The 72089-nt window shown below is 47.6% G+C and overlaps 1 protein-coding gene across 1 annotated transcript; it reads right to left on the bottom strand.

The window, feature by feature from the left end:
* Positions 1-34358: 34358 nt before the first annotated feature.
* Positions 34359-51424, bottom strand: LACTBL1 (lactamase beta like 1). The gene is made up of 8 exons (XM_069741447.1): positions 51236-51424; positions 49657-49733; positions 44839-44980; positions 43586-43695; positions 43349-43506; positions 37306-37553; positions 35651-35756; positions 34359-35538 (listed from the first exon to the last, which is right to left on the bottom strand). The coding sequence occupies exons 2-8, from the start codon at positions 49675-49677 to the stop codon at positions 34560-34562; spliced, it is 1764 nt and encodes a 587-aa protein (XP_069597548.1). The 5' UTR covers positions 49678-49733; positions 51236-51424; the 3' UTR covers positions 34359-34559.
* Between the last annotated feature and the right edge of the window lie 20665 nt (positions 51425-72089).

Raw genomic sequence — 72089 nt, 5'->3', positions numbered from 1 at the left:
GGACACACTGTCTGGGGGCAATGCTGGACACTCTGGGGCGATATGTTTGACATACTGGGGCAGATTGTTGAACACACTGGGGGCAAATCTGGACACACTGGGGCAATATGCTGGACATACTGGGGCAGATTGCTGGATACACTGGGGGAAATGGTGGACACTGGGGCAATATGCTTGACATACTGGGGCAGATTGCTGGACACACTGTCTGGGGGCAATGCTGGACAGACTGGGGCAGATTGCTGGACACTGGGGCAATATGCTGGACATACTGGGGCAGGTTGCTGGACACACTGGAGGCATGGGCAGAATGTAGATACGGGGCATGATTGGAGACACGGGGCAGAATGAAAGACATGGGGCAGGATTGGATCATGGGGCAGGATAGATATGATGGAGACAGATGGGGCAGGATGGGGAGATCATATGGGGTAGAATGGATACTCATGAGGGCAGGATGGGAGAACATATGGCTGGAGCCAGGAATAAGATAAACGGGGTCAGGGTGGGGAATATTATTACCATAGGGGCTAATTAAGGGATATTATTACTGCAGTGATGTATTTATTTTATTTTTTTGAGTATTCTGTTTTAAATGGGGGGGTGATCCTGTTATTGTGTAGAGTGACACTATGTCACCTTTTTTTCTTCGTGTTGTAATGTAGAAGTTGGGAAAAATTAAGTTATGTGTTCTGCAAGCGGAGCTCAAGATAACTGTGTTATTTCCTGCAGAAACGAGTCCTGGCTGGAAGAAATTATGGCGGTCTGTGCTGGATGAAAGATGAAGGACTTCACCTAGAGACGTTACTGGTGAGTCAGTGTTACCTATACACTGACACTATACACTGTATACTATATACAGAGGTCCTGTGTACAATGTCACCAGTGATCACTGTATTACCTATACATTATATACAGAGCTCCTGTGTATAATACCACCAGTGATCTCTGTATTACCTCTACACAGACACTGCATACTAAGTACAGATCTCCTGTGAATACTGGCACTTATGGTGATAGTATTGTGTTGTTTTTTTTATTACTGATCAGTATTGTAGTATTCAGTCACTATGTGGTGGTAATATGTGGTTTGGAAATGGTGTTGTGGTATTTGTCCCTTGTATGTGCTATTTGGTCACCAAGTGGTGGTACTATGTGATCTGGTCACGGTGTGGCGGTATTTGTCCCTTGCATGTAGTATTATTCGGTCACTATCTGGTCTGGTCATGGTGTGGTGGTATTTCTTCCTGTATGTGATATTATTGGTCTTGGTATAGTGGATTGTGTTGTGTATGGCGGTCATTTGTTCTCTATGATATTAATTATAATAAGATTATTTATTTCCATTAGAGTTTTAATGCTTTGTACACAGCGGCTGAGATGCACTTACAGGGGTTTCCTGTGGAAAAAAGTAATCACCTCTCCACAGGATAAGTGATAACATACTGATTGGTGGTGGTCTGACTGCTTGGACCCATTCAGCAAAATGTGGAACTTTTTATCCCCATTAGACTGGAGTGGCATGTCCGACTAGATCACTGATCCATTCATTCCCTCAGTGGCTGCACTTGTTTTTTTCTGGAAGCCCCAAAGAGAATGAATGGATCTGCGGTCAGAAATCCCACCTGCCGCTGCATTTTAAAATAGTGATAAAAGTGTCCTGTCAGGGATAAAACTTCCACATTCTTCCGATCGGTGCAGTTTCTAATGGTCGGACCGAAGCGATCACCTATCCTGTGGAGCCCATGGATCGGTGATAACTTGTTTTAACCAAGAACCCCATTAATGAAAAATACCGTAATTATACATCCCAGTTATTGGGGCACACGGTAGATGTGCAGCAGCTGCCTGTGTTTTACAGCCGATGCTCCACTATAATGACAGATATTTGCATACAGCTGTAGGGTGGGCCCCTAGAGTCCATTCCTCTGGTGGCCCCCAGCCACCCCAGGCCTTTCGCCTACCCCGAGCGTGGTCAAACGTGACCACGTAAGTGACCGGGTTGAGTTGTTGGTGGACGACGTACGGGCCCTCCCAGGCTGCCTGAAGCTTATCCTTTGGTACGGGGACCAGCACCCACACCTTTTGACCCACGTGGTAGGTCTGCTCCCGGGCGTTCTGGTCGTACCAGTGCTTCTGATCAGCCTGAGCCTGCGTCATGTTGTCATGCACCAACTGCGTCAAGGTCTGCATCTTGTCACGGAAGCGCATGACATACTCCACTATGGACACTTCAGAAGGGTTCGGCTCCTCTTCCCAGGATTCTCTTACCAACCCAAGGGGTCCCCGGACTCGCCTGCCGTACAGGAGCTCGAAGGGGGAGAACCCCCGTCGAGGCCTGCGAAACCACTCAGGAAGCGAATAGCACGTGTGGGAGGTACCACTCCCAGTCGCGCCTTTGGGTCTCAACCAGCATGCGTAGCATCTGTTTGAAGGTACCATTGAAGCGGTAACATAAGCCATTGGTCTGTGGGTGATACACACTCGATACCAGGTGCTTCACCTGCTTTCTCTTACAGAGAGCCTCCATTAGGCGAGACATGAATTGGGTCCCTTGATCGGTAAGCATCTCCCTGGGAAATCCTACACGTGAAAAGATGGCCAACAGGGCATCCGCCACCTTATCTGCCCTAGTTGATGACAGAGCTACTGCCTCTTGGTACCGGGCAGTGTAGTCTACCACAGTAAGGATGTATTGCTTTCCAGAGCTGCTGGAGACGGCCAGCGGGCCCACAATGTCCACCGCGATCCTCTGGAAAGGCTTCTCTATCACTGGCAACGGGATCAGGGGAGCCTTAAGAGCAGGCCCCGCCTTCCCCACTCTTTGACAGGCGACATAGCAGCGGCAGTAGTTTGACACATCTGTTCCCATCTTAGGCCAATAGAAGTGTTGAGACAGCCGGGCCTTAGTTTTGCTGATCCACAAGTGTCCAGCTAGCGGGATCTCAAGGGCAATCCGCAACAACTCACTTCGGAATTGCTGGGGGACGACCAGCTGTCTTTCCCTCAACCACTCATTTTGCGATTTTCCAGGTACTGTCTCCCGGTACAACCTTCCTTGTTCCCAGAACACCCTCTCCTTATTAGTCACGGAGGTGAGAGTCTCGGCGAGGTACCTCAAATTCTCCAGGCTCGCATCTGTGTGCAGAGTGGCCTGAAACTCCTGGATAGGGGAAGCCAGAAGCAACGTCCTGGCTACGGGAACCCTCTGGGACCTTCTCTGGGTCCATCTCTGGTTCAGTCACAACGATGACTGAGGAGGGTCCCTGAGACAGACCGTTATCTGCGTTCCGGGCACTCTGACTGCGGGTGACAGCAGCTACGTAGGCTGTCTCCCCGGGGGTTTCCACAGACCCATCAGCCGGCGCTGCTATGGGTACTACCCAGGTGCGGACTGGGAATGAAATTCAGCCCTGGCATTTGAAATCAGACAGGCCCATGCTGTTCTCATCCCCAAGCATCAGATTGGATAAATTACTAATATTACCCTTCATGGAGGAAAGCAATATTTACTACTAGACCGATATTGTTAATGATACCTCCATCACAACTCTTAACAGTATTGTTGTCTTGAGAACACAGATTCTGTTAGCAATGAAGCAGACAAGGTGGCCCACAACCAGAGTGGCCCTTCTGGCATTTGCCAGATGGCCAGTCTGGCCCTGGTACTACCTCCCCATCCACCCCCATTACCTCAGGAGCAGTTCTACTTAAGGGCCAGTTACCTTCCTCGGTGGCACTGGACAATTGCATGGCATCACCTTCCTCACGGTTCCCATGCCTCTCCCCATTTCCTGTAGCACAGACACTTGCCCTGTTAGGGGTTCCTCAGCCGTCTCACTCCGCAGAGCGACGTGGCTGAGCACGCCTGTACCTATGGACACATCAACTTTTGCATAAAAATGGTTATCAGGTTCCGTTGGCACATTTACAACATTTTCATCATCAATCCTAGGGAAAAAATGGTTATCAGATGCATCATTACTGGATAAAGCATGGTCAGGTAACACATGCGATCTCCCATCATCATCATCCTCAGGGTGAACGTTACCCTTATTAGCAGATTGGGGAGGGGTGTCAGGAATGTAGTGTGCAACTATCCTCCCCAAATCAGTCCCCAACAAAACATCAGTGGGCAAATTATCAGACAGCCCCACTTCCTTCACCCCGCTCCCGGCACCCCAATCAATATAAACCCGGGCCATTGGCAAGGGACAGCTGATGCCCCCAATCCCAGAATGATCTCTTCAGGGGCTGCCAGTTCTGGTCGAATGAGGATCCATTCAGCCCCAGTGTCCTTGAGGCCTGTAGCTACATGGTCTCCTACAGTGACGTGCTGTACGTTGTCACACACCCTCCCAGCCACTCCACCCACCAAAAGAACTGCTGCGTTAGGCCCTGGGGCCTTGGCTGGGGGGTTCTTCAGCTTGTTTGGACAGTGGGGACTGATATGACCAGGCCCGTTGCAGAAGAAACACTGGCGAGGTTCGGTGGTAGGTCTGGTGCTGTTGGCCATGGGGCCAGGACCTCTGGTGTGTAGGCTGGCAGGGGTACAGGCGTTGGTTGCAGGCTTACCCCCTCTCCAGCTGGTGGTGACTGGCTTCCGCACTTCCGATCTACGGTTGGCCCCATAGGCATCGGCAAGTGCGCTGCTTTCGTCACGTCTTTGGGTTCTCTGTCCATCACGAACTGTCGCACCTCAGCTGGGCAAAGATGTAAGAACTGGTTTTTGATCATCAGGTCTCGCAGCTGCTCAAAGGTGGTCACTGACAGTCCTTGGATCCACTGGTTACAGTGGGTCCTGAGTCCATGCTCCACATCGCCGTAGCTGTCATGTGGGCCACGTTGGAGGTTCCGGAACTTTCTACAGTAATCCTCAGGTGTAAGCTGGTACTTTATCAGAGCCTGCTTGATGGCCTCATAGTCACCATCTTGTTCTTGAGGGAGGGCAGCAAACGCCTCCAGAGCTTTGCTTCTCAGCCCTGGTGTCAGGTATCATGTCCATTCATCTGCAGGTAGCTGGTACTGCCTGCAGGCTTTTTCAAAGGCCCACAGAAAAGTGTCCAAGTCCCCGTCCTTTTCATTCACAGGAAAGTGCTCGGGCCAGGGCTTCGGTATCTGAGCGCTGCTGGACTCTGCTCCGGGCGGTGGAAGGTATCCCCCCTGCCGGACCATCTCCAGTTCGTGGACTCGCTGAGCTTGGCGCTTGGCTCTCTGTCGTCTGGGTAATTAAGATATAATCTGGTTTCTTCACAATCGTGTACACCACTGAGTGGCGGTATATACTATGTTTGGTACTGATTGGCTGCAGTATACATAGTGTACAGTGATGACAGATGGTAGTATATACAGTACTGGTTAGTGGTGGTATAGACCATGTGCATACAGACGGTGGTATATATTATACTGGTGAGTGGCCGTATACACCATGTTCGGTACTGATCTGCGGAGGTATACATGGTGTGCAGTGCTGACAGATGGTGGTGTATATACAGTACTGGTGAGTGGCCGTATACACCATGTTCGGTACTGATCTGCGGAGGTATACATGGTGTACAGCACTGACAGATGGCGGTGTATATACTGTACTGGTGAGTGGCCGTATGCTCTTCATGCTTGGTACGAGTCGGCAGAGGTATACATGGTGTGCAGTGCTGACAGATGGTGGTGTATATACTGTACTGGTGAGTGGCCGTATACACCATGTTCGGTACTGATCTGCGGAGGTATACATGGTGTACAGCACTGACAGATGGCGGTGTATATACTGTACTGGTGAGTGGCCGTATACACCATGTTCGGTACTGATCTGCGGAGGTATACATGGTGTACAGCACTGACAGATGGCGGTGTATATACTGTACTGGTGAGTGGCCGTATGCTCTTCATGCTTGGTACGAGTCGGCAGAGGTATACATGGTGTGCAGTGCTGACAGATGGTGGTGTAAATACTGTACTGGTGAGTGGCCGTATACACCATGTTCGGTACTGATCTGCGGAGGTATACATGGTGTGCAGTGCTGACAGATGGCGGTGTATATACTGTACTGGTGAGTGGCCGTATGCTCTTCATGCTTGGTACCAGTCGGCAGAGGTATACATATTGCGGTATATGCGGTATTCTTTGTCGCTCTTGTATTAGCAGTATATTGGGCAATGTCTCCTGTGGAGTCCGGGTTGTTTGCTGGATGCAGGTGTCTCCGCGGTTTATGACCTGTTTGATGTTCCCGATTATTGCGCTGATATCTTATCTGTCTGGTGTGATTCTAGATATCGCTGGCGGTGCCTCTTCCCATCCTGGCACTGCCCGGCCACACAGTCCACCTGTCAGATGCCTGGAAACGGTCGAGGGTGACCAATACCCCCAGAAGAGCAGCAGGTCCGGTATAACGAGCGCTGTCCAGTCATTGGGGGAAGCGTCCGCTGTCTATACCGGACTTGCCAATCTGCCATATCAAGCAGCCATTTATGAAGAGGAAGAACTGTTTTAACTGTGGGCATCAGGGGAGGCTTGTGCTAGATGTGGATCATGGAGATGCCTGGAGATGGTGGTGCGGTGGAGAGGCGCCTGGAGATGGCGGTGTGAGGGAGAGATGCTTGGAGGTGGCGGTGCGATGAAGAGACGCCTACAGATCGCGGTGCGATGGAGTCACCTGGAGATTATGATGCAGTGGAGAGGCGCCTGCAGTTGGCGGTGCGATGAAGAGGCGCTTGGAGATGGCAGTGTGATGGAGAGGCGCCTGCAGATGGTGGTGCGATGGAGAGACGCCTACAGATAGCGGTGCGATGGACAGGTGTCTGGAGATGGTGGTGTGATGGACAGGCACCTGGAGATGGTGGTGCAATGGAGAGATGCCTACAGATAGCAGTGAGATGGACAGGCGCCTGGAGATGGTGTGCAATGGAGAGATGCCTACAGATGGTGGTGCGATGGACAGGCACCTGGAGATGGCAGCGCGATGGAGAGACGCCTACAGATGGTGTTGCGATGGAGGCGCCTGCAGATGGCGGTGTGATTGAAAGGCGCCTGCAGGTGGTGGTGCGATGAAGAGGCACCTGCAGATGTCGGTGTGATGGAGAGTCGCCTGCAGATCGCGGTGCGTTGGAGTCACTTGGAGATAGCGGTGCAGTGGAGAGGCGCCTGCAGATGGCGGTGCTATGGAGAGGCACTTAGAGGTGGCGGTGCAATGGAGAGGCGCCTGGAGATGGCGGTGCGGTGGAGAGACGCCAGGTGACCGGATCCTGCAGCTTTATATGAAAATCCCTATTTATTATAATTGCCAGACCTGAAATAACGAGCACTTTTCACCTATTGTGTCCCCCCATTTCCTTGTAGATTGTAAGCTTGCGAGCAGGGACCTCACCCCTAATGTCACTGTTTAAATTGTCTTACCTTGTACCGAATTTATTGTCTGTACATGTCCCCTCTTAATTTGTTGGCGCCATATAAATAAAAATTATTATTATTATTATTAGGAGATGGCGGTGCGATGAAGAGGCGCTTGGAGAAGGCGGTGCGGTGGAGAGGCGCCTGCAGGTGGCGGTGCTATGTTTAATCTCTATATGAAGCCTGTAATGGCTGGTATAACGGATTGGTGGCAGCGAGTGGTTCTGTGTTATTGTGGCGTTGGCTGTATCAGGTGTGAAGCAATGAGGGGGATCCTGTGTGAGGGCCGTTGTGTCCCCCAGGATGTGCACAGAGGCCTCGCTGGAGAGCGCTGTGGTTACATCTGTGGTTACATCTGTGGATACAATGCAAAACACGAGAGTGTGGACTTGGTGAAACTATTGGATCAGGTCAGATTTAGGAAAACCCGGCATGGGCTTTTGTTTTTGGAGGGGTCTGTGGGATGGTGGTGGGACGGATCTCTCTCTCCAGTCCGGGTCCGACAAGTGGCCCATGGCCTCGGTTCTTCAGGTAAACATGCAGGAAGGTTCTGGTGTCAGTGTCGTGTGTGATACCAGCTGTGTGAGACTGAGCTAAGAGCCCGGAAACAAAGTGTCTGACGCACCCACGAGCGATACGGCGGTGCTGTCGCCCACAGCAATGGGTTTGATACGGACTGTTGGACGACCGTCTGTGATATGGAGGACAACGTTTGCCTTTACTTTGTGAGTTTTGGAAATAGATGCTTATGTTGACCTTTCTTGAGTCACAGCTTGTTTATCGCACTGTGTGAACACCGCTGTGTTACATAGGATGTATATATATTCCGTATGCTCACCGCTCGTCTGTTATTCCTGACATAGTGGACTGATCGGCAGCGGCTTATATGGTGTATAGTGGTGACAGATTGCAGTATACGCTTGTCAGTACTGATCGGCAGCGGTATGTATGGTGTACACCGGTGTCGGATGGCAGTATACACTGGTCAGTGCTGATAAAGAGGCACCTGGGGACGGCGGTGCAGTGGAGAGGCGCCTGGAGATGGCGGTGCGGTGGAGAGGCACCTGGGGACGGCGGTGCAGTGGAGAGGTGCCTGGAGACGGCGGTGCGGTGAAGAGGCGCCTGGAGAAGTCAATGCGGTGGAGAGGCGCATGGAGATAGCGGTGCGGTGAAGAGGCGCCTGGAGATGGCGGTGCGGTGAAGAGGCGCCTGGAGATGGCGGTGCGGTGAAGAGGTGCCTGGAGACGGCAGTGCGGTGGAGAGGCACCTGGAGACAGTGGTGTGGTGGAGAGGCGCCTGGAGACGGCGGTGCGGTGAAGAGGCGCCTGGAGACGGCAGTGCGGTGGAGAGGCACCTGGAGACAGTGGTACAGTAAAGAGGCGCCTGGAGATGACGATGCGGTGGAGAGGCGCCTGAAGACGGCGGTGCGGTGGAGAGGCGCCTGGAGACGGCGGTGCGGTGGAGAGTCGCCTGGACACAGCGGTGCAGTGGAGAAGCGCCTGGAGATGGCGGTATGGTGGAGAGGCGCCTGGAGATGGCGGTGCGGTGGAGAGGCACCTGGAGATGGCGGTGCGGTGGAGAGGCACCTGGAGATGGCGGTGCAGTGGAGAGGCGCCTGGAGAAGTCAATGCGGTGGAGAGGCGCATGGAGATGGCGGTGCGGTGAAGAGGCGCCTGGAGATGGCGGTGCGGTGGAGAGGTGCCTGGAGACGGCGGTGCGGTGAAGAGGTGCCTGGAGACGGCAGTGCGGTGGAGAGGCACCTTGAGACGGTGGTGTGGTGGAGAGGCGCCTGGAGACGGCGGTGCGGTGAAGAGGCGCCTGGAGACGGCAGTGCGGTGGAGAGGCACCTGGAGACAGTGGTACAGTGAAGAGGCGCCTGGAGATGACGATGCGGTGGAGAGGCGCCTGAAGACGGCGGTGCGGTGGAGAGGCGCTTGGAGACGGCGGTGCGGTGGAGAGCCGCCTGGACACAGCGGTGCAGTGGAGAAGTGCCTGGAGATGGCGGTACGGTGGAGAGGCACCTGGAGATGGGGGTGCAGTGGAGAGGCGCCTGGAGAAGTCAATGCGGTGGAGAGGTGCATGGAGATGGCGGTGCGGTGAAGAGGCGCCTGGAGATGGCGGTGCAGGGGAGAGGCACCTGGAGACGGCGGTGCAGTGGAGAGGCGCCTGGAGAAGTCAATGCGGTGGAGAGGCGCATGGAAATGGCGGTGCGGTGAAGAGGCGCCTGGAGATGGCGGTGCAGGGGAGAGGCACCTGGAGACGGCGGTGCAGTGGAGAGGCGCCTGGAGACAGGGGCGCAATGGAGAGGCACTTACATACCCCAACTATCCTTTAGTGGACACACTTTAGTGCCTTATGGTTCTAATATGGGAAAGAGAAGAAAGTATAAAGCTGACCACAACATCCCGAGATGACTCCGTTCTTCTGCCCCAGGATGTGCGGCTTGTGCAGTCCATTATTTACTTGTATCTTTATTTTGCAGGGTGCACACTTTATAAGGAAGGTGCCCATGACCGTTGGGAATATGATGTTGGTGGGACGCGTGTGCCCCTGATGCCTCAGCCTGGCATATGGCCGTCACTGTAGGATTATCACATTGTGTGCAATGTACGCGACGTCATCACTTCCGATAACAAGTTGTAATACTGAGAGCTAGTGATGAGCGAATTTGATCGGACAACGATTGCCAAACATAAATTCGGAGTGAATATGGCACATTCGGATTCGTGACCGGAAACCTGAGCAAAATTTTATAAAATCGGTAACATTCGGTAAAAGTGCGGGAAAATATTTGCTTTGCCACAGAAATAGTTTCAGCACTTTAGCAACGATAATGGTGTATCATGAGCGTTTTTCCCATATTTGATGAGGGCAGGGGGTTGCAGAGCTCAGAGGCGCCGCTTTCTTGGAAGCACAGCAGTCTTTTTTTTTTTTTTCTTTTTCTAACTTTGTGTGCACATTGCAGCTAGCCAATCAGGGCGCAGGAAACACCCACAATGTCCTGACACCACGGCTTGTGTCATTGGCTGCTGAAATGACATGTTCCTCTCCATATAAATAGCGGACATCTTGTTTTAGCGCCATTTTGACACTGATACAGCACAGAGAGGTTGCTCCTGACACTGGCACTGTTAGCAGCAAGATTTCAGCTATTTAGTTACGCAGTTGTATATCAGTAAGATAGTGTAGCTAGATAGTGTCCAGAGAGAGTGTCTGTAAAATTCACCTTCTAGATTTTTTTTTTATTTTTTTTTTTTGGGGGGGGGGATTACTGAGGTCCACAGACAAAGTCAGCAGGGCACATGTCCTACAAGTGTGTTGTGCACTGCTTCTATTGTGCTCCATGCACGAGTATAGCATTCTAAATTATATTATTTCACTAGATAAATGTGAAACAGCCGCTGTATCCCACCTTGTCATCTTGTGGCGGTGATATGAAACTGTCTGCAGACCTAGCGCACATTGGCATATGCATTTTTTCCTGTTGATAAACATGATACAGCCTTCTATATCTAACCTTTTCATTTAGTGGTGGTGAAATTGTTCTGTGTGCAGAGCTGTTGTACATTAAAATGAATTAATTTTTTTACAAGCGTGATACAGCAGCCGAGATCTGAGTTTGAAATTGTTTTGAGCCTATCTTCTAGATTACGTGCATCCAATTTCTTCTGACAAGCATCAAACACTCTCTGGTAATTGGTGTTGGGTAAATGAGTAATTGTTGTAGGCTGGATCCTGGATTGTCTACTTCCCATAGCCGCCCTGTTATTGATCTTGTTGTATGTTCCCATTCCCACCGCTGTCTTGCCTTTTTTCCTCATCAGTTTATCTAATGACACGTCGACCATATTTCTCCAGCAAACCTGAACCTTACAGCAGCAATTGTAGGAAAGCGGGAATTCCAACCTCAAGGACAATCTTTTGGATTATACAGGCTTCATCCACACTAAAATTCTAGTCAATGTTAAACAGGCCCCATCGATAGCCCAAACAATTTTTCTGTTACTAACGTAATACAGTAGAGGACATCTTACGTACAACTTGTTTTGAGCATCTAGTCTGTTATACAGGCCGCATCGACAGCCCCCCAAAATATTCTGTTACTAATGTAATACAGTAGGGGACATGTCACCTTCAAATTGTTTGGAACATGTAGTCAATGTTATACAGGCCTCATCCATACAAAAAAAAAATCTGTTACTAACATCATACAGTAGCGGACATCTCACTTTGACATTTTTTGGAGCAGATCTTCTTTGTCATACAAGTCTCATCCACACTGAAATAATTCTTCTGTGAGTAACGTGATTCATCACACCATATTTCACTTTCTAAATTTGTGCCTCTGAAATTCGGCTGTATGCAGAGTAAAAAATCTAATGTTTAGTTGCTAATAGTGTGCTCCTACCACACTATCTGAGCAACATGACTGGGGAAAAGCAAGGTCGTGGTGGAAGGGGGATTAGGCTTGGTGTTCGAAATGTATGTGGGGTTGGTGGTAATGTTTCTGAAAGAACTAGTGAACCACTAACGTGACGTCCTATCCAAAAACAACTGACAACTTCTGTTGCTGGATATTGTCGTTCTTAGTGTGCAGCATTGTTCTCGCATTATTGCAGTCTCTGATATCTTTAGTAGGGCTTATGACGTGTTAACACTAATTTGTGGAAATGTGAACAGTCCTGGTTGGGTGTCCATCTGCTGGATTGGGTGTAGTGGAAGGCCTGTCAGTCCCTATTATACTATTTCTACTGTGGTGAAATTGATGTCACTTTGTTGGTGTGTGCAAATACATTTTTGCTAATGTGTAGATTCCGCGTTGGGTTTCCTTCGTGTGTTGCCTGTAGCAGTAGGCCTCTGATACGTCAGTCCTCCACTGTGTTTGAGTCAACTACCAGTGTTACTATCCTTACATTTTTCTGACAATCGTAATCTACAAAACTGATATGTGCCACCTGAGTGTGGCTGAGCATCACTTTCAATTTTTTTAGGGGGTTTTATCATTTATATAACGCCAATAATTCAGCATTGGCTTTACAGACATTACTGGTACTGTCATCATTGGACTCACAATCTAATTGTAATCTCTGTATGTCTTTGTAGGGTGGGTGGAAAAATAACTAGACTTTGTCTGGCTCCGTTCAATCTCCTACCTAGATGACTCGCCTCTTACCCTTTGTCCCTCATGAAATTAGGAGTATAACCACAACTTAGACAGTTTTTAGATGCTTCCTAAGAACACATCTGTTTAGAGAGGCCCATCGCATATATATATAGCTTATTCTCTACTTCTGTGAACATAATTCACCATCAAACTCAACCGTACCCAAAAGCAGTTTTATCTACCCCCATTTCCTCAAGATGGTGGTGCCATCATTGTAAATAAGCACCTCTACTTGGTGTCACCCCTCCACCTCATGGTAGATTGTAAGCTCTGGAGAGCAGGGTCATCATTATTTTTTGCTATAATAGTTTGAATATTGCTAATTCGGCGATCGTAATCCGAACCCAACATTGAAATATTCGCTCATCTCTACTGAGGGCTCCGGTCCATTTTTTGACTCTGCCCTGACTGCCTCCAGTTGTGTGATGCTTCATAATGTACCGCTCTTACTGTAAAGAAGCTTTCCCTGTACTTGTGCTCCTCCCTTATATGTGCCGCTGATGCCGTTTCTCCCCTTGGTTGTAGATTGGGCAGATTATTCTCTGTACAGATTCTATTGAAAAGAAATGCTAAATTATAAAACTGGAGGAGAAAAAACAACAAAACTGAACTGATCTGCTCTGACCTCCGAATCCAGAGACAGAATCCATGAATCTGTAGTCACTGCCAGCATTCGGAGGGTTAATGGAGAATGTTCCCCCTTTCATTATCTCCTGTTCCCTCATTCAAGTTATTCATTGCCTACAGGATCTGAGCTGCTGGTTAATTAGCGATGAACAGTCACTGACAGGTGGAAAGGTCGCAACCACCCACTGCACGGAATACATCAACACCTGGCGGTACAGAAGGCTGCACCCAGAGGCAGAGCTGGGGGGCGAAACATCTGAGTGGCTCCTAACAGGTAACCCTGATTACAACTGGGTGGAGCAGCCTAAATCTGTGTATAGGGGAAAAAGAAAACCTATACAGAGAGCAACACTGATACCACCGCCACATGGTGACCATATAGTGTAGATACTGGTGCTGCGGATGATGTAGGAGATCACTGTACAGTTACAGATGTGACCGTACAGTGTAGATACTGGGGATGTGGATCATATAGGAGATTACTGTACAGTTTTATAGATGTGACTGTATAGTGTAGATACCAGCACTGCGGATCATATAGGACACTACACAGCATGACATAGTGACCAGATAACTGGTTATATACAGTATATACAACCCCTGGCAAAAATGATGGAATCACCGGCCTTGGAGGATGTTCATCCAGTTGTTTAATTTTGTAGAAAAAAAGCAGATCACAGACATGGCACAAAACTAAAGTCATTTCAACTTTTTGGCTTTAAGAAACACTAAAAGAAATAAAGAACAAAAATGTGGTAGTCAGTAATGGTTACTTTTCTAACCAAGCATAGGGGAAAAATTATGGAATCGCCCTGTAAATTTTCATACCCAAAAATAACACCTGCATCAAATTAGATCTGCTCGTTAGTCTGCATCTAAAAAGGAGTGATCACACCTTGGAGAGCTGCTGCACCAAGTGGACGGACATGAATCATGGCTCCAACACGAGAGATGTCAATTCAAACAAAGGAGAGGATTATCAAACTCTTAAAAGAGGGTAAATCATCAGGCAATGTTGCAAAAGATGTTGGTTGTTCACAGTCAGCTGTGTCTAAAATCTGAACCAAATACAAACAACATGGGAAGGTTGTTAAAGGCAAACATACTGGTAGACCAAGGAAGACATCAAAGACCGGAAACTTAAAGCAATATATCTCCTAAACAGGAAATGCACAACAAAACAAATGAGGAACGAAAGGATAGAAACTGGAGTCAACGTCTGTGACCGAACTGTAAGAAACCGCCTAAAGGAAATGGGATTTACATACAGAAAAGCTAAATGAAAGCCATCATTAACACCTAAACAGAAAAAACAAGGTTACAATGGGCTAAGGAAAAGCAATGGTGGACTGTGGATGACTGGATGAAAGTCATATTCAGTGATGAATCGCGGATCTGCATTGGGCAAGGTGATGATGCTGGAACGTTTGTTTGGTGCCGTTCCAGTGATATTTATAAAGATGACTGCCTGAAGAGAACATGCAAATTCCACAGTCATTGATGATATGGGGCCGCATGTCAGGTAAAGGCACTGGGGAGATGGCTGTCATTACATCTTCAATAAATGCACAAGTTTATGTTGATATTTTGGACACTTTTCTTATCCCATCAATTGAACAGATGTTTGAGGACGATGAAATCATTTTTCAAGATGATAATGCATCCTGCCATAGAGCAAAAACTGTGCAAACATTCCTTAATAAAAGACACATAAGGTCAATGTCATGGCTGCAAATAGTCCGGATCTCAATCCAATTGAAAATGTTTGGTGGAAGTTGGAGAAAATGGTCCATGACAAGGATCCAACCTGCAAAGCTGATCTGGCAACAGCAATCAGAGAAAGATGGAGCCAGATTGATGAAGACTCCTGTGTGACCCTCATTAAAGGGAACCTGTCGCCCCCAAAATCGAAGGTGAGGTAAGCCCACCAGCATCAGGGGCTTATCTCCAGCACTCTGTAATGCATTCTGTAATGCTGTAGATAAGCCCCCGATGTATCCTGAAAGATGAGAAAAAGAGGTTAGATTATTCTCACCCAGGGTGGTCTGGTCTGATGGGTGTCGTGGTCCGGGGCCTCCCATCTTCTCACCATGACGTCCTCTTGTCTTCATGCTGCGGCTCCGGTGTACTTTGTCTGTCCTGTTGTGGGCAGACCAAAGTACTGCAGTGCGCCAGCGCCGGGAAAGGTCAGAGAGGCCCGGCACCTGCGCACTGCAGTACTTTGCTCTGCAGACACAGTACACCTGCGCCGGAGCCGCAGCGTGAAGACAAGAAGAGGACATCATCGTAAGAAGATGGGAGGCCCCGGACCGGACCGCCCCTGGGTGAGTATAATATAACCTGTTTTTCTCATCTTTCAGGATACATCGGGGGTTTATCTCCAGCATTACAGAATGCATTACAGAATGCTGGACATAAGCCCCTGATGCCGGTGATCTTAGCTCACCTTCGATTTTGGGAGTGACAGGTTCCCTTTAAGTCCAGGCCTCAGAGACTGCAAGCTGTTATAAAAGCCAGAGGTGGTGCAACAAAATACTAGTGATGTTTTGAAGTGTTTTTTTGTTAGTTTTTCATGATTCCATAATTTTTTCCTCAGAATTGAGTGATTCCATTATTTTTTCCCCTATGCTTGGTTAAAAAAGTAACCATTACTGATTCCCACATTTTTTGTTCTTGATTTCTTTTAGTGTTTCTTAAAGCCAGAAAGTTTCCATTTGAAATGACTTTAGTTTTGTGCCATGTCTGTGATCAGCTTTTTTACCCTTCGCCAGGACAGCACCCACATGAGAGAGGGATCCGCCCATAGGAACAGGAAACCCACAGAATAAAAGGAGGCGGTCCCCTCTCCTCCTCAGTTTAGGTTTCCTGTTCCTATAGGAATCCCAGAATACCTGCAGTGAAGAGGATTCTTGGGCTGAAAGCATCCCCCTGTGTGGTGTCCGAGGGAACAGCAGGGGCTGCGGCACCAGATGCAGCGATGGGGGAGCCCCTGCTTGCAGCCTCCCCCTCATCTGTCCACCGATCCATGGTCGGGGTCCGGGGTGGGCCGCCCGGTTCCTTGAGGACTCGCGCGCAGCAGCGGCCAGCCGGCTTTTTCAAAACTTTCAGCGGCTGCCGCGCGGTGAGGAAAGTGGCGCGTCTGACCCGGAAGTGACTGGAGTACTTCCGGGGAGGCAGGAAATGCGGCACCAAATTAAAAATTGGCGGTGCGTGATGGAGCCGGTGTGTGTAACATGTCTTTACCGGTTGATGAAGCGCACCTACCCACAGCAGCGCAGCGTCCTCCCAGCAAGGAGGGAAGCGCTAAACGCGGCAGCGCAAAGAGCAGTGGTCGCCCTAGAGAACCGCAATCCACAAGCAGGCAGCAGGGTAGAAAGGACGAACTACTGAAGACCCGGGTGTCCCCACCTACAGAACCAGGACCTTTCAGCTTCACTGGGTGAGTGTAAATATCCTCTTCCTATTAAGCTGATCTATTCCTCCTATGTTCCCCTCTTCTTTTAGACTAAAAAACGGACACACAAGTCCAAACATAAAGAATGTGCTCTATGCACGCAGCTCCTCCCGGATTCATATACTAAAAGATTATGCCCTGACTGCATTAGTCTAACCTTACGGGAAGAAAGGGTAATGACACCTATGGATGTAAGAGCCATAATTCGGGAAGAAATGCAGGCACTGGGGCAGACCAGTGGTTCAAGTACACGCTTTCCGAGCAGATCCCTTTCACCAGTGGCCAGCTCAGATTCAGATCACGCGCAGGATAAATCCTCTGACACTCCAGGATCCCAATCAAGTTCGTCAGAGTAGGAAGGTTGTCTTTGCCTCCCTGATGGTAGCATAGATAATTTAGTTAAATCCATCAAAATTACGATGGGGTGCCCTGATACAAAAGGATCTAAGTCCGCACAGGACATAATGTTGGCCCAGAAAAACGTAGAACCTTTCCGGTGATCTCAAACTATAAAAGAATTGATTAAAAAGGAATGGGATAAATAGAACCTACGAGGCTTTTTACCATCATCCTCTAAGAGATGCTATCCTTTTAGTGATGAGGAACTAAGTTCCTGGTCTAAGGTGGATGCTGCAGTAGCATCTACATCAAAACAGTCTGTACTGCCAGTGGAAGATTCAGGGGTTTTACCGGACCCGCTAGCTACCATTTCTGGCACATGTACCGCCAGATCATTATTAGTTTGGGTGGATCAGTTGGAGGAGCAAATTAGAGGTAAAATATCCAGAGAGAAGATTCTGCCGGCAATCCCTCTAATTAAGGAAGCTGTTGCATTTGTAGCGGATGCATCAGCAGACTCTCTACATTTAGCAGCCAGATCAGCCGGCTTGGTGAACACAGCCCGGCAAGCACTCTGGTTAAAGAGCTGGAAAGAGGGCGCACAGACAAAAGCAAAACTTTGTGCAATCCCATGCCAGGGTGAGTTCCTTTTTGGAAAGACGTTAGATAACCTCCTGACCAAAGCGGGGGAGAGAACGAAGGGATTCCTTAATCAATCTCTTCCTTCCTACAGGAGAGCCTTCAGAAGACGCTCCTGCTTCAGGAATAAAACATTCGAAACCCAAAGAGATCGTTGGGAGACAAAGGACACAAAACAAAAAGGTGCCTTGTTTAATGGATCCTTTGGGACAAGGCGTAATAAATACCGCTAGTCCTCAAGTTGGTGGTAGGCTAAATTTTTTTTTCCAAAAATGGAAACTTATAACATCAAGCCAGTGGATCCTTGACATCACAGAGTTTGAATTAAAACTAGAATGCTAATGGATTCCTCGGGATTCATTTATAGTAACATCTCTTAGGAGTCCGGAACAACAAAAGGCTCTTGAATTAGAGATCCTGTCCTTACTATCTAAAAAAGTTCTGATAGAGGTTCCCAAAGATCAGGAAGGAAGGGGGTTTTATTCCCCTTTATTTCTGATCACTAAACCTGATGGTTCATTCCGGACCATTATTAATTTCAAAAAATTAAATTCTTTTTTATATAACCGGAACTTTAAGATGGAATCCATTGGTTCTACTATCAAACTTTTATTTCCTAGATGTGTGATGGCGGGAATAGACTTAAAAGACGCCTATTACCATCTCCCCATCCACACCTAGCACCAACGGTACCTGAGAGTGGCAGTCAACCTGGCAGGACAGATTCGTCACTTCCAATATGCAGCAATGCCCTTTGGTCTTTCGATGGCTCCTGGTGTATTCACGACAGTAATGCTATAGGTGATGGCTTACCTGCGCCAACAGGATTCTCTAATTATACCCTACCTAGATGATTTTCTAGTAGTAGGAAGATCTGTCTCTCAGTGTGAGGACCGTCTAACTAATACAATTTCATCCCTGCAGGAGTTAGGATGGATCGTCAATTTCAAAAAATCCAGATTGGTTCCAGAAACCTTCCAATCCTTCCTGGGACTACATTTAGACTCCATAAGTCAGAGGTGTTTTCTTCCAGAGTCCAAAAAATTGATTATAATATTGAAGGTGAAACTAGCAAGGAAAAACCCTAAGATGTCACTAAGGGAAGCTACTGTATGTCTTTACTGGGGTCCCTAACCTCATGTATTCCAGCAGTTCCATGGGCCTGGTATCATATTAGACCCTTACAACATGAAATCCTACATGTTCAAGAGATCTCGCAGGGTCATCTGGAAAGGACACTAATTCTTTCCCAAAGTGTAATCGAATCCCTGACCTGGTGGTTGGATATAGACCATCTTTCCAGGGGAGTACCCTGGATAATAGAGCCTTCCAGAGTAATCACCACTGACGCTAGCCCCTCGGGATGGGGTGCCCACATGGGGATAGTCTAGCACAGGATCACTTGAGTCCTGCAGAATCACTCTATTCTTCAGTTGGAAAGAGTTAAAAGATCATGCTTTAAATCATTTTCTTCCACAGATTCAGGGAACACATGTAAGAATCTTGTCGGACAATTCCACCACAGTGGCATACGTGAACCGTCAAGGGGGAACACGGTCAGAAAATCTAATGTCCATAGCAGCAGATATCTTTCAACTAGCAGAAACCCATCATTCATCCCCAACAGCTCTTCATATCAAAGGGGTCGGGAACACAAGAGCAGACTTTCTCATTCGAAACATGCTACGCCAGGGAGAGTGGACTCTCAACACTCATATATTGAAAAAGATAGTAAAATTATGGGGTACTCTACAAATAGATTTATTTGCCACCAGAGAGAACAGACAAGTACAAATGTTCACTTCCCTAAACAAATAGACATGTTGGACTCACTTCAGTATCCCTGGAAGTTCGATCTAGCGTATGCCTTTCCCCCGATGACGCTAATTCCGCTGTTGCTCAGGAAGATAAAGAGGGAAAACGCAAGGGTGATTCTTATCGCACCCTTTTGGCTGAAGAGACCGTGGTTCTCTTGTCTCCGAGCCCTTGGATTCTTCCATCAGACCCGAAGCTGCTATCTCAAGGGCCATTTTTCCACCCTCAGGTGGAGGGACTGCACTTGACGGCGTGGAATTTGAGAGGCAGCTATTAAGTTCAAGAGGCTTCTCTGAGGACCTTGTAAACACTCTGTTATTAAGTAGTAAAAAATCTACTACGTTAATATACAGCAGAGTGTGGAAAAAATTCTTAAATTTTCATGCGGAACCTTTCACTAGACAGGATCCAATCTTGGCCATCCTAGAATTTTTATAGAAAGGTCGAGAACTGGGGTTATCAGTAAGCACCTAAAAAGTACAGGTTTCAGCCTTAGGGGCCCTGTATGGGTGCAATATAGCGGGAGATAGATGGGTCACGAGACTCATCAGGGCATGTGAGCGAAGTAACCCGGCCAACATTCCACGTTTACCACCATGGGATTTGAACCTAGTCCTCGATGCCTTAACTAATTCCCCATTTGAACCGCTAGATTCTATTCCCTTAAATATCTTGACATAGAAGGAAGCTCTATTGGTAGCATCAGCCAGAAGGATCAGTGATATCCAGGCCCTCTCCATAGACCCACCCTTCCTGTTAGTATTCCAAGATCAGGTAATCCTTAAACCAGACGCCCTCATACCTTCCTATAGTGGCATCTAGCTATCAAAGGTCACAAGAAATATTTATTCCTTCCTTCTTTGATGCTCCAATAACTCCAGAACAACAAAAGTTCCATACCTTAGATGTTAGGAGCCATCTTGACCTATATAGAAAGGTCTCAGGCCTGGAGGCAGAGTAGGGCTCTGTTTGTGTCCTTTCAGGGCCACAGGAAAGGATGCGCGGTCACAAAAGCTACCTCACCCCGGTGGATCAGAGAAGCTATCTGCTTGGCTTATTCGTCAAAAGGCGAAGTTCCTCCGGAGGGCATAAAAGCACATTCTGCACGAGCCATGGCATCCTTCTGGGTGGAGAAAACAGACGTGCCAATTGATTTAATATGTAAGGCCGCAACTTGGTCAACACCATCCACTTTTTACAACCATTATATACTCTATCTATTCACATCTTCTGACTTGGCTTTTGGTAGAGCTGTCCTTAGCACAGTAATCCCACCCAGGTGACGGCTCTCTGAAAGTCTCTCATGTGGGTGCTGTCATTGCGAAGGGTGAAAAACCGGATTACTTACCGGTAATGCTCTGTTAGTGAGTCCACGACAACACCCATTCACTACCCTCCCTAGTCATACATGGTTTCTTCCTTTTAAACTGACAAATAAATTGCTGTGTAGAGTATTTTAAGGCATTGACATTATCTGATATGAATTGAACTAAAACCTTGCGGTTCCTCTCGTACTCTGAAAACTAAGCTGAGGAGGAGAGGGGGACTGCCTTATTTTTTTTATTGTAGGTTTCCCATTCCTATGGGCGGATCCCCTCTCTCATGTGGGTGGTGTCGTGGACTCACTAAAAGAGCATTACCGGTAAGTAATCCGGCTTTTCTCTACAAAATTAAACAACTTAATGAGCATCCTCCAAGGCCGGTGAGTACATAATTTTTGCCAGGGGTTGTAGTATACACAGTGCCACATAGTGACCATATAACTGGTTATATACTGTATATGGTATACACCGTACCACATAGTGACCAGATAACTGGTTATATACGGTATATAGTATACACAGTACCACATAATGACTAGATAACCGGTTATATACAGTATATAGCATACACAGTACCACACAGTGATCAGATAACTGGTTATATACAGTATATAGTATATACAGTACCACATAGTGATCATATAACTGGTTATATACAGTATATAGTATACACAGTACCACGTAGTGATCAGATAACTGGTTATATACAGTATATAGTATACACAGTACTACATAGTTACCAGATAACTGGTTATATTATTGTTCTGTGGAGAGTGGATAGCCGTTTACTGTAATGGATAGGTTCGTTAGGGGGGTCGTGTGAGATGGGGGATAGACAATGAATTCTGTTTTGTCCATGTTAAGTTTTAGAAATCTAGGGGAGAAGAAGGATGAAATAGCAGACAGACATTGAGGGATTCTGGTTAGTAGGGTAGATCTGTGTGTCATCAGCATAGAGATGATACTGAAAACCGTGAGATTCTATGAGCTGTCCCCGTCCGAATGTATAAATGGAGAAGAGCAACTGCCCTAGGACCTAACCTTGCGAGACTCCGACAGAGAGGGGGCGAGGTGAGGAGGTGATGTTTGAGTGGGAGACGCTGAATGTCCGGTCTGTTAGGTACGGCAAATCCCAAGGTAAGGCCAAGTCAGTGATGCCAAGAGATAAGAGGGTCTGTAGTAGTAGGGAATGGTCCACAGTGTCAAAGGCAGAGGACAGATCTAGGAGGAGGAGGACAGAGTAGTGTCACTTGGCCTTGGCGGTTAATAGGTCATTGGTGACCTTAGTTAGGGCCATTTCAGTGGAGAGATGTGACCTGAAGCCTGATTGAAAGCGGTCAAAGAGGGAGGAGGAAGAGAGGTGGGAGGACAGTTCAAGATGGACGTGTTGTTCCAGTAGTTTTGAGGCATAGGGAAGAAGTGATATAGGGCGATAGCTAGATACAGAGGATGGGTCAAGAGAGGGCTTTTTGAGGATAGGTGTGATTGAGGCATGCTTAAAGTTTGAGGGGAAAGTACCAGTTGTTAGTGATGGGTTGGGATGAAGACTGTGGTGGAGTTTGGGATGAAGTGGGAAGGGATCGGGTCAAGTGCACAGGTGGTGAGATGCAATCTTGAAAGTAGAGTGGAAAGTCGATCTTCTGTAATGGTGGAGAAGTTGGTTTTGGAAGTGGAGGGCTGGGCAGTTGGGAAGAAGGGCTCTGGGGGTTGTCGACCAAAACTGTCTCTGATGTTATCAATCTTCTGCTTGAAAAATGAGGCAAAGTCTCCAGCTGAGATGAGTGGGGAGGGAGGAGGTGCTGGGGGACGGAGGAGAAAATTGAAAGTGTTGAATAACTGTTTAGGGTTGTGAGACAGGGAGGATATGAGAGATGAGAAGTAGGTTTGTTTAGCTGTGGCGAGTGTGGTCTTGAAAGTAGTGAGGGACTGTTTGAATGCGATGAAGTGCTCATAGGAGTGTGATCTTTTCCATCTGCGCTCAGCAGCCCTGGAAGCTCGCCTCAGTTCTTTGGTCAGGCTGGTGTGCCAGGGCTGTTTGTTGATTTTGTGAGCTTTGGTATGTGTGAGAGGGGCAACCGATTCCAGAACTACAGCTATTGTGTTGTTATACAAATCGGCAGCGGCATCTGCTTTGTGTAGCGAACATATGCCTGTAAGAGGGAGAAGGGATTCAGAGAGTAAGTATAGATCGAGGTGTTTAAGATTTCTGCGAGGGTGTGCAAGTTTGTGGGGTGGGGATTGTGGACAAGGAGTGGAAAGGGAAGAGAATGTGAGTAGGTTGTGGTCCGAAAGAGGGAGAGGTGAGTTAGAGAGGTTAGATAGGGAGCAGAGGCAGATGAAGATGAGGTCCAATGTGTGATCATCTTTGTGAGTGTCTGCAGAAGACCATTGAGTAAGGCCGAAGGAGGAAGTGAGAGATAGAAGTTTAGTGGCAGCTGAGAGGGAAAAGTCAATGGGAATGTTGAAGTCGCCCATGATGATAGTGGGGATGTCCGTGGAAAAGAAATGAAGTAGCCAGGTGGTAAAGTGGTCAAAGAAGGTGGTGGCTGGCCTTGAGGGGCGGTAAATGACAGCCAGTTGGAGGGGAAATAGATGCGCACAGAGTGCCCCTCAAAGGAAAGGAGGGTAACAGAGGGTGGCAGTGGGATTGGGGTGAAGGAGCAGTTATCTGACAGGAGAAAACCAACTCCTCCACCATGCTTGCTGCTGGGGCGGGGGTGTGGGAAAGGTGGAATCCACCATACGAGAGTGCAGCAGGAGAGGCTGTGTCAGACAGGGTGAGCCAGGTTTCAGTGATGGCGAGGAAGAAAAGTTTGTGAGTAATGAAAAGATAACTGGTTATATACAGAATATAGTATACACCGTACCATATAGTGACCAGATAACTGGTTATATACAGTATATAGTATACACAGTACCACATAGTAACCAGATAACTGGTTATATACAGTATATAGTATACACAGTACCACATAGTGACTAGATAACTGGTTATATAGAGTATATAGTATACACAATAACACGTAGTGATCAGATAACTGGTTATATATAGTACACACTGTACTGTTGTGAATTCTGTGGCAGAGCTCCCTCCTGTGGTCACAAGTGGTACTTCGGCTGATTCTCTCTGTGAGCTTCCGTTGGTGGAGGAAAGTGGTACTGCGGCTTCTGAGTTTCCTTCCTCAGGTGATGTGGTGAAGTCGTTAGGTGCTGCTCTATTTAACTCCACCTAGTGCTTTGATCCTGGCCTCCAGTCAATGTTCTAGTATTGGACCTGTTTCCTCCTGGATCGTTCCTGTGGCCTGCTGCTCTGCATAGCTAAGTTCCGCTTTTGCTATTTGTTTGCTGTTTTTTCTATTCCAGCTTGTCAATTTGTTTTTTTCTGCTAGCTGGAAGCTCTGGGACGCAGAGGGTGTACCTCCGTGCCGTTAGTTCGGTACGGAGGGTCTTTTTGCCCCCTTTGCGTGGATTTTGTAGGGTTTTGTGTTGACCGCAAAGTTGCCTTTTCTATCCTCGCTCTGTTCAGGAAGTTGGGCCTCACTTTGCTAAATCTATTTCATCTCTACGTTTGTCTTTTCATCTTAACTCACAGTCATTATATGTGGGGGCTGCCTTTTCCTTTGGGGTATTTCTCTGAGGCAAGGTAGGCTTATTTTCTATCTTCAGGCTAGCTAGTTTCTCAGGCTGTGCCGAGTTGCATAGGGAGCGTTAGGCGCAATCCACGGCTGCCTTTAGTGTGGTTGGAGAGGATTAGGGATTGCGGTCAGCAGAGTTTCCACGTCTCAGAGCTCGTTCTATGTTTTTGGGTTACTGTCAGGTCACTGTATGTGCTCTGACTCCTATGTCCATTGTGGTACTGAATTACCAAATCATGACAGTACTGGAAGCCAGTAGTACTAATGATTCTCAATAGAGGGAAAAAAGAAGTTCTGAGACCATTTTTTTTTCTCTGCACTGTGTTTTGCCTTTTTTTTCCCCTAGACATTTGGGTGGTTCAGGACACAGGTGTGGACATGGACATTCAGGGTCTGTGCTCTTCAATGGATAATCTCGTTATAAATGTACAAAAGATTCAAGATTTGGTGGTTCAGAAGCCTATGTTAGAACCAAGAATTCCTATTCCTGATTTGTTTTATGGTGATAGAGCCAAGTTTGTGAATTTCAAAAATAATTGCAAACTGTTTCTGGCCTTGAATCCTCGCTCCTCTGGTGACCCAGTTCAACAAGTGAGAATTATTATTTCTTTTTTGCGTGGCGACCCTCAAGACTGGGCATTTTCCCTTGCGCCAGGAGATCCTGCATTGAGTAATGTTGATGCGTTTTTCCTGGCGCTCGGATTGCTGTACGATGAGCCTAATTCAGTGGATCAGGCAGAGAAAAATTTGCTGGCTCTCTGTCAGGGTCAGGATGAGATAGAGGTATATTGTCAGAAATTTAGAAAGTGGTCCGTACTCACTCAATGGAATGAAGGTGCGCTCGCAGCTATTTTCAGAAAGGGTCTCTCTGAAGCTCTTAAGGATGTCATGGTGGGATTTCCTATGCCTGCTGGTCTGAATGAGTCTAGGTCTTTGGCCATTCAGATCGGTCGACGCTTGCGTGAGCGTAAATCTGTGCACCATTTGGCGGTATTACCTGAGCTTAAACCTGAGCCTATGCAGTGCGATAGGACTTTGACCAGAGTTGAACGGCAAGAACACAGACGTCTGAATGGGCTGTGTTTCTACTGTGGTGTTTCCACTCATGCTATCTCTGATTGTCCTAAGCGCACTAAGCGGTTCGCTAGGTCTGCCACCATTGGTACGGTACAGTCAAAATTTCTTCTGTCCGTTGCCTTGATCTGCTCCTTGTCATCGTATTCTGTCATGGCATTTGTGGATTCAGGCGCTGCCCTGAATTTGATGGACTTGGAGTATGCTAGGCGTTGTGGGTTTTTCTTGGAGCCCTTGCAGTGTCCTATTCCATTGAGAGGAATTGATGCTACGCCTTTGGCCAAGAATAAGCCTCAGTACTGGACCCAGCTGACCATGTGCATGGCTCCTGCACATCAGGAGGTTATTCGCTTTCTGGTGTTGCATAATCTGCATGATGTGGTCATGTTGGGGTTGCCATGGCTACAAGTCCATAATCCAGTATTAGATTGGAAATCCATGTCTGTGTCCAGCTGGGGTTGTCAGGGGGTACATGGTGATGTCCCATTTCTGACTATTTCGTCATCCACCCCTTCTGAGGTTCCAGAGTTCTTGTCTGATTACCGGGATGTATTTGATGAGCCCAGGTCCTATGCCCTACCTCCGCATAGGGATTGTGATTGTGCTATCGATTTGATTCCTGGTGGTAAATTCCCAAAAGGTCGACTGTTTAATTTATCTGTGCCTGAGCACGCCGCTATGCGGAGTTATGTGAAGGAGTCCTTGGAGAAGGGGCATATTCGCCCGTCATCGTCACCATTAGGAGCAGGGTTCTTTTTTGTAGCCAAGAAGGATGGTTCACTGAGACCTTGTATAGATTACCGCCTTCTAAATAAGATCACGGTTAAATTTCAGTACCCCTTGCCGCTGTTATCTGATTTGTTTGCTCGGATTAAGGCGGCTAGTTGGTTCACCAAGATAGATCTTCGTGGTGCGTATAATCTTGTGCGTATTAAGCGAGGCGATGAATGGAAAACTGCATTTAATACGCCCGAGGGCCATTTTGAGTATCTAGTAATGCCATTCGGACTTGCCAATGCTCCATCAGTGTTTCAGTCCTTTATGCATGACATCTTCCGAGAATACCTGGATAAATTCCTGATTGTGTACTTGGATGACATTTTGATCTTTTCGGATGATTGGGAGTCTCATGTGAAGCAGGTCAGAACGGTGTTCCAGGTCCTGCGTGCTAATTCTTTGTTTGTGAAGGGATCAAAGTGTCTCTTTGGTGTTCAGAAGGTTTCATTTTTGGGGTTCATCTTTTCCCCTTCTACTATCGAGATGGACCCTGTTAAGGTCCAAGCCATCCATGATTGGACTCAGCCGACATCTCTGAAAAGTCTGCAAAAGTTTCTGGGCTTTGCTAATTTTTATCGTTGCTTCATCTGCAATTTTTCTAGTATTGCTAAACCATTGACCAATTTGACCAAGAAAGGTGCTGATTTGGTTAATTGGTCTTCTGCTGCGGTGGAAGCTTTTCAAGAGTTGAAGCGTCGTTTTTCTTCTGCCCCTGTGTTGTGTCAACCAGATGTTTCGCTTCCGTTCCAGGTCGAGGTTGATGCTTCTGAGATTGGAGCAGGGGCTGTTTTGTCGCAGAGAAGTTCTGATTGCTCGGTGATGAAACCATGCGCCTTCTTTTCCAGGAAGTTTTCGCCTGGTGAGCGAAATTATGATGTTGGCAATCGAGAGTTGCTGGCCATGAAGTGGGCATTCGAGGAGTGGTGTCATTGGCTTGAAGGAGCTAAGCATCGCGTGGTGGTCTTGACTGATCATAAGAACTTGACTTATCTCGAGTCTGCCAAGCGATTGAATCCTAGACAGGCTCGTTGGTCGCTGTTTTTTGCCCGTTTTGACTTTGTGATTTCGTACCTTCCGGGCTCTAAAAATGTGAAGGCGGATGCTCTGTCTAGGAGTTTTGTGCCCGACTCTCCGGGTTTATCTGAGCCGGCGGGTATCCTCAAAGAGGGAGTAATTGTGTCTGCCATCTCCCCTGATTTGCGGCGGGTGCTGCAAAAATTTCAGGCTAATAAACCTGATCGTTGCCCAGCGGAGAAACTGTTTGTCCCTGATAGGTGGACGAATAAAGTTATCTCTGAGGTTCATTGTTTGGTGTTGGCTGGTCATCCTGGAATCTTTGGTACCAGAGAGTTAGTGGCTAGATCCTTTTGGTGGCCATCTCTGTCGCGGGATGTGCGTACTTTTGTGCAGTCCTGTGGGATTTGTGCTCGGGCTAAGCCCTGCTGTTCTCGTGCCAGTGGGTTGCTTTTGCCCTTGCCGGTCCCGAAGAGGCCTTGGACACATATCTCTATGGATTTTATTTCAGATCTTCCCATCTCTCAAAAGATGTCAGTCATTTGGGTGGTCTGTGATCGCTTCTCTAAGATGGTCCATTTGGTACCCTTGTCTAAATTACCTTCCTCCTCTGATTTGGTGCCATTGTTCTTCCAGCATGTGGTTCGTTTACATGGCATTCCAGAGAATATCGTTTCTGACAGAGGTTCCCAGTTTGTTTCGAGGTTTTGGCGAGCCTTTTGTGGTAGGATGGGCATTGACTTGTCTTTTTCCTCGGCTTTCCATCCTCAGACTAATGGCCAGACCGAACGAACCAATCAGACCTTGGAAACATATCTGAGATGCTTTGTTTCTGCTGATCAGGATGACTGGGTGTCCTTTTTGCCTTTGGCTGAGTTCGCCCTTAATAATCGAGCCAGCTCGGCTACCTTGGTTTCGCCGTTTTTCTGCAACTCTGGGTTCCATCCTCGTTTCTCTTCAGGGCAGGTTGAGTCTTCGGACTGTCCTGGTGTGGATACTGTGGTGGACAGGTTGCAGCAGATTTGGACTCATGTAGTCCCAGGAGAAGGCTCAACGTTTCGCTAATCGCAGACGCTGTGTGGGTCCCCGACTTCGTGTTGGGGATTTGGTTTGGTTATCTTCTCGTCATATTCCTATGAAGGTTTCCTCTCCTAAGTTTAAACCTCGTTTCATTGGTCCGTATAGGATTTCTGAGGTTCTTAATCCTGTGTCTTTTCGTCTGACCCTTCCAGATTCTTTTTCCATACATAACGTATTCCATAGGTCATTGTTGCGGAGATACGTGGCACCTATGGTTCCATCTGTTGATCCTCCTGCCCCGGTTTTGGTGAAGGGGGAGTTGGAGTATATTGTGGAGAAGATTTTGGATTCTCGTGTTTCAAGACGGAAACTCCAGTATCTGGTTAAGTGGAAGGGTTATGCTCAGGAAGATAATTCCTGGGTCTTTGCCTCTGATGTCCATGCTCCCGATCTTGTTCGTGCCTTCCATATGGCTCATCCTGGTCGTCCTGGGGGCTCTGGTGAGGGTTCGGTGACCCCTCCTCAAGGGGGGGGGGGGGTACTGTTGTGAATTCTGTGGCAGAGCTCCCTCCTGTGGTCACAAGTGGTACTTCGGCTGATTCTCTCTGTGAGCTTCCGTTGGTGGAGGAAAGTGGTACTGCGGCTTCTGAGTTTCCTTCCTCAGGTGATGTGGTGAAGTCGTTAGGTGCTGCTCTATTTAACTCCACCTAGTGCTTTGATCCTGGCCTCCAGTCAATGTTCTAGTATTGGACCTGTTTCCTCCTGGATCGTTCCTGTGGCCTGCTGCTCTGCATAGCTAAGTTCCGCTTTTGCTTTTTGTTTGCTGTTTTTTTCTGTCCAGCTTGCTTATTAGTTTTCTCGTGCTTGCTGGAAGCTCTGGGACGCAGAGGGTGTACCTCCGTGCCGTTAGTTCGGTACGGAGGGTCTTTTTGCCCCCTTTGCGTGGTTGTTTGTAGGGTTTTGTGTTGACCGCAAAGTTACCTTTCCTATCCTCCCTCTGTTCAGAAAGTCGGGCCTCACTTTGCTAAATCTATTTCATCTCTACGTTTGTCTTTTCATCTTAACTCACAGTCATTATATGTGGGTGGCTGCCTTTTCCTTTGGGGTATTTCTCTCTGAGGCAAGGTAGGCTTATTTTCTATCTTCAGGCTAGCTAGTTTCTCAGGCTGTGCCGAGTTGCATAGGGAGCGTTAGGCGCAATCCACGGCTGCCTTTAGTGTGGTTGGAGAGGATTAGGGATTGCGGTCAGCATAGTGTCCACGTCTCAGAGCTCGTTCTATGTTTTTGGGTTACTGTCAGGTCACTGTATGTGCTCTGACTCCTATGTCCATTGTGGTACTGAATTACCAAATCATGACACTGTACCACATAGTGACCAGATAACTGGTTATATGCAGTATATAGTATACACAGTACCACATAGTGACCAGATAACCGGTTATATACAGTTTATAATATACACAGCACCACATAGTGATCAGATAACTGGTTATATAGAGTATATAGTATACACAGTACCACATAGTGAGCAGATTACTGGTTATATATAGTATATACAGTACCACATAGTGACTAGATAACTGGTTATATACAGTATATAGTATACACAGCACCACATAGTGACTAGATAACTGGTTATATACAGTATATAGTATACACAGTACCACATAGTGAGCAGATTACTGGTTATATATAGTATATACAGTACCACAGAGTGACCAGATAACCGGTTATATACAGTATATAGTATACACAGTACCACAGTGACCAGATAACCGGTTATATACAGTATATAGTATACACAGCACCACATAATGACCAGATAACTGGTTATATACAGTGTATAGTATATACAGTACCACATAGTGACTAGATAACTGGTTATATACAGTATATAGTATACACAGTACCACATAGTGATCAGATAACTGGTTATATACAGTATATAGTATACGCAGTACCACATAGTGATCAGATAACCAGTTATTTACAGTATATAGTATATACAGTACCACATAGTGATCAGATAACTGGTTATATACAGTATATGGTATACACAGTACCACATAGTGACCAGATAACTGGTTATATAGAGTATATAGTATATACAGTACCACATAATTACCAGATAACTGATTATATACTGTATATAGTATACACAGTACCACATAGTGACCAGATAACTGATTATATACAGTATATGGTATACACAGTACCACATAGTGACCAGATAACTGATTATATACAGTATATAGTATATACAGTACCACATAGTGACCAGATAACTGGTAATATACAGTATATAGTATACTCAGTACCGCATAATGATCAGATAACTGGTAATATACAGTATATAGTATACTCAGTACCACATAATGATCAGATAACTGGTAATATACAGTATATAGTATACTCAGTACCACATAATGATCAGATAACTGGTAATATACAGTATATAGTATATACAGTACCACATAGTGACCAGATAACTGATTATATACTATGTATCGTATGTACAGCACCACATAGTGACCAGATAACTGGTTATAAACAGTATATAGTATATACAGTACCACATAATTACCAGATAAATGGTTATATACAGTATACAGTGGGGCAAAAAAGTATTTAGTCAGTCAGCAATATTGCAAGTTCCACCACTTAAAGGGACACTGTCACCTGAATTTGGAGGGAACAATCTTCAGCCATGGAGGCGGGGTTTTGGGGTTTTTGATTCACCCTTTCCTTACCCAATCTTGCCTTGCGCAGGTGTGTACTATGGAGGACAGAGAATGAACTTCAATCCAATATTGCAGCCAGCATGCAGCCAGCGGGTAAGGAAAGGGTGAATCAAAAACCCCAAAACCCCGCCTCCATGGCTGAAGATTGTTCCCTCCAAATTCAGGTGACAGTGTCCCTTTAAAAAGATGAGAGGCGTTTGTAATTTACATCATAGGTAGACCTCAACTATGGGAGACAAACTGAGAAAAAAAAATCCAGAAAATCACATTGTCTGTTTTTTTAACAATTTATTTGCATATTATGGTGGAAAATAAGTATTTGGTCAGAAACAAACAATCAAGATTTCTGGCTCTCACAGACCTGTAACTTCTTCTTTAAGAGTCTCCTCTTTCCTCCACTCATTACCTGTAGTAATGGCACCTGTTTAAACTTGTTATCAGTATAAAAAGACACCTGTGCACACCCTCAAACAGTCTGACTCCAAACTCCACTATGGTGAAGACCAAAGAGCTGTCAAAGGACACCAGAAACAAAATTGTAGCCCTGCACCAGGCTGGGAAGACTGAATCTGCAATAGCCAACCAGCTTGGAGTGAAGAAATCAACAGTGGGAGCAATAATTAGAAAATGGAAGACATACAAGACCACCGATAATCTCCCTCGATCTGGGGCTCCTGGCAAAATCCCACCCCGTGGGGTCAGAATGATCACAAGAACGGTGAGCAAAAATCCCAGAACCACGCGGGGGGGACCTAGTGAATGAACTGCAGAGAGCTGGGACCAATGTAACAAGGTCTACCATAAGTAACACACTACGCCACCATGGACTCAGATCCTGCAGTGCCAGACGTGTCCCACTGCTTAAGCCAGTACATGTCCGGGCCCATCTGAAGTTTGCTAGAGAGCATTTGGATGATCCAGAGGAGTTTTGAAAAAAACAGACAATGTGATTTTCTGGAATTTTTTTTCTCAGTTTGTCTCCCATAGTTGAGGTCTACCTATGATGTAAATTACAGACGCCTCTCATCTTTTTAAGTGGTGGAACTTGCACTATTGCTGACTGACTAAATACTTTTTTGCCCCACTGTATAGCATACACTGTACTACATAGTGACCAGATTATTATTATTATTATTATACATTTTTATAGCGCCATTTATTCCATGGCGCTTTACATGTGAATACGAGTCAAATCTAGACAAATACATTAAACATGAGCCTGATAACTGGTTATATACAGTATATAGTATATACAGTACCACATAGTGACTAGATAACTGATTATATTCTGTATATATTATGTACAGCACCACATAGTGACCAGATAACTGGTAATATACAGTATATAGTATATACAGTACCACATAGTGACCAGATAACTGGTAATATACAGTATATAGTATACACAGTACCACATAGTGACTAGATAACTGATTATATTCTGTATATATTATGTACAGCACCACATAGTGACCAGATAACTGGTAATATACAGTATATAGTATATACAGTACCACATAGTGACTAGATAACTGATTATATTCTGTATATATTATGTACAGCACCACATAGTGACCAGATAACTGGTAATATACAGTATATAGTATACACAGTACCCACATAGTGATCAGATAACTGGTTATATACTGTATATAGTATACACAGTACCACAAAGTGACCAGATAACTGGTTATATAGAGTATATAGTATATACAGTACCACATAGTGACCAGATAACTGATTATATTCTGTATATATTATGTACAGCACCACATAGTGACCAGATAACTGGTAATATACTGTATATAGTATACACAGTACCACATAGTGACTAGATAACTGATTATATTCTGTATATATTATGTACAGCACCACATAGTGACCAGATAACTGGTAATATACTGTATATAGTATACACAGTACCACATAGTGACTAGATAACTGATTATATTCTGTATATATTATGTACAGCACCACATAGTGACCAGATAACTGGTAATATACAGTATATAGTATACACAGTACCACATAGTGACTAGATAACTGATTATATTCTGTATATATTATGTACAGCACCACATAGTGACCAGATAACTGGTAATATACAGTATATAGTATACACAGTACCACATAGTGACTAGATAACTGATTATATTCTGTATATATTATGTACAGCACCACATAGTGACCAGATAACTGGTAATATACAGTATATAGTATACACAGTACCCACATAGTGATCAGATAACTGGTTATATACTGTATATAGTATACACAGTACCACAAAGTGACCAGATAACTGGTTATATAGAGTATATAGTATATACAGTACCACATAGTGACCAGATAACTGATTATATTCTGTATATATTATGTACAGCACCACATAGTGACCAGATAACTGGTAATATACAGTATATAGTATACACAGTACCACATAGTGACTAGATAACTGATTATATTCTGTATATATTATGTACAGCACCACATAGTGACCGGATGACTAGTTATATACAGTATATAGTATATACAGTACCACATAATTACCAGATAACTGATTATATACAGTATATGGTATACACAGTACCACATAGTGACCGGATAACTGATTATATACTGTGTATGGTATACACAGTACCACATAGTGACCAGATAACTGATTATATACTGTGTATCGTATGTACAGCACCACATAGTGACCAGATAACTGGTAATATACAGTATATAGTATACTCAGTACCACATAGTGTAATATCTCTTGTCCTGAAGGATACTCCGGGATATTATATTAGCACGGATACTTTTTGATAAAGGAGACATTATGGTACCACAAGGACAGGTGATTACTTTCCCATCATTAAAGTGGTTCTGTAGTGAATACAAGTCATTGTGTGTCCATGATCAGTGCTGGGATCTGCAGGGATGGGCAGAACAAGCGGCCCTGTGCCACGTTGACCACCTCTTCATCCATTCCCTATACTTCAGGTGTTCCACGTGCCACTTCATGTTGTAATAGGGACAGAAGTTCCCTGACGGGTATAAATGAATTCCCTGCTGTGACGACATTGCGGGTCCAGGGGACGGACACCCACGGGTCAGCAAGTTGTCACCTATCCTGAATGATGTGAATCTTACGGGTCCCGATGTGTCTTGTAAGTTCAGCTCCCTGCATTTTAGGAATGAGGGCCCTCTCCTATAACCCTGTTACCTACAGAAATAAGCGTGGGACCTGGCACTAGATGTCTTCACTTAGTGAATGTGCCATACACGACCCCTATATAACACATGATAGATATGGCTTCTGTCGGGGTCATCCTCAGCCCCTCAAGTGATGAAGCAGTCCAGACATTGGGGTAACTAACATCTTTATTATAGGAGATTGTGTTACATATTGTGCAAGGAACACCTCGTACCCCCTCCATTAACCCTTCATTGCAGTCCCAGTGCTGCGATCGTCCACATGTTAGGGGGCCCCTCGCTCTGTCGCCCCCTCGCTCCTGGCAGTAATGAGGCTTTGAGTTCCTCAGTTTGTGCACATGACGGCATGTTGGCTAGGTGTAGAAGACAGGCTTTTGGTGGATGCGCAGGACATTGTAAGTATTCAGACCTGGAGCATCGAATCCAGGAGACAAACCCTGAGCATCATATGGGTAAAAGTTAAAGAGTTGTCTGTCCTGGGTTTCCAGTGATACAGAAGCAGTGCCCAGGAGGAGAGTACATGGGAACTCTTTGTCAAAGACCACCTGCAGGACCCTATCCTCCAAGTAGTGGAGCCGTATGGTCCGATAGATCTCTGGGATCAGCTCTTCGATGTGAGGTCCAAATTGCTGCATGACTAGTACTCCATCAGGTCCAATCTTGATCTCATAAAATGTTAGATTTGCGTAGGTGTAAAATCCAACGTAAGGCGTGGGGTTGGGGGCTGGACGGAGTCTCTTTTCTGCCTCTCTGAACGCTTTCTCCATAGCTGGAATTAAATAGTCATAGGTCTTAGTGATGACGTTCTCATCCTGAGGCCGCGTCCCGGACATGAGGACAATGAAGCTCATGTGGAGCTTAGGAATCATGGAGAAGGTGGCAGAGTATCCATCCAAGTCTCCGTCCTTGCGGATGATGTCATAACCAAACTGCTCGTTCACTTCCCAGGGGGTCCCCGTTCTATTGGCAAAGTAATCAGTGGAACATTTGAAAAGCGGAGTCAGCATTGTCTTCAATGTATCTGGCTCCAGAATCCGCCGGTGGTACGTTCCCAGAAGCACCATTGCCAACTTTGCCAGATCCGCCGCTGTGGAATACATCTGACCCGACGGGCGATACCAGCCCAAATCATAGAGCGGTGCCACTTGACCACTGCCATAGAAACCAACAGCCATTTGAGAAAGAATTGGAGGAGTAAAGTCAAAGCCGGTGTCCTCCATGCCAAGACGATCTAAGATGTTGTCTGCTACCCAGCGCTGGTACTCTCCTTCTGACGTGTGTTCAGCCAAAATGTGGGCAAGCAAGGAAAATGCCAGGTTACTGTAGTGGCACCTGAAATAGAAGCACCAAGCATTATGGACATGGCAGGAGTCCTGGCTCCAGCTCTGGTACTGCTGGCATTGGGCCCGCGATACCCCTGACAAATATGATAGATCTCACCTACCTGGTACCAGGATCAGCCACCAACACGTCATCACGGAGAAGCTCAATAGCCTCCTGGGTGGTTCCTCTCCACAGCAAATTTGTGGATCGCAGCCTTCGCGGAAGACCTGAAAATACAGAACTGATATGATTCATAGGGGTCCAACATCCAAGACCCCCTACAATCCTGGTAATCTATCGGATCATTAACTGATGACAGATCCTACAAGATGAAATGCAACTTTAAGACTCACACACTCCTGGCGTGGACTAGGGCTGAATGGGACCTGGGGAGTAGATGGTGTTCCTCTGGCTAGTCATACAGCACCCATGTCGTAGGTGTTTGTGTGTTGTTCACACAGTGGTTATTGGCACTCTAGGATGGCATCAGTCAGTGATGTCCTATGTGGGCGCAGCATGTAACGGAGAAGCTGATATCAGAGACTCAACTACCACCATATCCACTGCTATGGGGCGTTTGTCAGCACCCAGACCCTCAGAGAGGGGCGGATTATAATAAAGGCAGTAGGGATGAAAGAGTTAAATGGTCCCATGATGATGACATGGAGGGGAGGCAAGCATCTGAGAATGTCAGGGGCCTGGGGTCTGAAAGGGTTTTAATCCGGTCCCGACCTGAGGTGAAATCACATTGTGAAAATACTTGTGTTGTGTGGGGGCTCTGTGACTGGGGATGTTGTGTGGGGGGATCTGTGCCTGGGGATGTTGTGTGGGGGGCTCTGTGCCTGGGGATGTTGTGTGGGGGGCTCTGTGCCTGGGGATGTTGTGTGGGGGGCTCAGTGCCTGGGGATGCTGTGTGGGGGGCTCTGTGCCTGGGGATGCTGTGTGGGGGGCTCTGTGCCTGGGGATGTTGTGTGGGGGGATCTGTGCCTGGGGATGTTGTGTGGGGGCTCTGTGCCTGGGGATGTTGTGTGGGGGGCTCTGTGCCTGGGGATGTTGTGGGGAGCTCTGTGCCTGGGAATGTTGTGTGAGGGGCTCTGTGCCTGGGGATGTTGTGTGGGGGCTCTGTGCCTGGGGATGTTGTGGGGAGCTCTGTGCCTGGGGATGTTGTGTGGGGGCTCTGTGCCTGGGAATGTTGTGTGAGGGGCTCTGTGACTGGGGATGTTGTGTGGGGGGCTCTGTGCCTGGGGATGTTGTGTGAGGGGCTCTGTGACTGGGGATGTTGTGTGGGGGGCTCTGTGCCTGGGGATGTTGTGTGAGGGGCTCTGTGACTGGGGATGTTGTGTGGGGGGCTCTGTGCCTGGGGATGTTGTGTGAGGGGCTCTGTGACTGGGGATATTGTGTGGAGGGCTCTGTGCCTAGGGATGTTGTGTGGGGGCTCTGTTCCTGGGGATGTTGTGTGGAGGGGCTCTGTGCCTGGGGATGTTGTGTGGGGGCTCTGTGCCTGGGGGGATGTTGTGCGGGGGACTCTGCATCTGGGGTTACTATAGGGGGCTCTCAGCCTGGGGATGCTGCCACCGACTTTGTGCAGCGATATCTTGAAAGGAGCGGCAACAGAATAGCAGACGTCCCAATATATCCGGCAGCCCACCCTGACTGCTCTTGAGTCCCTGCACAGAGATTGCAATTTTCAGGTTGGCAGTATAAGGGGTGCATGTCCGCTCCAGTGGGCCCACTTTCTGCCAGTCGCCCCATTACCCCTGCATCCGCCTGCTGTACCCGAGAGCTGGCTTGCCATCCTGCGCAGTGTCACAGCCGTGGCCTTCACAGGTTGTGCGCCCTTCTCCATAAATGCTAGTCCGTCTGCCATGTATTTGTGCTCCTGGTGGCGCCCTCTGCCCAGGGGGTTCTTGATGGAGAAGTTGGTGACGTATCGCTCCAGGGGGTCATCCAGAGAGTTCAGTTCTCCTTCCTCCCATAACTTGTACAACATGAGGACTGGGAAAAGCTTGGAAATGCTGGCGATGCTGAAGGCACAAAAGAGGGGAATGTCAGAGCTGCGGGTGAGGGCGTCTGCGGAGCACTTCATAATGCCGGCAACATATGGGCAAAACATGGCTGGGGAGATGTGAGGGGGCGCTGTATATGGGGACATGATGGGGGGAAGGTATGAGATGGGGATGTGTATGGGGGCATGATGGGGGAAGATATGAGATGGGGATGTGTATGGGGAACATGATGGGGGAAGGTGTGAGATGGGGATGTGTATGGGGAACATGATGGGGGAAGGTGTGAGATGGGGATGTGTATGGGGGAACATGATGGGGGAAGGTATGAGATGGGGATGTGTATGGGGGAACATGATGGGGGAAGGGATGAGATGAGAATGTGTATGGGGGAACATGATGGGGGAAGGTATGAGAATGGGGATGTATGATGGATATGGGGAACATGATGAGGGAAGGTATGAGATGGGGATGTGTATGGGGGAACATGATGGGGGAAGGTATGAGCATGGCGATGTGTATGGGGGGACATGAAGGGGGACGGTATGAGAATGGGGATGTATGATGGATATGGGAACATGATGGGGGAGGGTATGAGATGGGGATGTGTATGGGGGAACATGATGGGGGTAGGTATGAGATGGGGATGTATATGGGGGAACATGATGGGGGTAGGTATGAGATGGGGATGTGTATGGGGGAACATGATGGGGGTAGGTATGAGATGGGGATGTGCATGGGGGAACATGATGGGGGTAGGTATGAGATGGGGATGTGTATGGGGGAACATGATGGAGGAAAGTATGAGATGGGGATGTGTATGGGGGAACATGATGGGGGTAGGTATGAGATGGGGATGTGTATGGGGGAACATGATGGGGGTAGGTATGAGATGGGGATGTGTATGGGGGAACATGATGGGGGTAGGTATGAGATGGGGATGTGTATGGGGGAACATGATGGGGTAGTTATGAGATGGGGATGTGTATGAGGGACATGATGGGGGAGGGTATGAGATGGGGATTTGTATGGGGGGACATGATGGGGGACGGTATGAGAATGGGGATGTATGATGGATATGGGGACATGATGGGGGAGGGTATGAGATGGGGATGTGTATGGGGGAACATGATGGGGGTAGGTATGAGATGGGGATGTATATGGGGGAACATGATGGGGGTAGGTATGAGATGGGGATGTGTATGGGGGAACATGATGGGGTAGTTATGAGATGGGGATGTGTATGGGGGACATGATGGGGGAGGGTATGAGATGGGGATTTGTATGGGGGGACATGATGGGGGACGGTATGAGAATGGGGATGTATGATGGATATGGGGACATGATGGGGGAGGGTATGAGATGGGGATGTGTATGGGGGAACATGATGGGGGTAGGTATGAGATGGGGATGTATATGGGGGAACATGATGGGGGTAGGTATGAGATGGGGATGTGTATGGGGGAACATGATGGGGGTAGGTATGAGATGGGGATGTGTATGGGGGAACATGATGGGGTAGTTATGAGATGGGGATGTGTATGGGGGACATGATGGGGGAGGGTATGAGATGGGGATTTGTATGGGGTAGGTATGAGATGGGGATGTGTATGGGGGAACATGATGGGGGTAGGTATGAGATGGGGATTAGTATGGGGGAACATGATGGGGGTAGGTATGAGATGGGGATGTGTACGGGGGAACATGATGGGGGAAGGTATGAGAATGGGGATGTGCATGGGGGAACATGATGGGGGAGGGTATGAGAATGGGGATGTGTATGGGGGAACATGATGGGGGAAGGTATGAGAATGGGGATGTGCATGGGGGAACATGATGGGAGAAGGTATGAGAATGGGGATGTACATGGGGAAACATGATGGGGGAAGGTATGAGAATGGGGATGTGTATGGGGGAACATGATGGGGGAAGGTATAAGATGGGGATGTGTATGGGGGAACATGATGGGGGAGGGTATGAGATGGGGATGTGTATGGGGGAACATGATGGGGGTAGGTATGAGATGGGGATGTGTATGGGGGAACATGATGGGGAGGGTATGAGATGGGGATGTGTATGGGGGAACATGATGGGGGTAGGTATGAGATGGGGATGTGTATGGGGGAACATGATGGGGAGGGTATGAGATGGGGATATGTATGGTGGACATGATATGGGGATTTGTATTGGGGAACATGAGATGGAGATTGCATGGGGGAAGGTATGAGAATGGGGATGTGTATGGGGGAACATGATGAGGGAAGGTATGAAAATGGGGATGTGCATGGGGGAACATGATGGGGGAAGGTATGAGAATGGGGATGTGCATGGGGGAACATGATGGGGGAAGGTATGAGAATGGGGATGTGTATGGGGGAACATGATGGGGGAAGGTATAAGATGGGGATGTGTATGGGGGAACATGATGGGGGTAGGTATGAGATGGGGATGTGTATGGGGGAACATGATGGAGGAAAGTATGAGATGGGGATGTGTATGGGGGAACATGATGGGGGAAGGTATAAGATGGGGATGTGTATGGGGGAACATGATGGGGGAGGGTATGAGATGGGGATGTGTATGGGGGAACATGATGGGGGTAGGTATGAGATGGGGATGTATATGGGGGAACATGATGGGGGTAGGTATGAGAATGGGGATGTGCATGGGGGAACATGATGGGGGAGGGTATGAGAATGGGGATGTGTATGGGGGAACATGATGGGGGAAGGTATGAGAATGGGGATGTGCATGGGGGAACATGATGGGGGAAGGTATGAGATGGGGATGTGTATGGGGGAACATGATGGGGGTAGGTATGAGATGGGGATGTGTATTTGGGTATGAAATGGGGATGTGTATGGGGGAGCATGATGGGGGTAGGTATGAGATGGGGATGTGTATGGGGGAACATGATGGAGGAAAGTATGAGATGGGGATGTGTATGGGGGAACATGATGGGGGAAGGTATAAGATGTGGATGTGTATGGGGGAACATGATGGGGGTAGGTATGAGATGGGGATGTGTATGGGGGAACATGATGGGGGAGGGTATGAGATGGGGATGTATATGGGGGAACATGATGGGGGTAGGTATGAGATGGGGATTTGTATGGGGTAGGTATGAGATGGGGATGTGTATGGGGGAACATGATGGGGGTAGGTATGAGATGGGGATGTGTATGGGGGAACATGATGGGGGTAGGTATGAGATGGGGATATGTATGGTGGACATGATATGGGGATTTGTATTGGGGAACATGAGATGGAGATTGCATGGGGGACATGATGGGGGAAGGTATGAGAATGGGGATGTGCATGGGGGAACATGATGGGGGTAGGTATGAGATGGGGATGTGTATGGGGGAACATGATGGAGGAAAGTATGAGATGGGGATGTGTATGGGGGAACATGATGGGGGTAGGTATGAGATGGGGATGTGTATGGGGGAACATGATGGAGGAAAGTATGAGATGGGGATGTGTATGGGGGAACATGATGGGGGAAGGTATAAGATGGGGATGTGTATGGGGGAACATGATGGGGGTAGGTATGAGATGGGGATGTGTATGGGGGAACATGATGGGGGAGAGTATGAGATGGGGATGTGTATGGGGGAACATGATGGGGGTAGGTATGAGATGGGGATGTATATGGGGGAACATGATGGGGGTAGGTATGAGATGGGGATGTGTATGGGGGAACATGATGGGGGTAGGTATGAGATGGGGATGTGTATGGGGGAACATGAGGGGGGAGGGTATGAGATGGGAATGTATATGGGGGAACATGATAGGGGTAGGTATGAGACGGGGATGTGTATGGGGAACATGATGGGGGTAGGTATGAGATGGGGATTTGTATGGGGTAGGTATGAGATGGGGATGTGTATGGAGGAACATGATGGGGGTAGGTATGAGATGGGGATTTGTATGGGGGAACATGATGGGGGTAGGTATGAGATGGGGATGTGTATGGGGGAACATGATGGGGGTAGGTATGAGATGGGGATATGTATGGTGGACATGATATGGGGATTTGTATTGGGGAACATGAGATGGAGATTGCATGGGGGACATGATGGTGGAAGGTATGAGATGGGGATGTGTATGGGGGAACATGATGGGGGAGGGTATGAGATGGGGATGTGTACGGGGGAACATGATGGGGGAAGGTATGAGAATGGGGATGTGCATGGGGGAACATGATGGGGGAGGGTATGAGAATGGGGATGTGTATGGGGGAACATGATGGGGGAAGGTATGAGAATGGGGATGTGCATGGGGGAACATGATGGGGGAAGGTATGAGATGGGGATGTGTATGGGGGAACATGATGGGGGTAGGTATGAGATGGTGATGTGTATTTGGGTATGAGATGGGGATGTGTATGGGGGAGCATGATGGGGGTAGGTATGAGATGGGGATATGTATGGTGGACATGATATGGGGATTTGTATTGGGGAACATGAGATGGAGATTGCATGGGGGACATGATGGGGAAGGTATGAGATGGGGATGTGTATGGGGGAACATGATGGGGGAGGGTATGAGATGGGGATGTGTATGGGGGAACATGATGGGGGAGGGTATGAGAATGGGGATGTGTATGGGGGAACATGATGGGGGAAGGTATGAGAATGGGGATGTGCATGGGGGAACATGATGGGGGAAGGTATGAGAATGGGGATGTGCATGGGGGAACATGATGGGGGAGGTTATGAGAATGGGGATGTGTATGGGGGAACATGATGGGGGAAGGTATGAGAATGGGGATGTGCATGGGGGAACATGATGGGGGAGGGTATGAGAATGGGGATGTGTATGGGGGAACATGATGGGGGAAGGTATGAGATGGGGATGTGCATGGGGGAACATGATGGGGGAGGGTATGAGATGGGGATGTGTACGGGGGAACATGATGGGGGAAGGTATGAGAATGGGGATGTGCATGGGGGAACATGATGGGGGAAGGTATGAGAATGGGGATGTGCATGGGGGAACATGATGGGGGAGGGTATGAGAATGGGGATGTGTATGGGGGAACATGATGGGGGAAGGTATGAGATGGGGATGTGTATGGGGGTAGGTATGAGATGGGGATGTGTATGGGGGACATGATGGGGGTAGGTATGAGATGGGGATGTGTATGGAGGACATGATGGGGGTAGGTATGAGATGGGGATGTGTATGGGGGAACATGATGGGGGAGGGTATGAGATGGGGATGTGTATGGGGGAGCATGATGGGGGAAGGTATGAGATGGGGATGTGTATGGGGGAACATGATGGGGGAGGGTATGATGGGGATGTGTATGGGGGAACATGATGGGGGAAGGTATGAGATGGGGATGTGTATGGAGGACATGATGGGGGAAGGTATGAGATGGGGATGTGTATGGGGGAACATGATGGGGGTAGATATGAGATGGGAATGGGTATGGGGGACATGATGGGGTAGTTATGAGATGGGGAACATGATGGGGGAAGGTATGAGATGGGGATGTGTATGGGGGAACATGATGGGGGAAGGTATGAGATGGGGATGTGTATGGGGGACATGATGGGTGTAGGTATGAGATGGGGATGTGTATGGAGGACATGATGGGGGTAGGTATGAGATGGGGATGTGTATGGAGGACATGATGGGGGTAGGTATGAGATGGGGATGTGTATGGTGGACATGATATGGGGATATGTATTGGGGAACATGAGATGGAGATGGCATGGGGGCATGATGGGGAATGTCACACGTTACTTGTGAGATTGCAGAGCGCGCTCCTGACCTCTGTGTGGGTGTTTTGTGCAGCCTCTCACCGGTAAATGGTGTATTCGTTGGGAGCAGTTGAGAAGGGATCAGATGCGTTTTTCTTTCCGAAGTTCCCGGTCCACAGTACGGTGTCATTATAGGTGACTATGGCAGACATGGCAGGCAGCCCGGGAGTGCGGATTTTACTCCTGAGGAATTTGTCCACCTGTAGAGATATAATGAGATGGGGAATAAGCGGCCGCACAATCATTTTGTTGTCCTGGTCTATCAAGGACAGGACTGACCTTCTCCAGAGCCTCCTTCAGGACCGGCACAGGGTGGTCTAAAGATACCGGCTCTGGGAATCGGGGGCACATCTTAACCAAGTCTCTCATGACCTTCTCCTCCACTGGAGCTGGAACATAGAGAGAATCAGAAACCATGACTATTATATGTGTATGGCGGAGGAATGGGGTACACGAGTACGTTTGGTGTAAAGGAGAACAGGTGGAGTATACAAGGGCATGAGTGTGAGGGCAGGCGAGGGATGGAGGGGCACGAGCGCGAGGGCAGGCGAGGGACGGAGGGGCATGAGTGTGAGGGCAGGTGAGGGACGTAGGGGCACGAGCGTGAGGGCAGATGGAGTACACGGGCAAGAGCATGAGGGCAGTTGAGGAAAGCAGAGGCATGAGGGCAGGTGGAGTACACAAGGGCACGACCATGAGGGCAGGTGATGGACATAGGGGCATGAATGTGAGGGCAGGTGAGGGACATAGGGGCACGAGAGTGAGGGCAGGTGAGGGACGTAGGGGCACAAGCGTGAGGGCAGGTGGAGTACGCAGGGGCACTAGCATGAGGGCAGGTGAGGGAAGTAGGGGCACATGCGTGAGCGCAGGTGAGGAATGTAGGGGCACGAGCATGAGGGCAGGTGAGGGATGTAGGGGCACAAGCGTGAGTGGGTGAGGGACGCAGGGGTGTGAGCGTGAGGGCAGGCGGAGGATGCAGGGTCACAAGCGTGAGGGCAGGTGAGGGACGTAAGGTCATGAGCGTGAGGGCAGTTGAGGGACGTAAGGTCACGAGCGTGAGGGCAGGTGAGGGACTGGGACGTAGGGGTGCGAGGGCAGGTGAGGGATGGAGGGGCACGAGGGCAGGCAAGGGACGGAGGAGCACGAGCGAGAGGGCAGATGAGGGACACGGGCGAGATCGCAAGGGCAGGTGGAGTATGCAGGGGCACGAGCGCGAGGGCAGGTGGAGGATGCAGGGGCACGAGCGTGAGGGCATGTGAGGGACATAGGCGCACAAGCGTGAGGGCAGGTGAGGGACTTGGACTCAGGGGCACGAGTGCGAGGGCAGGCGAGGGATGGAGGGGCACGAGCACGAGGGCAGGTGGAGGATGCAGAAGCGCGAGTGCAGATGAGAGACGCAGGGGCAAGAGCGTGAGGGCAGGTGGAGGATGCAGGGGCACAAGCGCGAGGGCAGGTGGAGTATACAGCGGTACGAGCGCGAGGGCAGGCGGAGGACGCAGGGGCACGAGCGTGAGGGCAGGTGAGGGACGTACCCATATCCTGTTTGGGCAGTTTAAATTGCCAGATGAAGCAGCCGGTCATTGTGATGGAGATAAGGAAGGAGAGGATGAGCCCCAGGTGCGTCCATTTCCACTGCACAGGAGTCGTCCGGCTGAGGCCTCTCCTTCTCGATGGCTGCAGGTAAAAGAAGCGGTTACCACAGACCTCCTCACTGGTTACAACCTACCGCCACGGCTGCGCCTCACAGAGAAAGCATTTATTACAGCTTTATACCACATTTCACGCATTTCCTTCTATCCTGTCTAATGGTGGCCCCAGATCATGGAGGGGACCACTCGGCAGCACAGACGACCATTCGGAAGCACAGATGCCGCTCATCTTTACTGATGGATGACACGGAAAGTAATGACACCTGTTTCTGCGGACTGACAAGAAAGAGGGTGAGAGTGAAAAATGGAGGCCGCTGCCTTACATGTCGTGTAGCTCAAGGTCACCTGTTTCATTGGTCGTAAAGTGATTGCTGCCCGGATCCTCCTGTACCCTGTATTATTATTATTTATTATTATAGTGCCATTTATTCCATGCCGCATTACATGTGAGGAGGGGTATACATAATAAAAACAGGTACAATAATCTTAAACAATACAAGTTACAACTGGTACAGGAGGAGAGAGGACCCTGCCCACGAGGGCTCACAATCTACAAGGGATGGGTGAGAATACAGTAGGCGAGGGTAGAACTGGCCGTGCAGCGGTTTGGTCGATCGGTGGTTACTGCAGGTTGTAGGCTAAAACTGTCTCTGATGTTATCAATCTTCTGCTTGAAAAATGAGGCAAAGTCTTCAGCTGAGATGAGTGGGGAGGGAGGAGATGCTGGGGGACGGAGGAGAGAATTGAAGGTGATGAATAACTGTTTAGGGTTGTGAGACAGGGAGGATATGAGAGACGAGAAGTAGGTTTGTTTAGCTGTGGCGAGTGTGGTCTTGAAAGTAGTGAGGGACTGTTTGAAAGCGATGAAGTGCTCGTTGGAGTGGGATCTTTTCCATCTGCGCTCAGCAGCCCTGGAAGCTCGCCTCAGTTCTTTGGTCAGGCTGGTCTGCCAGGGCTGTCTGTTGATTTTGCGAGCTTTGGTATGTGTGAGATGGGCAAGAGATGTATGTACCCTGTATGCCCATACTTGTCTGGTCTCCCCTCCATAAGGCTGCTGTCACACTAGCAGTATTTGGTCAGTATTTTACATCAGTATTTGTAAGGAGTGGCGTGATAAATGCAGAAGTGCATATGTTTCTATTATACTTTTCCTCTATTTGTTCCACTCCTGGTTTTGGCTACAAATACTGATGTAAAATACTGACCAAATACTGCTAGTGTGATGGCAGCCTAATGGTGGCTCCTCACAGCTATGTGCTCCTGAGACAGTCAGTTGTAACGCCCGGTCCCCTCTCTGTAATAATGGCTCCTCACAGCCATTTGCTCCTGAGATGCTCAGTTATAACGCCCGGTCCCCCTCTGTAGTAATGGCTCCTTACAGCCATGTGCTTCTGAGACGGTCGGGTATAACAACTGATCCCCCTCTATAATGGAGGCTCCTCACAGCCATGTTATCCTGAGACAGTCAGTTATAACGCCCGGTCCCCCTCTGTAGTAATGGCTCTTCACAGCCATGTGCTTCTGAGACGCTCAGTTATAACGCCTGATCCCCCTCTATAATGGAGGCTCCTCACAGAAATGTGCTTCTGAGACGGTCGGGTATAATGCCTGATCCCCCTCTCTAATGTTGGCTACTCACAGCCATGTTATCCTGAGAAGGTCAAGTATAACACCCGTTTCCCCCCATCTGTTGTGATTGCTTCTCACAGACACTCCTGGAGCCTGGTTCACCCCTCCACACGTAATGATGACTCCTCACAGCCATGTGCTCCTGGAGATGGTCAGTTACAAGGCCTGGTCCCCCCTCTATGGCGATGGCTGCTTACAGCCATGTGCTCCTGGAGATGGTCAGTTATTAGGCCCGTTCCCCCCTCTGTGGTGATGGCTCCTCACAGCCATGTGCTCCTGGAGAAGGTCAGTTATAAGGCCCGTTCCCCCCTCTGTGGTGATGGCTCCTCACAGCCATGTGCTCCTGGAGATGGTCAGTTACAAGGCCCGTTCTCCCCTCTGTGGTGATGGCTCCTCACAGCCATGTGCTCCTGGAGATGGTCAGTTACAAGGCCCGTTCCCCCCTCTGTGGTGATGGCTCCTCACAGCCATGTGCTCCTGAAGGTGGTCAGTTATAAGGCCCGGTCCCCCCTCTGTGGCGATGGCTCCTCACAGCCATGTGGTCCTGGAGAAGGTCAGTTATAAGGCCCGGTCCCCCCTCTGTGGCGATGGCTCCTCACAGCCATGTGCTCCTGGAGAAGGTCAGTTATAAGGCCCGGTCCCCCCTCTGTGGCGATGGCTCCTCACAGCCATGTGCTCCTGGAGATGGTCAGTTACAAGGCCCGTTCCCCCCTCTGTGGCGATGGCTCCTCACAGCCATGTGCTCCTGGAGAAGGTCAGTTATAAGGCCCGGTCCCCCCTCTGTGGCGATGGCTCCTCACAGCCATGTGCTCCTGGAGAAGGTCAGTTATAAGGCCCGGTCCCCCCTCTGTGGCGATGGCTCCTCACAGCCATGTGCTCCTGGAGATGGTCAGTTACAAGGCCCGTTCCCCCCTCTGTGGCGATGGCTCCTCACAGCCATGTGGTCCTGGAGAAGGTCAGTTATAAGGCCCATTCCCCCCTCTGTGGCGATGGCTCCTCACAGCCATGTGCTCCTGGAGAAGGTCAGTTATAAGGCCCATTCCCCCCTCTGTGGTGATGGCTCCTCACAGCTATGTGCTCATGGAGAAGGTCAGTTATATGGCCCGGTCCCCCCTCTGTGGCGATGGCTCCTCACAGCCATGTGCTCCTGGAGAAGGTAAGTTATAAGGCCCGGTCCCCCCTCTGTGGCGATGGCTCCTCACAGCCATGTGCTCCTGGAGAAGGTCAGTTATAAGGCCCGGTCCCCCCTCTGTGGCGATGGCTCCTCACAGCCATGTGCTCCTGGAGAAGGTCAGTTATAAGGCCCGTTCCCCCCTCTGTGGCGATGGCTCCTCACAGCCTTGTGGTCCTGGAGAAGGTCAGTTATAAGGCCCGGTCCCCCCTCTGTGGCGATGGCTCCTCACAGCCATGTGCTCCTGGAGAAGGTCAGTTATAAGGCCCGGTCCCCCCTCTGTGGCGATGGCTCCTCACAGCCATGTGCTCCTGGAGAAGGCCAGTTATAAGGCCCGTTCCCCCCTCTGTGGCGATGGCTCCTCACAGCCATGTGCTCCTGGAGAAGGTCAGTTATAAGGCCCGTTCCCCCCTCTGTGGCGATGGCTCCTCACAGCCATGTGCTCCTGGAGAAGGTCAGTTATAAGGCCCGGTCCCCCCTCTGTGGCGATGGCTCCTCACAGCCATGTGCTCCTGGAGATGGTAAGTTATAAGGCCCAGTTCCCCCCTCTGTGGCGATGGCTCCTCGCAGCCATGTGCTCCTGGAGATGGTCAGTTACAAGGCCCGTTCACCCCTCTGTGGCGATGGCTCCTCACAGCCATGTGCTCCTGGAGAAGGTCAGTTATAAGGCCCGGTCCCCCCTCTGTGGCGATGGCTGCTTACAGCCATGTGCTCCTGGAGATGGTCAGTTATAAGGCCCGTTCCCCCCTCTGTGGCGATGGCTCCTCACAGCCATGTGCTCCTGGAGATGGTCAGTTACAAGGCCCGTTCCCCCCTCTGTGGCGATGGCTCCTCACAGCCATGTGCTCCTGGAGATGGTCAGTTATAAGGCCCGTTCCCCCCTCTGTGGCGATGGCTCCTCACAGCCATGTGCTCCTGGAGATGGTCAGTTATAAGGCCCGTTCCCCCCTCTGTGGCGATGGCTCCTCACAGCCATGTGCTCCTGGAGATGGTCAGTTATAAGGCCCGTTCCCCCCTCTGTGGCGATGGCTCCTCACAGCCATGTGCTCCTGGAGATGGTCAGTTATTAGGCCCGTTCCCCCCTCTGTGGCGATGGCTCCTCGCAGCCATGTGCTCCTGGAGAAGGTCAGTTATAAGGCCCGTTCCCCCCTCTGTGGCGATGGCTCCTCACAGCCATGTGCTCCTGGAGATGGTCAGTTATAAGGCCCGTTCCCCCCTCTGTGGCGATGGCTCCTCACAGCCATGTGCTCCTGGAGATGGTCAGTTATTAGGCCCGTTCCCCCCTCTGTGGCGATGGCTCCTCGCAGCCATGTGCTCCTGGAGAAGGTCAGTTATAAGGCCTGTTCCCCCCTCTGTGGCTCCTCACAGCCATGTGCTCCTGGAGAAGGTCAGTTATAAGGCCCGTTCCCCCCTCTGTGGCGATGGCTCCTCGCAGCCATGTCCTCCTAGAGTTGCAGTACTGGAGATTTTCTGTGTAATCTGTAATCCTCAGACCTCATTCACTGGGCAGATTTAGGAGGTTGTAGATTAACTCAAACATCACCAGTATAGTCGCCACTCCACACTCCTGATCCTCCGCGCACACAGACAGTGGTGTGTCGTCTCCGGCAGGACGTACGAGGTTTAACTTGTTTTGCCCCAGTTATTCCGGTGATATAGAGATGTGTGTAAGATTCAGGGCGCTGGGTAGCTTTTGCCACTTGTCAGCATTTGACACTTGAGTGGGGCCCCCGGAGAGCCCACTCATTGCTGGGACAATAACATGATTAACATGGTATAAATTCCACATGCTAATGACAAGAGATGAACCTGCCCAACCTCAGAGGCAAAGACCTGAGCCCCAGAAGGATCTAGATTTTTGAGATGACAACTACCCCTTTGGATCCTTGTCTCTTCCTCACCTGGATTGGCAGTCCATCCATCCCCGCTAGTGACCAGTGTTTCGCATCAGTTAGGCTCCTCCAATGTAACCTGCGGCCTGAAGGAGAATGAAGAGAAACACAATATGGAGCGATGGTGGTCATCACATTGACTCATCAGTTGTACAATCTCCCCCCACAGCAGATATGTCCTCTTCACCTTGTAGGACATTGCTGGTCACCACTAGACAGAGTGTACACCAGGAACAGAAGCTGCAGATATTTTCAGTTCAATGACAATGGTGCCACAGAATTTCACATCATCCACCAGACCGGATGATGGGCAATGAGTTCTGGAAGCCCATAGACCCTGTGATTAGTGCACACTTACCTCCTGCTGCCACAGAATTTCACATCATCCACCAGACCGGATGATGGGCAATGAGTTTTGGAAGCCCATAGACCCTGTGATTAGCGCACACTTACCTCATGCTGCCACAGAATTTCACATCATCCTCCAGGAGCCACCAGACCGGATGATGGGCAATGAGTTCTGGAAGCCCATAGACCCTGTGATTAGCGCACACTTACCTCATGCTGCCACAGAATTTCACATCATCCTCCAGGAGCCACCAGACCGGATGATGGGCAATGAGTTCTGGAAGCCCATAGACCCGGTGATTAGTGCACACTTACCTCCTGCTGCCACAGAATTTCACATCATCCATCGGGAGCCACCAGACCGGATGATGGGCAATGAGTTCTGGAAGCCCATAGACCCTGTGATTAGTGCACACTTACCTCCTGCTGCCACAGAATTTCACATCATCCATCGGGAGCCACCAGACCGGATGATGGGCAATGAGTTCTGGAAGCCCATAGACCCTGTGATTAGTGCACACTTACCTCCTGCTGCCACAGAATTTCACATCATCCTCCAGGAGCCACCAGACCGGATGATGGGCAATTAGTTCTGGAAGCCCATAGACCCTGTGATTAGTGCACACTTACCTCCTGCTGCCACAGAATTTCACATCATCCACCGGGAGCCACCAGACCGGATGATGGGCAATGAGTTCTGGAAGCCCATAGACCCTGTGATTAGTGCACACTTACCTCCTGCTGCCACAGAATTTCACATCATCCTCCAGGAGCCACCAGACCGGATGATGGGCAATGAGTTCTGGAAGCCCATAGACCCTGTGATTAGTGCACACTTACCTCCTGCTGCCACAGAATTTCACATCATCCTCCAGGAGCCACCAGACCGGATGATGGGCAATGAGTTCTGGAAGCCCATAGACCCTGTGATTAGTGCACACTTACCTCCTGCTGCCACAGAATTTCACATCATCCTCCAGGAGCCACCAGACCGGATGATGGGCAATGAGTTCTGGAAGCCCATAGACCCTGTGATTAGTGCACACTTACCTCCTGCTGCCACTGAATTTCACATCATCCACCAGACCGGATGATGGGCAATGAGTTCTGGAAGCCCATAGACCCTGTAATTAGCGCACACTTACCTCCTGCTGCCACTGAATTTCACATCATCCACCAGACCGGATGATGGGCAATGAGTTCTGGAAGCCCATAGACCCTGTGATTAGCGCACACTTACCTCCGTGGATCCAAAGTCAATCTGAGCCTCAGCTTTTGGCTTTGGATTCCTCCATGGAGATCCAGACCTTTTGATTTTCTAGACTCCTGGTTCTAGGTTGTGGACCTCCCGTCCTGAGGATCTGGAGCCTATGGACTTGTTGCCTGCATTGCAGTCACTTCTTTGCTTGTTGCTAGTGTTAATCAGAGTGAGGATGCTCGGCTTAATATCCAACCCCTGACGGCAGATTAGTGCCCCCCCCATGCTTGGATTTGTGCAGCAGTGACATCGTCAGGACACTGCTGTAATACCGGGAACACCACTAAGGACGGTGATCCCCCACTTATTTAGGGGCCATGCCACATTCATGAACGCCACTAACTTATGCTGATATTCACAACAAGCATATGAAGGGTTTATTAATGACTTCAGTGAGTAGTGAGGTCTGTGCCGGGAAGGGTTAATCCTGTCCGTTTATCCCTGGTCACAGCTGACACATGTGGTGACCAAGGACCATCTGCCACAATCTGGAAACTGAATGATTGCAAGTCCAAAGACCCTGGAGGAGGGGGTGACCTGGAAGCTCCATGTTACAGGAGGAAGCCATCAGTCCAAAGCTGTGTGATAGAGCTGTGCCCACATACTACACTGTGCCCGTGTCCATCCTGGCGGGTGCATGGTGTGCACCACTAGATGTAAATCCGTCACACGATGGCGTTCTGCTCTCCCTACCGGGAAACTTCTGACAACCACGATTGCACCAGGAATGTGGCGCGGTGCTCGGACATTGCACAGAATGGCATCTCCAGAAATATGAGACCGGGGTGTTCTCCAGGCTGGAGGTGCCCGATGGTGCAGAGTGCAGCTCCACAGGCCGGCAAAAGTCTGTGCACCCCTGGCCAAAATGACTGTTATTGTGAGCAGTTAAGCAAGTTGAAGATGAAATGATCTAAAAGGCCTAAAGTTACAGATTTGGAGATGCCGATCCTTTTCAAATCTATGCTTTGTTCCAGATTTAATAGCAAATTAATTTTATTTACAAATTCTGTTACTGTGGGCGCCTGCTCTGATAACCAATGCAGGGCTATCAGTTTCCTAGCCATGTATAACATGCATGGTGTTTTCAGCGCTTTTTACTTGAATCAGCACTCCCTGTTCATCAGAACAATTCTTCACTTCCTCCTCGGATCCTTTCATCAGAACAATTCTTCACATCCCCCTCAAATCCTTTATCGGAACAATTCTTTACTTCCTCCTCAGATCCTTTCAACAATTCTTCACTTCCTCCTCGGATCATTTCATCAGAACAATTCTTCACATCCCCCTCAGATCCTTTATCGGAACAGTTCTTTACTTCCTCCTCGGATCCTTTCAACAATTCTTCACTTCCTCCTCAGATCCTCTCATCAGAACAATTCTTCACTTCCTGCTCGGATCCTTTCATCAGAACAATTCTTCACATCCCCCTCAGATCCTTTATCGGAACAATTCTTTACTTCCTACTCGGATCCTTTCATTACAACAATTCTTCACTTCCTCCTCGGATCCTTTCATCAGAACAATTCTTCACTTCCTCCTCGGATCCTTTCATCAGAACAATTCATTACTTCCTCCTCGGATCCTTTCATCAGAACAATTCTTCACATCCCCCTCAGATCCTTTATCGGAACAATTCTTTACTTCCTACTCTGATCCTTTCATTACAACAATTCTTCACTTCCTCTTTGGATCCTTTCATCAGAACAATTCTTCACTTCCTCCTCAGATTCTCTCATCAGAACAATTCTTCACTTCCTGCTCAGATCCTTTCATCAGAACAATTCTTCACTTCCTCCTCGGATCCTTTCATCAGAACAATTCTTCACATCCATCTCAGATCCTTTAATCGGAACAATTCATTACTTCCTCCTCGGATCCTTTCATCAGAACAATTCTTCACATCCCCCTCAGATCCTTTATCGGAACAATTCTTTACTTCCTACTCTGATCCTTTCATTACAACAATTCTTCACTTCCTCTTTGGATCCTTTCATCAGAAAAATTCTTCACTTTCTCCTCGGATCCTTTCATCAGAACAATTCTTCACATCCCCCTCAGATCCTTTATCGGAACAATTCTTTACTTCCTACTCGGATCCTTTCATTACAACAATTCTTCACTTCCTCCTCGGATCCTTTCATCAGAACAATTCTGTCATGATCCCAATGGCAGGGGATCACTAAAGGACAAGCACAGATACAAACAAGCTCTAGGGCGATGGAACCTGAGCTGACCGCGACCCTGAACCTAACACACAAATAAAAGTAGCCGGGGAACGTGCCTACGATGATCCTAGACGTCTCGCTCCAGCCGAAGATCTAACTTCCCCTATTAGAAGAAACACAGACCTCTCTTGCCTCCAGAGAAATCCCCCACAGAAATAGCAGCCCCCCACATATAATGACGGTGAAATGAGAGGAAAGCACATACGCAGTATGAAAACAGTTTCAGCAAAATGAGGCCCGCTAAAGCTAGATAGCAGAGGATACAAAAGTGAACTGCGCGGTCAGCGAAAAACCCTTCAAAAAACCATCCTGAAATTACTTGAACTCATGTGCCAACTCATGGTACATGAGGAGCAATTTCAGCCCACTAGAGCCACCAGCAGCAAGAATCACATATCTGCAGGCTGGACTAAAAACCAAATAAAGCAAAACACCAAAACAGGAAAATCCAAACTTAGCTTGACCAGAAGGTTCTAGGAGCAGGGAGCAGAGGTAACAAGACACACTGGATACATTGATAACCGGCGAGGAAATGCCAGCAAAGCCAGGTTAAATAGGAAACTCCCATATGCTGATGGAACAGGTGGAACCCAGAAACCCAGGAAAGACAAGTCACCCAGTACCATCAGTAACCACCAGAGGGAGCCCAAAAACAGAACTCACAACAGTACCCCCCCCCCCTTGAGGAGGGGTCACCGAACCCTCACGAGAACCACCAGGGCGACCAGGATGAGCCCTATGAAAAGCGCGAACCAAATCATCAGCATGAACATCCGAGGCAACCACCCAAGAATTATCCTCCTGACCATAACCCTTCCACTTGACCAAATACTGGAGTTTCCGTCTGGAAACACGAGAATCCAAGATCTTCTCCACAACATACTCCAATTCTCCCTCCACCAGCACTGGAGCAGGAGGCTCAAGAGAAGGAACAACAGGTACCTCATACTTCCGCAACAACGACCGATGAAACACATTATGAATAGCAAACGATGCCGGGAGATCCAAACGAAACGACACAGGGTTAAGAATTTCCAAGATCCTATAGGGACCGATGAACCGAGGCTTGAACTTAGGAGAAGAGACCTTCATAGGAACAAAACGAGAAGACAACCACACCAAGTCACCAACAAGAAGTCGAGGAACCACGCGGCGACGGCGATTAGCAAACTGCTGAGCCTTCTCCTGGGACAACTTCAAATTGTCCACCACATGACTCCAAATCCGATGCAACCTATCCACCACCATGTCCACTCCAGGACAATCAGAAGGTTCCACCTGACCAGAGGAAAAACGAGGATGAAACCCCGAATTACAAAAGAAAGGAGAAACCAAGGTAGCAGAACTAGCCCGATTATTAAGGGCAAACTCGGCCAGCGGCAAAAAGGTAACCCAGTCATCCTGATCAGCAGAAACAAAACACCTTAAATAAGTTTCCAAGGTCTGATTAGTTCGTTCAGTCTGGCCATTCGTCTGAGGATGGAATGCAGACGAAAAGGACAAATCAATGCCCATCTTAGCACAGAACGTCCGCCAAAATCTAGACACAAACTGGGATCCCCTGTCAGAAACGATGTTCTCAGGAATCCCATGCAAACGAACCACATTCTGAAAAAACAGAGGGACCAACTCAGAGGAGGAAGGCAACTTAGGCAAGGGTACCAGATGAACCATTTTAGAAAAGCGATCACACACAACCCAGATGACGGACATTTTTTGAGAGACAGGGAGATCCGAAATAAAGTCCATGGAAATGTGCGTCCAAGGCCTCTTCGGGATAGGCAAAGGTGACAACAATCCACTGGCCCGAGAACAGCAAGGCTTAACCCGAGCACAAACCTCACAAGACTGCACAAAAGAACGCACATCCCTCGACAAGGAAGGCCACCAAAAAGACCTGGCCACCAAGTCTCTAGTACCAAATATTCCAGGATGACCTGCCAACGCAGAAGAATGGACCTCGGAGATGACTCTACTGGTCCAATTATCCGGAACAAACAGTCTCTCAGGCGGACAACGATCAGGTTTAGCCGCCTGAAACTCCTGCAAAGCACGTCGCAAGTCTGGGGAGACAGCAGACAAAATCACCCCATCCCTAAGGATACCAGAGGGCTCAGAATTTCCAAGGGAGTCAGGCACAAAACTCCTAGAAAGAGCATCCGCCTTCACATTCTTTGAACCTGGCAGGTATGAAACCACAAAATTGAAACGAGAGAAAAACAGTGACCAACGAGCCTGTCTAGGATTCAGACGCCTGGCAGACTCAAGGTAAATCAAATTTTTGTGATCAGTCAAGACCACCACACGATGTCTAGCACCCTCTAGCCAATGACGCCACTCCTCAAATGCCCACTTCATGGCCAAAAGTTCCCGATTACCAACATCATAATTCCGCTCAGCCGGCGAAAACTTTCTAGAAAAAAACGCGCATGGCTTCATCACTGAGCCATCGGAGCTTCTCTGTGACAAAACCGCCCCTGCTCCAATCTCGGAAGCATCAACCTCAACCTGAAAAGGGAGCGAAACATCTGGCTGACGCAACACAGGAGCAGAAGAAAACCGGCGCTTAAGTTCCTGAAAGGCCTCCACAGCCGCAGGAGACCAATTAGCAACATCAGCACCCTTCTTAGTCAAATCCGTCAAAGGCTTAACAACACTAGAAAAATTAGTTATAAAACGACGATAGAAATTAGCAAAGCCCAAGAACTTCTGTAGACTCTTAAGAGATGTAGGCTGCGTCCAGTCACAAATAGCCTGAACCTTGACGGGATCCATCTCAATAGTAGAAGGGGAAAAAATATACCCCAAGAAAGAAATCTTCTGGACTCCAAAGAGACACTTTGAGCCTTTTACAAACAAGGAATTGGCCCGCAGGACCTGAAACACCTTCCTGACCTGCTGAACATGAGACTCCCAGTCATCAGAAAAAACCAAAATATCATCCAAATACACAATCATAAATTTATCCAGATATTCACGGAAAATATCGTGCATAAAGGACTGGAAGACTGAAGGAGCATTAGAAAGTCCAAAAGGCATTACCAAATACTCAAAATGGCCCTCAGGCGTATTAAATGCGGTTTTCCACTCATCACCTTGCTTTATTCGTATAAGATTATACGCACCCCGAAGATCAATCTTAGTGAACCATTTAGCCCCCTTAATGCGAGCAAACAAATCAGTCAACAATGGCAAAGGATACTGATATTTTACGGTAATCTTATTCAAAAGACGATAATCTATACAAGGCCTCAAGGAACCATCTTTTTTGGCCACGAAAAAAAAACCTGCTCCCAAAGGGGACAAAGATGGACGGATATCTCCCTTTTCCAAGGACTCCTTAACATAATCCCGCATAGCAGTATGCTCTGGCACTGACAGATTGAACAAACGACCTTTAGGAAATTTACTGCCTGGAATTAAATTTATAGCACAATCGCAATCCCTGTGAGGAGGAAGCGAACTGAGCTTAGGCTCCTCAAAAACATCCCAATAGTCAGACAAAAACACAGGAATCTCAGAAGGAGTAGATGAAGCGATAGAAATCGGAGGTGCATCATCATGAACCCCCTGACAACCCCAGCTTAACACAGACATTGATTTCCAGTCAAGGACTGGATTATGAGTTTGTAACCATGGCAGACCAAGTACTAGAACATCATGCAAATTATACAGTACCAGGAAGCGAATCACCTCCTGATGAACGGGAGTCATACGCATGGTCACTTGTGTCCAGTACTGAGGTTTATTCATAGCCAAAGGTGTAGAGTCAATTCCCTTCAAAGGAATAGGGACTTCCAGAGGCTCCAGACTAAACCCACAGCGATTGGCAAATGACCAATCCATAAGACTCAGGGCAGCGCCTGAATCCACATAGGCATCGACGGAAATGGATGATAATGAACAAATCAGAGTCACAGACAGAATGAACTTAGACTGTAAAGTACTAATGGCAACAGACTTATCAACCTTTTTTGTGCGTTTAGAGCATGCTGATATAACATGAGCTGAATCACCACAATAAAAGCACAACCCTTTTTTCCGCCTATACTTTTGCCGTTCACTTCTGGACTGAATTCTATCACATTGCATTATCTCAGGTGACGGTTCAGACGACACCGCCAAATGATGCACAGGTTTGCGCTCCCGTAAACGCCGATCAATCTGAACAGCCATAGTCATAGACTCATTCAGACCAGTAGGTGCAGGGAACCCCACCATAACATCTTTAATGGCCTCAGAAAGGCCATCTCTAAACTTTGCAGCCAGAGCGCACTCATTCCACTGAGTAAGTACCGACCACTTCCGAAATTTTTGACAATAAATTTCTGCTTCATCTTGCCCCTGAGAGAGGGCCAACAAAGCTTTTTCAGCCTGAATCTCTTGGTTAGGTTCCTCATAGAGCAAACCCAATGCCAGAAAAAACGCATCCGCATTAAGCAACGCAGGGTCCCCTGGTGCCAATGCAAATGCCCAATCCTGAGGGTCACCCCGCAGGAAAGATATAATTATCTTGACTTGCTGAGCAGGGTCTCCAGAGGAGCGAGATTTCAAAGAAAGAAACAACTTGCAATTGTTCCTAAAATTCAGAAAACGAGATCTATCTCCAGAAAAAAACTCTGGGACAGGAATTCTAGGTTCAGACATAGGAGCATGTACAACTAAATCCTGTATATTTTGAACCTTAGTGGCAAGATTATTCAGGCTGGAAGCCAAACTCTGGACGTCCATGATAAACAGCTGGGATCAGAGCCATTCAAAGATTAAGAGGAGGAGGAAGTAGCCAGGCTGCAATAAGGCTAGGCAGCAAACTCTGAGGGAAAGAGAAAGAAGAAAAAAAAAAAAAAAAAAAAACTTCCTCAGACTACTTATCCTCCTACTTCAGCCAATACAATTAACACTTTGTGGGCCGGTTATACTGTCATGATCCCAATGGCAGGGGATCACTAAAGGACAAGCACAGATACAAACAAGCTCTAGGGCGATGGAACCTGAGCTGACCGCGACCCTGAACCTAACACACAAATAAAAGTAGCCGGGGAACGTGCCTACGATGATCCTAGACGTCTCGCTCCAGCCGAAGATCTAACTTCCCCTATTAGAAGAAACACAGACCTCTCTTGCCTCCAGAGAAATCCCCCACAGAAATAGCAGCCCCCCACATATAATGACGGTGAAATGAGAGGAAAGCACATACGCAGTATGAAAACAGTTTCAGCAAAATGAGGCCCGCTAAAGCTAGATAGCAGAGGATACAAAAGTGAACTGCGCGGTCAGCGAAAAACCCTTCAAAAAACCATCCTGAAATTACTTGAACTCATGTGCCAACTCATGGTACATGAGGAGCAATTTCAGCCCACTAGAGCCACCAGCAGCAAGAATCACATATCTGCAGGCTGGACTAAAAACCAAATAAAGCAAAACACCAAAACAGGAAAATCCAAACTTAGCTTGACCAGAAGGTTCTAGGAGCAGGGAGCAGAGGTAACAAGACACACTGGATACATTGATAACCGGCGAGGAAATGCCAGCAAAGCCAGGTTAAATAGGAAACTCCCATATGCTGATGGAACAGGTGGAACCCAGAAACCCAGGAAAGACAAATCACCCAGTACCATCAGTAACCACCAGAGGGAGCCCAAAAACAGAACTCACAACACAATTCTTCACTTCCTTCTTGGATCCTTTCATCAGAACAATTCTTCACTTCCTCCTCGGATCCTTTCATCAGAACAATTCTTCACATCCATCTCAGATCCTTTAATCGGAACAATTCATTACTTCCTCGGATCCTTTCATCAGAACAATTCTTCACATCCCCCTCAGATCCTTTATCGGAACAGTTCTTTACTTCCTCCTTGGATCCTTTCATTACAACAATTCTTCACTTCCTCCTCGGATCCTTTCATCAGAAAAATTCTTCACTTTCTCCTCGGATCCTTTCATCAGAACAATTCTTCACATCCCCCTCAGATTCTTTATCGGAACAATTCTTTACTTCCTACTCGGATTCTTTCATTACAACAATTCTTCACTTCCTCCTCGGATCCTTTCATCAGAAAAATTCTTCACTTTCTCCTCGGATCCTTTCATCAGAACAATTCTTCACATCCCCCTCAGATTCTTTATCGGAACAATTCTTTACTTCCTACTCGGATCCTTTCATCAGAACAATTCTTCGCTTCCTCCTTGGATCCTTTCATCAGAACAATTCTTCACTTCCTCCTCAGATCCTTTCATCAGAACAATTCTTCACATCCATCTCAGATCCTTTAATCGGAACAATTCATTACTTCCTCCTCGGATCCTTTCATCAGAACAATTCTTCACATCCCCCTCAGATCCTTTATCGGAACAATTATTTACTTCCTACTCTGATCCTTTCATTACAACAATTCTTCACTTCCTCCTTGGATCCTTTCATCAGAAAAATTCTTCACTTCCTCCTCGGATCCTTTCATCAGAAAAATTCTTCACTTTCTCCTCAGATCCTTTCATCAGAACAATTCTTCACATCCATCTCAGAGCCTTTAATCGGAACAATTCTTTACTTCCTCCTCGGATCCTTTCATCAGAACAATTCTTTACTTCCTCCTCGGATCCTTTAACCCCTTAATCCCATATGACGTACTATCCCGTCAAGGTGACCTGGGACTTAATTCCCAGTGATGGGATAGTACGTCATAGCGATCGGCCGCGCTCATGGGGGAGCGTGGCCGGGTGTCAGCTGACTATCGCAGCTGACATCCGGCACTATGTGCCAGGAGCTGTCACGGACCGCCCCTGGCATATTAACCCCTGGCAAACCGCGATCAAACATGATCGCGGTGTGCCGGCGGTATAGGGAAGCATTCCGCAGGGAGGGGGCTGAGACCCTGTGATCGCATTGCTGCGAGGGTCTCTTACCTCCTCCCTGCAGCAGGCCTGGATCCAAGATGGCCGCAGGGCTGCCTCTGGGTCCTGCAGGGAGGAGGCTTCACTGCGCCTGCTCAGAGCTGCAAGTCAGATCGCTGATCTGACAGAGTGCTGTGCAGACTGTCAGATCAGCGATCTTACACTATAACATGATGCCCCCCTCCCTCTGTTATAGTGACAAAAAAAATTCATGTGTAAAATTTTTTTAAAAAAATTCCGAAAAAAATAAAAATATATATATTGTTCCCATAAATACATTTCTTTATCTAAATTAAAAAAAACCAATAAAAGTACACATATTTAGTATCGCCGCGTCCGTAACGGCCCGACCTATAAAACTCAGTAAATAGTAATAACGGTCCTAGGAGCGCTGGAAATGAGACCAAAACAAGGATTTTAGTGTTGAACCACAACGCGTTTCAACGGTTAAACCGTCTTCATCAGGTGGAAGTTTATAAAACTGGCCCGCTAGTTAACCCCTTCAGTGAACACCATAAGAAAAAAAAAACGAGGCAAAAACCAATGCTTTATTATCATACCACCAAACAAAAAGTGGAATAACACGCGATCAAAAAGACAGATATAAATAACCATGGTACAGCTGAAAACGTCATCTTATCCCACAAAAAACGAGCCTCCATATAGCATCATCAGCAGAAAAAAATAAAAAAGTTATAGTCCTGAGAATAAAGCGATGCAAAAATAATTATTTTTTCCATAAAATAGTTTGTATCGTATAAAAGCGCCAAAACATAAAAAAAATGATATAAATGAGGTGTCGCTGTAATCGTACTGACCCGAAGAATAAAACTGCTTTATCAATTTTACCAAACGCGGAACGGTATAAACGCCTCCCCCAAAAGAAATTCATGAATAGCTGGTTTTTGGTCATTCTTCCTCACAAAAATCGGAATAAAAAGCGATCAAAAAATGTCACGTGCCCGAAAATGTTACCAATAAAAACGTCAACTCGTCCCGCAAAAAACAAGACCTCACATGAGTCTGTGGACCAAAATATGGAAAAATTATAGCTCTCAAAATGTGGTAACGCAAAAAATATTTTTTGCAATAAAAAGCGTCTTTCAGTGTGTGACGGCTGCCAATCATAAAAATCCGCTAAATAACCCGCTATAAAAGTAAATCAAACCCCCCTTCATCACCCCCTTAATTAGGGAAAAATTAAAAAAAAAAAAAAAAATGTATTTATTTCCACACTATAGAGCTCTGTACTATGAGCAGTCACAGTGGGATTTATGCTGATTTGTTTCCTATGAAATTCGTGTGGTAGTTCCACAGTGTGACCAATAGGTGGTGCTCTTGTTCCACCACTGTGGCCTCTGTCCTCCAGCAGGTGGCGCTCACAGTCCAGAGTTCTAGGTTCTCTTTGTCCTGTAGGATCGGGCGGTCTTGTTAGCACCAAGCCTGTGATTGATAGTAAAGATGGAGGACTTGATAGATGCAGATCTCAGAAACCTCCATTCGAAAACATACCGAGAGTGAATTTACATTTTGAGGTCTGCAACAATTGTGTCTGTAAAATCCCGTGTAATTAATGGCGCTATACAATGGGGATAAATAAATATGGTTCTGCAGGAGGCGGCGAAGGAGACCACGATAATCTGAAACTTGTCAGAAAGTCATCACAAATGCTTAGAGAAAGATTGTGGAACCTTCTGCGCCTCTGGTGCCAGTCACGTCCCACTATGGAGGCCTACATTGGAGGCCACCAGGGCCTCTCGACACCTTCTCGCCCTTCTGAATCTCGCCCTTTTTATGTTTGTTTGTTTACATTCAAAATGTTCCATTAATGTTTTCTCTTCTGTCCTTGATTATTCTCCTGGGTTTTGTCAACATCTCAGTATTGTCCTTGTGTTTTGTCCAGTTCCGAATGAAGTCCTTGTTTTTCTCCACTACTTTTTGTTTCTCGAGGTCTCTGTTTAGTCTTCAATGATTTTCTTGGTTCTGGTCTAGTTTTCAAGGATTTGTCAGATTTTTGTCCAATCCTTCGGGACAGTGCAAGGTTTGGTCCAGTCACTGGCGGTTTTTCATGTGTATGTCCAGCTCTTTGGCATTCTTCAAGTTTTTGGAAGTTCTTGACCGGTCTTTGGATGTTTAGTCCAGCCTGTAGTGATTCTCCAAGTTCTTTTTGTGCAGATCTTTATGATTCTCCAGAATTTTGGTCCAGTCTGCAGCGATTCGCAAGGTTTTTGCTTCAGTGCTTAGATGTTTTCTTAATGTTTGGTTCAGTCATTGAAGGAAAAATTGCAGGAAAGATCAGCGTAAAATAGATATATATATAGAGAGAGAGAGAGCTTTACACTCACCTGTTTAATCCGCAGAAAGAGCATAGAGCACAAAATCAGCTGCAGCCGATCCACAGGTCAGCTAGTGACCATCAGACATCATAGGTACTAAGGTTGTTAGATGTCATGTGTCACACCATGTGGGACTCATCTGAACTGTGACATGTGGTCATGTGTTTTGGTATTTTGAAATGTGAACCTATATCAGTGATACCTCTGCTGTCTCGTTATACATGTGGTTCACTCCGAAACGTGTTGAAATAAACATCATCTTACTACACAGGGATATATGTCTTAAATCCTGTCGGCAGCTCGGAGACTACCGACAAACTCCTTCTAACCAATTGGTTCAGTCATTGGGATACATGTTTTAGACCACTCAGTGTTGATCCTCTAGATCAGTGTTCTCATATTCTGGTCCTCAAGAGCCAACAGGTCATGTTTTCAGGAGTTCCCTAGTATTGCACAGGTGATAGAATTCTTGCCTGTCCAGGTGATGCAGTTATGACCTGAACAATACTAAGGAAATCCTGAAAACATGACCTGTTGAGGACTGGAGTTGGGAATACTTCTGTAGAGGCTTGGTTATGTCCCTCAGAAACCCAAGATTTTGGGGTTAGTACTTGTCCATACTGCAGGTTTTGGTCTAGTCCTCGATTCTCCATGTGCTTAGTACTGTACGTAAAGGATCTCCAGGTTTTAAATATAGTCCTCGAGCATTCTCCGGAGTTTTTGGTCCAGGCTATACTGATTCTAAAATTTTTGGGGTTTAGTCCTCAGGGATTATGCAGGTTGCTGTTCCATCCTCAATGACTGTCCGATGGTCTTGTTCAGCTGTTTGAGATACTACAGGCTTTACTTCAGTCCTTGATGATTCTCCTTAGACTTTTTTTTGCCAATCCTCCAGAATTCTACAGGTATTTGGCCTAAATTGCAGCCCTCTGGCATTACCTAGGTTTTGGTTCAGGACACTATTATTCACCAGTTGTTTTGATTCAGTCCCTGGGGACACTACATGTCTTGTTTAAGTCCTCAATGATTCTCCATGTGCTTGCTTCAGTCCTTGATAATTCTCCTAGGTTTTCTGCTAGGGTTTTGGTCCAGTCTTTGCAGAACCTTTAGGTTTTTCATGCAGCTCTCTGGTTCTCTCCAGGTTATGGCTCAGCCTTTTATGATTCTTTATGAATTTGGTTCAGGTCTTGCACATTCTTAAGGTTTATGGTTCTGTCCTCAGATTTCACAAGTTTAGTCTTCGAGCAAGTTCCATGGTTTGGCCCAGTCCTTGATGATTCCCCATGTGTTTGGTTCACTTTTCTCCAATACTCCAAGTGTTTGGTCTAGTTCTTCAGCATTGTCCATGCTTTTGGTCCAGCCTGCAGTGATTCTCAAGGTTTTAGGTTTAGTCCTTAACGATTCTCCATGTGTTTGCTTCATTCTTTGTAGATTCCTCATGCATTTGCTTTAGTTCTTAACTAGCTTCTACCTGTCCATAGATTTGCATAGCAGAGCAGCTGCACACAATCATGCATCTGTGGAGAATTCTTTTCCGACACACCTGAGTTCCCCATAGAGAAGGCAAAGATGGTTTATTACTGTCTCTGCCCTCCCTATTGTTAAATACCGAGCACTGTGTATACAGTAATATGAAGTAGTGATGGGTCGTTCGTGAACGATCCGAGACAAAGAGTCGGCTCCCTGCTGTGAATGATGGGAGTCGGCACCCCAGTGAGGGCTACTAAATTATCCTAATGTCTCTCACTGGGCGTATACTTTCCGAGTTCGATAGATGTAACCCCGCCAACCTGAAACAAACTCTGCCCATTCATCAATTTTATTGGCTGGCTGCCCGCCCGCCCATGGGTGTGGTTTCAACCACTGGTGGGTGGAGTTTTATCCATAGTGACGTCACCTTAAATAGATGAACACATATTTAATAGGGATCCATTTAGGATCCATAAAAGCCGGCTCTTCTTAGTGAGCGGAGCCAAGTGAGCCGGATCACCAAAAACAACCGGACTGCTCATCTCTAATATGAAGTGCTAGCAGCACTTCCTGCTCGGGAGCCATTGATCATATGATTGCTATGTATAGGGAAGGAGCATGAACTGCTGGGTCGTAGTCAGCACCTCATCCAAGAAAGCTGCAATTCCCCTGTAACTGAGGCATACCAGCCAGTTACAGAGGAAACCATAAAGTGTAAATGCCTCCAAATGGTATTTTATCAACTTTTTTGGAAGGGAGGATGTGCCCAGTATCTGAATCAAATGAAATATAAAGAGCAAGTAAAATATAAATTGATTTAAAAAAAAAAAAGTGCCACAGCCATCCCAAATCATTAACTGCTCTATCCCAAAAACTTGGTGTCACGTCCCCCTGGAAAACCTAGTTAGGCCCTTTTCACACATCAGTCTTTTGCCGTCAGTCTCAATCTGGCGAATTTTGAAAAAAACTTCTGATCTGTTCATTACATCTTCATATAAAAACTGGTTAAACCTTCTTGTCCCTGCCGGTGAAAGATTCGTCTTCCTGGGTTGTGTTCAATCTAAGTGGTTGGAGTGGAGTTGTAGTAGTGAGTTGTGGTTTGCTGTACTAGATGTGTGTGTACCTCCTGGTCCCTGTTCCCATTTAGTTCATTCCTTCCTGTCCCTATCCTCCTCCCTATTGTTGGTTAGTGCTTTTGTATGATAGAGGTTTTATCCCTGTTTTGTCTTTGTGTCTTGTTTACCTTACATTTCTGTCCCATACCTCATGGGGTAGGGGATGGGACAGATCTGGGTTTAACAGGAGCACGGTAAGGTCAGAAACTGGGGCCTATCGTCAAGAGTACTCCAGGGACAGTTGGGGTCCCAGCTCCAGGGACAGTTTGAGGCCCCGCCTTCCTCATCGAAGACTGGAACAGCCTGACATTTTCACCGGCCCCACACTTTATATCTTGGTATGAATCCTGTTGCTGTCCTTGCCTAACAATTGCAGGGTCTGTCATTTGAACTGTTAAACCTGCAATCTAGGCTCTCACAGCAGCAGACTTGATCTGGAGCGACCCTAAGGTGGCCCTCCCGAATGGGTTTTCTGGGGGACAGGATACATTTGTTGTGTTCCGTGAAGCTTGCAAGCTTTATTTTAGGCTTTGTCCTCATTCATCTGGGTGTGAGCAACAATGGGTTAGGATTGTTATTTCTCTCCTTCAAGGAGATTCTCAATCCTGGACCTTTTCACTTCCGTCAGACTCGCTGTCACTCCGGTCGATTGATTTTTTTTTTAGGCTCTAGGCTTCGTGTATGAAGATCCGGAACGTGTCTCCCTTCAGGAGTCTAAGCTATGTAAACTCCAGCACGGAGAGGAATTCTGCTCACTCAGAATCTCCTAGATGGGCCACAGATACCTGGTGGAACAATCCTGCTCTTAGTGCATTTTTTAATTTTTCTGACAGGCCCAGACTCCTAGCGTTTTACAAGACTCCTGATGTCACAACTTTGTTGTCGGGTGTCACGGGACCAGGGACTAGTTTTCTGTCCCCAATGCCAGGGGGTGCCCTCAGTCTGCACCCTTCCCCCACTCAGTGAAAAAGAGGGTAGTAGTGTACCGTAATACACCAACCAGACTGAACAAGGTCATACGAACAGGGATAAAGAAAAATACCAATCATACAAATATACTCACACAAACAACTGAGGAATGTATCGGGAAGTGGAAGATGGAGTTAAACCAACATAGGAGAAGAAAGGGAATTATCACACACTGAAAACCTAGCGACAGTCACAGATAGATCCACCAGACACCTCCAATAACCACCAACAACATCCATAAGCTATCTCTAACAGAGTGCTAGCCATGGCCCAGACAATATAGAGGATGGGAGTGGCTACCAGTGAACAGCCGAGAGCCTTAATGCAGGAAAGCTTCCAGGAACTCTCAACTGAGCAGATTAACCCCTGCACTGCTAAAAGAAACCTGCACCGTTTAATATAAAGGTGAAGTGCTTCTAATCTGTGCAGAAGGAGAAATCAGATGCTGCAGTCTTCTGGCACCTTTCTAATATGTGCTTTGGCAAGACTCTGAGATGTAATCCTTCATGGCCTGCCTTTCAGGGTCAGACAGACTGTATAATTTGGTTTTGGGTAATTTCACTCTAGGAAGCAAGTTTATGGGGCAATGGTGGGGAAGCGGTTCCTGGCACCTCTTACAGGTGTCTTACAGCCAATGAAAACCAAAAGTCATTATCTCAATAAATTAGAATACTTTATAACACCAGCTTGAAAAATGATTTTAAAATCCGAAATCTTGTTCTACTGAAATGTATATTCAGTAAATGCACTCGATACTTGGTCAGGGCTCCTTGTGCAGGAATTCCTGCATCAATGCAGCGTGGCATGGAGGCGATCAGCCTGTGGCACTGCTGAGGGGTTATGGAAGCCCAGGTTGCTTTGATAGCAGCCTTCAGCTCATCTGCATTGTTGGGTCTGGTCTCTCATCTTCCTCTTGACAATATCCATCGATTCTCTATGGGGTTAAGGTCAGGCGAGTTTGCTGCCAATCAAGCCCAGTGATACTGTTGTTTTTACACCAGGTATTCGTACTTTTGGCAGTGTGGACAGGGGCCAAGTCCTGCTGGAGAATGACATTTCCATCTCCAAAAAGCTTGTCGGCAGAGGGAATCATGAAGAGCTCTAAAATTTCCTGGACCTGACTTTGGTCTTGATAAAACACAGTGGACCTACACCAGCAGATGACATGGCTCCCCAAACCATCACTGATTGTGGAGACTTCACACTAGACCTCCAGCAGCTTGGATTGTGGCCTCTCCACTCTTCCTCCAGACTCGGACCTTGGACCACTGACAACAGTCTGGTTCTTCTCCTCCTTGGCCCAGGTAAGACACTGCTGGCATTGTCTACTGGTCATGAGTGGCCTGACACAATGAATGTGGCACTTGTAGTCCATGTCCTGGATACGTCTGTGTGGTGGCTCTTGAAGCAATGACTCCAGCAGCAGTCCACTCCGTGTGAATCTCCCCCACATTACTGATGGGCCTTTTCTTAACAATCCTTTCCAGGCTGTGGTTATCCCGGTTGCTTGTGCACCTTTTTCTTCCACACTTTTTCCTTCCACTCCACTTTTCATTAATATTCTTGGATACAGCACTGTGTGAACAGTGGCTTCTTTAGCAATGACCTTTTGTGGCTTCCCCTCCTTGTGGAGTGTGTCAATGATGCCTTATGGCCATCTGTCAGGTCAGCAGTCTTCCCCATGATTGTGGAGCTAGTGAGACAGACTGAGGGACCTTTATAAACACTCAGGAGCGTTTACAGGTGTTTTATGTTCCTTATTCTAATTTACTGAGATAATGACTTTTGGGTCTTCATTGGCTGTAAGCCATAATCATCAACATTAACAGAAATAAACACATGAAATAAATCACTCTGTTTGCAATGACTCCTTATGAGTTTCAGTTTTTATATTGAAGAACTGAAATAAATTTCCTTTTTGAAGATATTCTAAATTTGTGAGTGTGCTCGTTACTCGGGTTTTCCGAGCATGCTCGGGCGTGCTCGTATATTATCTTTGTGCCTCTGCAGCTGCATGATTTGTGGTTGTTAAACAACCTGAACGCATGCAGGAATTGCCTGTTAGGAAATCCCAAGAAGAATTCAGGCTGCCTAGCAGTTGCAAATCATGCGTAACATAATCTACGAGCACGCCCAAAATACTCGGGAGAACACCCAAGCATGCTCAAAAAACCCGAGTAACGAGCACACTCACTCATCACTATTGAGAAGCACTTGTATATTGCAAACAATACGTTTGGAAGAAGTCCTGTCTGCAGATTGCCCCATGCAAGTGCAACATAGAAGTGTGGAGCTATGAATGAATCCAGAATTGAATCAGGAGGGAACTGGATATACAGCCACTGTAAACAATGTTTCTGTTATCACTCTCACTATTAGGCTGCTGTCACACTTGCGAGTTCAATGCGAGAAACTCACACGAATCTCTCGCATCAAGTCCCAGCACTGCCGCAGGCACTCGGAGTTTGCGGCTGCATGTATTTCTATGCAGCCACACGCTCCAGTCCCGAGTGCCGGGATTTCATGCGAGAGATTCACGTGAGTTTCTCGCATTGAACACGCAAGTGTGACCCTGCCTTATAATCCTTCACTTTCTACTAACACCACTATCGCAACTTTCCGTAACCTTTCTACCTCATACCCATTCGCCCAGACCCCGTTGCCCCAGTGCCACTAACAGGAGCTCTATGGAACGCTCGCTCCATCTGCAACATTTTCCTACATTCATGATCTCTTCATTACTAACAAACGTTCCTTCCTCGCCATCACCGAAACCTGGCTCACCCCCACTGACATGGTCTCTCAAGCTGCACTTTTTTATGGGGGACTCAATCTTTCTCACACCACCTGCCCCAGCAGTAAGCTTGGAGTTGTTTTTCTTGTCAGATAACTGCTCCTTTATCCCAATTACTCTGTCATCCTGTTACTATCCCTTTTTTTGAGGTGCACTCTGTACACATCTATTCGCCCTCCAACTAGCTGTCATTTACCACTCCCAGGGCCAGCCACCACCCTCTTTGACCATTTCACCACTTGGCTACTTAATTTCCTCTCCGATGACATTCCCACTATCATCATGGGCGACTTCAACATCCCCATTGACACTTCCCTCTCAGCTGTCACTAAACTTCTATCTCTCACTTCCTCCTTCAGCCTCGCTCAATGGTCTCCTGCAGCCACTCACAAAGATGGCCACACACTGGTCCTCATCTTCACCCAGGAATTAGAATATTAACATGAAAGGCTAGTCTGGAGATCTGGTCTCCAGGCTAAGCCTATAAAGTGGTACCTCCACAAAGAAAGTTGTTCACAGATTGAGGGAAGCCAAGCTGATGTGATCCATTTCATATCCCCCCCTCAGGGAACAGAATACCAGACTGCAAAGTTTAGATATCTCTGTAAGTTTATGCTTTTTATTTTATAACTGTTTTGCATATTTGTATATCCCTTTTTCTTTCCATATTTTTGTATCCTTTTATTGTAAGCACTGTACCTTTTCTATTAAAACTTTAATAAGTTCGAACCTTGTATGCTCTAAAAGAACCCATAACCTTAGAGTGTGTCACACTGCTGATTGGCAGACAGTAGTAGTATTTCTGGGACTCATTGCCACTCAGTGAGTGGTGGCAGCGTGTGAAGCGAGGTGCATGGTCTGTGTCAGGGTGTGATTTATGCTCCTATTGCAGCATAGGACAGAGGTTGGAAGCTGGATTGAGAGATTAACCCTTGCAGGCGCAACCCCTAGTCATATGCTGAGAAGCAGGTACCCGTCACCAGCGTTAACTCATCTCTTCAATCTGTCATTAACAACCGATGTTTTCCCATCATGCTTCAAACATGCCTCAATCACACCTATCCTCAAAAAGCCCTCTATTGGCCCATCATCTGTATTTAGCTATCGCCTCATATCACTTCTTCCCTATGCCTCAAAATTACTGGAACACGTCCATCTTGAACTGTTCACCCACCTCTCCTCTCATTCCCTCTTCAATCACTTACAATCTGTCTTCTGACCACATCACTCCACTGAAACTGCCCTAACCAAAGTTACCAATGACCTATTAACTGCCAAAGTCAAGCAAAACTACTCTTTCCTCCTCCTTCTGTCCTCATTTTTGACACAGTGGACCATTCCCTCTTACTATACACATTTTGATCTGTTGACATTACAGACTTGGCCCTTTGTTGGATCTTATCTCTTGGAATCACAGACTTGGCCCTATTTTGGATCTCGTCATACTCAACAGACTGGACATTCTCCCACTCCACCTCCTCGCCCCCTATCTGTCGGAGACCCACAAGTTTCAGTCCTAGGGCTCCCGCTCTTCTCCATTTACACCTTTGGCCTGGGACAGTTCATAGTCTCATCGCTTTCAGTATCATCTCTATGCTGATGACACAGATCTACCTCTTTGGACCAGATATCACCTCCCTACTAACCAGAAGGCCGGAATGTCTGTCCGCTATTTCATCCTTCTCTGCTAGATTTCTAAAACTTAATATGGACAAAACAGAACTCATCATCTTTCCCCCATCTCACGCGACCCCCCCAACGACCTATTCATTAAAGTAAATGGCTGCCCACTCTCCCCAGTCCCACAAGTTCACTGCCTCGGGATAACCCTTGACTCTGATTTCTCCTTCAAACCACATATCCAAGCCCTTTCCACTTCCTGTCGACTCCAACTCAAAAATATTTAACAAATACGTACATTCCTCAACCAAGAATCTGCAAAAACCCTAGTCCATGCACTCCTCTCCCGCCTTAGCTACTGCAACCTCCTGGTTTGTGGCCTCTTTTAACACTCTTGCACCCCTCCAATCAGTTCTAAACTCTGCTGCCTGACTAATCCGCCTGTCCCCCCTCTATTCCCCGACCTCTCCCCTCTGTCATTCCCTTCACTGGCTTCCCATTACCCAGCAGACTCCAGTTCAAAACCCTAATCATGGCATACAAAGCCATCCACAACCTGTCTCCTCCATACATCTGTGACCTCGTCTTCTGGTACATACCTGCACGCAACCTCCGATCTCCCTATTGACTCCCCTCTCATCTCCTCTTCCCACAATCGCATACAAGATTTCTCCCGCGCATCCCCCCTACTCTGGAACTGTCTACCCCAATATATCAGACTTTTGCCTACCATCGAAACCTTCAAAAGGAACCTGAAGACCCACCTCTTCCTGCAAGTCTACAACCTGCAGTAACCCTCGTTCCACCAAACCGATGCACGATCAGCTCTGCCCTCACCTACTATATCCTCACCCATCCCTTGTAGATTGTGAGCCCTCGCGGGCAGGGTCCTCTCTCCTCCTGTACCAATCAGTGACTTGTTTTGTTTAAGATTAGTGTACATAAATTCATAGCCATGAGTCTGACCAGACGTGTCTGACCATCTTAGAAATTGCATTTTTAAATTGCAGTTTTTTAATTGCTATGAATTAGACTAGAATTGGACTGGAATTGACTGGAAGGTAAAGGAATAGAAAACCACTATAATGTTTCGGTTTCTTTTCACATTCACCCCCATACTACTCTATTTCTTCCTATCTCCTGTAGTCCCTCCACCCAGTAAAGAACTAGTCATTTCTCCCTCCATCCTCCCCAGTCATCTCACCTCCTCCACAGAACTATTCCTCCACATACAATCCTTTCTCGCCAGGCACACACGGCCACATCATGACCTATCCAGCTCACACCTTCTAACGCTCTGTCTGCTGCTCCTCATTGCTGGCGACATATCCCCAAATCCTGGCCCTCCTCATCACATCCCCACACTCATTTCTAATCCCCTGCCACGATCCTCTACACGTCCTCGCAACCACA

Source organism: Ranitomeya imitator, chromosome 10, assembly GCF_032444005.1.
Source record: "Ranitomeya imitator isolate aRanImi1 chromosome 10, aRanImi1.pri, whole genome shotgun sequence".
Lineage (NCBI taxonomy): Eukaryota > Metazoa > Chordata > Amphibia > Anura > Dendrobatidae > Ranitomeya > Ranitomeya imitator.
Note: the sequence above shows the minus strand (reverse complement) of the source record. Positions and strands in the feature narration are given on the sequence as shown.

Excerpts from the sequence above, each read along its gene's own strand:
- LACTBL1 (XM_069741447.1), bottom strand. The coding sequence starts at position 49,677 with ATGGATGGACTGCCAATCCAG. Across the intron at positions 44,981-49,656 it reads TGGATGGACTGCCAATCCAG|CCATCGAGAAGGAGAGGCCT; the intron begins GTGAGGAAGAGA and ends TTTTACCTGCAG. Across the intron at positions 37,554-43,348 it reads AACGAATACACCATTTACCG|CATCGCCAGCATTTCCAAGC; the intron begins GTGAGAGGCTGC and ends TTGTGCCTTCAG.